Here is a 72,089-nt window from a genome sequence, read left to right as displayed (position 1 = left end):
AATAAAAATATTAAGTGTAAATATTTAATGTAATAATCAGAAAATCAAGATTTGAATACCTCATCAATAAAGAAAAAAATGGACTAAATTCAATTTATGATTAAAACCCCAAATAAACTGTTAACTGAGGCAAACTTCCACCACAGAAATGGCACCTATGGGAAATTTACAATAAACTCTTGTAAAATGGGAATAAGACTGCTACTTTTTTTTTTTTTTTTTGACAGGCAGAGTGGACAGTGAGAGAGAGAGACAGAGAGAAAAGTCTTCCTTTGCCGTTGGTTCACCCTCCAATGGCCGCCATGGCCGGCACGCTGTGGCCGGTGCACCGCGCTGATCCAATGGCAGGAGCCAGGAGCCAGGTGCTTTTCTTGGTCTCCCATGGGGTGCAGGGCCCAAGCACCTGGGCCATCATCCACTGCACTCCCTGGCCACAGCAGAGGGCTGGCCTGGAAGAGGGGCAACCGGGACAGAATCCGGCGCCCCGACCGGGACTAGAACCCAGTGTGCCGGCGCCGCTAGGCGGAGGATTAGCCTAGTGAGCCTCGGCGCCGGCAAGACTGCTACTTTTAACACTTCTATTCAACAGTGTAGTGGATGATTCTACTAAAAAAATGAACAAAGCGAAAGAATAAAGCTCCAGATTGCAAACAAAAGAGCAAAATTGACTTGTAATATTGAACACATAGTCTTATATGTAACATATATTCTGAGGAAGTCACTAAAATCCCACTCCAAAAATACAGTAAAACTCAGTATTTTTGCAGAATATAAAGATATAAGTATCAATTATATTTCTGTTTAACAGTGATGAACATTCTAAAAGTATAATTAACAATAACATTCAAGGTAGCATCAAAGAGTGAAAATACCACAAGAAATTTAAGAAAAAAAAAAACTTGATTAAACTTAAATCGTGCTGATCCAAAGCCAAGACCAGGTGCTTTTCCTGGTCTCCCATAGGGGTGCAGGGCCCAAGCACTTGGGCCATCCTCCACTGCACTCCCTGGCCACAGCAGAGAGCTGGCCTGGAAGAGGGGCAACTGGTACAGAATCCGGCACCCCAACCGGGACTAGAACACAGTGTGCGGCACCGCAAGGTGGAGGATTAGCCTATTGAGCCACAGTGCCGGCTGAAAAAGGTCTTCTTTATGTTGGCTCTGCCCCCAAATGGCTACTACGGCCAGAGCTATGCCGATACGAATCCAGGAGCCAGGTGCTTCCTCCTGGCCTCCCATGCAGGTGCAGGGCCCAAGCTCTTGGGCCATCCTCCACTGCCTTCCCAGGCCACAGCAGAGAGCTGGACTGGAAGAGGAGCAACCTGGATTAAAACCTGGCACTCATATGGGATGCCAGTGCCGCAGGTGGAGGATTAACCAAGTGAGCCATGGCGCCAGCCCCACAAAACTTGAATTTTATACTGAAAAATTACAAAAAAAAAAAACCATACAATTTTTAAATGAAGCATTGATTTCAGTAAGAGATTTTAATACTGGGAAAGTATATTCTTCTGGGCCCAGTGCTGTGGTGCAGTGGGTTAAAGCCCTGGCCTGAAGTGCCAGCATCCCTTATGGGTGCCAGTTCTAGTCCTGGCTGCTCTACTACCTATCCTGCCCTCTGTTATGGCCTGGGATAGCAGTGCAAGTTGGCTCAAGTCGTTGGGTCCCTACATCCATGTGGGAGACCCAGAAGAAGCTCCTGGCTCCTGGCTTTGGGTCAACACAGCTCTGGCTGTTGCAGCCATCTGGGGAGTAAACCAGTGGATGGAGGACCTCTCTCTCTGTCTCTACCTCTCTCTGTAACTCCGTCTTTCAAATAAATAAAATAAATCTTTTAAAAAACTATACTTAATATAAATCATTGTGGAAATGTAAATCAAAACCTTAGGGAAATAACACTTCTTATTAAGTCAAATGACTCTGATTCACTATAGATGAATGTTGACATGGATGTGGAGAACAGGGAACCCTCATACATTTCCAGTAAAATATTGCAGCCACTCTAAAAATAATTTGGCAGTTTACAAGCAATTTCTACATGGGATTATTTATTGCTTCAGCAGTTTCTCTGCCAGGCATGCCACTAAGAGAGACACAATCCACAGGCACATGAATACTGAAGCAATATTTATGAAACCAAATGTGAAAGCAACCCAAATACTGATATGTAAAGAAAGCAATGTTTAGTATATCTTTTATACTGCTATACAATTTGACAATCAAATTATAGATCACAAAATAATGCAATTCAAAAGACAAAGAAAGGGAAGAAATGCAAAGCCATCCCCATATACTCAAACATCCCATTTCCCATTATGACATGTCCAGGAAAGGTCAATCTCTGGAGATAGGTTTAGATTAATGCCTGTGCTGGGGCTGATGGTAAATGAGGAGTGCTATAGATAATATGAAGCATTTGGGATTAATGGAAATGTGTTTATATTAGAATGTGCTTATGATTACATAACTTGCAACACAGCACAAAGCATAGACGATTCACTGAAAATAGGAGACAGGACTGGGCAGACTGAATTTGGGCCTCATGGCAGAAAATAAAATGAACAAATATGAGGGGGTTTCACATATTTTCTGGAACATGAAATTGAAATATGTTCATTTGGGTTGAAATATATTTAAACCCATAAATGCAAAGGCCTTACAATTCATGGACATTGTTTAGTATGAAATAACCATGCATGTTTTTCAATAAAATTTTACACCAAAATTAACCTGCAATTTAATTCCATACTTCTTGTGATATTGTCCTAATTAAAATTAATTCCATATACTCTTTTTTTAAAACTTTTATTTAATGAATATAAATTTCCAAAGTACAGCTTATGGATTACATTGGCTCCCCCCCCATGACTTCCCTCCCATCTGAAACCCTCCCCATTCCCGCTCTCTGTCCCCTTCCATTCATATCAAGATTCATTTTAAATTTTCTTTATATACAGAAGATCAGTTTAGTACACATTAAGTAAAGATTTCAACAGTTTCCACCCACATAGAAACACAAAATGAAAAATACTGTTTGAGCACTCTGGCCTCAGAATCAGCCCTAAAGGCATTCGATCTGGCTGAAAAGCCCATGAGAGTATTTCAAGCATGCCAAGACACTCTGGCAAAAATAAGTAAATAAATAAATAAAAATAAATAAATAAATAAATAAATAAATAAATAAATGAAAGATCTCTGTGAGTGAGATCCCAGTGGAAAGAACAGGACTTCAAAGAAGGAGGTACCTTTCTCTGAAGGGAGGAGAGAACCTCCACTTTGACTATGACCTTGTCCAAATATGATAAGAGTTGGAGAACTCAAAAGGCTTCCATAGCCTTGGCAACTCATGACTGGAGCCAAGGGAGATTACTGATGCCATAAACAGGAGTGTCAATTTGTAAAGTCAACAACAGGAGTCACTGTGCACTTACTCCTCATGTAGGATCTCTGTCCTTAATGTGCTGTACATTGAGATTTAATGCTATAACGAGTATTCAAACAGTATATTTAACTTCGTGTTTCTATGGGGGTGCAAACTGTTGAAATCTTTACTTAATGTATACTAAACTGATCTTCTGTAAAAAAAAAAAAAATTAACAATTCCCAACTTGACTCTCACTGGGATTAAACATGACAATAGGTCTGATCTGAATTCATCATCATTTAAAAATCATCTATTATTTTTCACTTTATGTTTCTGTGTGGGAGCAAACTGTTGAAATCTTTACTTAATGTATGCTAAACTGATCTTCTGTATATGAAGAGAATCGAAAAAAAATCTTGATGTGAATGGAAGGGGAGAGGGAGTGGGAAACGGAAGGGTTGCGGGTGGGAGGGACGTTATGGGGGGGAAGCCATTGCAATCCATAAGACGTATTTTGGAAATTTATATTCATTAAATAAAAGTTAAAAAAAGAAAAATACTGTTTGAGTACTCATTATAGCATTACATAACAACATACAGCACATTAAGGACAGAGATGCTATATGAGGAGTAAGTGCACAGTGACTCCTGTTGTTGACTTTACAAATTGACACTCCTGTTTATGGCATCAGTAATCTCCCTATGCTCCAGTCATGAGTTTCCAAGGCTATGGAAGCCTTTTGAGTTCACCGACTCTTATTTAGACAAGGTCATAGTCAAAGTGGAGGTTCTCTCCTCCCTTCAGAGAAAGGTACCTCCTTCTTCGAAGACCTGTTCTTTCTACTGGGATCTCACTCACAGAGATCTTTCATTTGGGTCATTTTTTTGCCAGAGTGTCTTGAATTTCCATGCTTGAAATACTCTCATGGGCTTTTCAGCTGGATCCAAATGCCTTTAGGGCTGATTCTGAGGCCAGAGTGCTGTTTAGAACATCCGCCATTCTATGAGTCTGCTGTGTATCTTGCTTCCCATGTTGGATCATTCTCCCCTTTTTTATTCTGTCAGTAGTATTAGCAAACACTAGTCTTGTTTATGTGATCCCTTTGGTTCTTAGTCCTATCATTATGATCAATTGTGAACAGAAATTGATCACTTGGACTAGTGAGATGGCACTGGTACATGCCACCTTGATGGAATTGAATTGGAATCCCCTAGTGTCTTTCTAACTCTACTGTTTGGGGCAAGTCAGCTTGAGCATGTCCCAAATTGTACATCTCTTCCCTCTCTTATTCCCACTCTTATATTTAACAGGGATCACATTTCAGTTAAATTACAACACTTAAGAATAACTGTATATTAATTACAGAATTAAACCAATAGTATTAAGTACAACAGACAAAAAAAAATACTAAGAGGGATAACATATTAAGTTGTTCATTAACAGTCAGGGCTATGGCTGATCAAGTCCCCGTTTCTTATAGTGTCCATTTCACTTCAACAGGTTTCCCTTTTGGTGTTCAGAGAGTTGTCACCAATCAGGGAGAACATATGATATTTGTCCCTTTGGGACTGGCTTATTTCACTCAGCATGATGTGTTCCAGATTCCTCCATTTTGTTGCAAATGACTGGATTTCGTTGTTTCTTACTGCGGTATAGTATTCTAAGGAGTACATATCCCATAATTTCTTTATCCAGTCTACCGTTGATGGGCATTTAGGTTGGTTCCAGGTCTTAGCTATTGTGAATTGAGCTGCAATAAACATTAATGTGAAGACTGCTTTTTTGTTTGCCAATTTAATTTCCTTTGGGTAAATCCCAAGGAGTGGGATGGCTGGGTTGAATGGTAGGGTTATCTTCAGGTTTCTGAGGAATCTCCAGACTGACTTCCATAGTGGCTTGACCAGTTTGCATTCCCACCAACAGTGGGTTAGTGTCCCTTTTTCCCCACATCCTCGCCAGCATCTGTTGTTGGTAGATTTCTGTATGTGAGTCATTCTAACCGGGGTGAGGTGAAACCTCACTGTGGTCTTGATTTGCATTTCCCTGATTGCCAGTGACCTTGAACATTTTTTCATGTGCCTGTTGGCCATTTGGATTTCCTCTTTTGAAAAATGTCTATTGAGGTCCTTGGTCCATCTCCTAAGTGGGTTGTTGGTTTTGTTTTTGTGGAGTTTCTTGATCTCTTTGTAGATTCTGGTTATTAACCCTTTATCTTTGCATAGTTTGCAAATATTTTTTCCCATTCTGTCGGTTGTCTCTTCACTCTCCTGACTGTTTCTTTTGTAGTACAGAAACTTCTCAATTTGATGCAATCCCAATAGTTGATTTTGGCTTTGACTGCCTGTGCCTCCTGGGTCTTTTCCAGAAACTCTTTGCCTGTGCCAATATCTTGCAGGGTTTCTCCAATGTTCTCTAATAACTTGATGGTATCTGGTCATAGATTTAGTTCTTTAATGCACGTTGAGTGGATTTTTGTGTAAGGTGTAAGGTAGGGGTCTTGCTTCATGCTTCTGCAGGTGGAAATCCAGTTTTCCCAGCACCATTTATTGAATAGACTGTCCTTGCTCCAGGAATTGGTTTTAGATCCTTGACCAAATGTAAGTTGGCTGTAGAAGTTTGGGTTGGTTGCTGGTGTTTCAATTCTGTTCCATTGGTCTATCCATCTGTTTCTGTACCAGTACCATGCTGTTTTGATTACAACTGCCCTGTAGTATGTCCTGAAATCTGGTATTGTGATGCCTCCGGCTTTGTTTTTGTTGTACAAGATTGCTTTAGCTATTCGAGGTCTCTTGTGCCTCCATATGAATTTCAGCATCATTTTTTCTAGATCTGAGAAGAATGTCTTTGGTATCTTGATTGGCATTGCATTGAATCTATAAATTGCTTTTGGGAGAATGACATTTTGATGATGTTGATTCTTCCAATCCATGAGCATGGAAGATTTTTCCATTTCTTGGTATCCTCTTCTATTTCTTTCTTTAAGATTTTGTAATTCTCATCATACAGATCTTGTACGTCCTTGGTTAAGTTTATTCCAAGGTATTTGATTGTTTTTGTAGCTATTGTGAATGGGATTGATCTTAGAAGTTCTTTCTCAGCTGTGGCATTGCTTGTGTATACAAAGGCTGTTGATTTTTGTGCATTGATTTTATATCCTGCTACTTTGCCAAACTCCTCTATGAGTTCCCATAGTCTCTTAGTAGAGTTCTTTGGATCCCCTAAGTAAAGAATCATATCGTCTGCAAAGAGGGATAGTTTGAGTTCTTCCTTCCCAATTTGTATCCCTTTAATTTCTTTTTCTTGCCTAATAGCTCTGGCTAGAACCTCCAGAACTATATTGAATAGCAGTGGTGTCTGGTACCAGATCCCTGTCTGGTACCAGATCTCAGTGGAAATGCTTCCAACTTTTCCCCATTCAATAGGATGCTGGCTGTGGGTTTTCCATAAATTGCTTTGATTATATTGAGGAATGTTCCTTCTATACCCAATTTGCTTAGAGTTTTCATCATGAAAGGGTGTTGAATTTTATCAAATGCTTTCTCTGCATCTATTGAGATAATCATATGATTTTTCTTCTGCAGTCTGGTAATGTGGTGTATCACATTGATTCATTTGCACATACTGAACCATCCCTGCATAACAGGGATAAATCCCACTTGGTCTGGGTGGATGATTTTCCTGATGTGTTGTTGTATTCTATTGGCCAGAATTTTATTGAGGATTTTTGCATCTATGTTCATCAGGGATATTGGTCTGTAATTTTCTTTCAGTGCTGCATCTTTTCCCGGCTTAGGGATTAAGGTGATGCTGGCTTCATAGAAAGAATTTGGAAGGATTCCCTCTTTTTCGATTGTTCTGAATAGTTTGAGAAGAAATGGATTTAGTTCTTCTTTAAATGTCTGGTAGAATTCAGCAGTGAATCCATCTGGTCCTGGGCTTTTCTTTGTTGGGAGGGCCTTTATTACTGTTTCAATTTCTGTCTCAGTTATGGGTCTATTGGGGTTTTCTATGTCTTCATGGTCCAATTTAGGTAGGTTGCATGTGTCCAGGAATCTATCCATTTCTGATAGATTTTCCTGTTTGCTAGCATACAACTCTTTGTAGTAGTTTCTGATGATTCTTTTTATTTCTGTGGTGTCTGTTGTTACGTTTCCTTTTTCATCTCTGATTTTATTGATTTGGGTCTTTTCTCTTCTTTTTTTAGTTAGTTGGGCCAATGGGATGTCAATTTTTTTTTATTTTTTCAAAAAACCAGCTCTTCGCTTGGCTGATTTTTTGCAATTTTTTTATTCAATCCTGTTAATTTCTTCTCTGATTTTAATTATTTCTCTTCTCCTACTACATATGGGTCTGGTTTGCTGCAGTTTTTCTAGGTCCTAGAGATGCACTGAAAGCTGATTTATTTGGTACCTTTCCAATTTCTTGATATAGGCACCTATTGCTTAAACTTGCCTCTCAATACTGCTTTTGCCGTATCCCATAAGTTTTGATATGTTGTGTTGTTATCCTCATTTACTTCCAGAAGGTTTTTGATTTCTCTTTTGATTTCTTGAATGACCCAGTGTTCATTCAGGAGCCTGTTGTTCAGTCTCCATGTGTTTGCATACTTTCTGGGGTTTCCTGAGTTGCTAATTTCCAACTTCATTCCGCTGTGGTCTGAGAAGCTGCATGGTATGATTCTAATTCTTTTGAATTTGCTGAGACTTGCTTTATGGCCTCATATGTGATCAATCCTCGAAAAGGTTCCATGCACTGCTGAGAAGAATGTAAAATCTTTAGATGTAGGATTGAAAGTTCTGTAGATATCTGTTAGATCCATTTGGGCAATAGTGTCAATTAAATCTGCTGTTTCCTTGATCTTCTGTCCTGATGATCTGTCTATTTCTGAGAGTGGAGTATTGAAGTCCCCCAGTACAATTGTATTGGAATCTAAGTCTCCCTTTAAGTCCCTTAACATATCTTTTAAATAGACTGGTGCCCTGTAATTAGGTGCATATACATTTATAATAGTTGCATCTTCCTGTTGAATTGAACCCTTAATCATTATATAGTGCCCCTCTTTGTCTTCTCCTAACAGTTTTTGTATTAAAGTTTATTTTGTCTGATATTAATATGGCTACACCTGCTATTTTTTTTTTTTTGGTTTCTGTTGGCATGGAATATCTTCTTCCAACCTTTTACTTTCAGTCTTCATGTATCTTTGTCAGAAAGATGTGTTTCTTGTAGGCAGCAAATAGTTGGTTTTTGTTCCTTAATCCATTCAGCCAGTCTACCTTTTGACTGGCCAGTTAAGTCCATTAACATTTAATTTGACTATTGATACATAGTGACTTTGCCCTGCCATTTTCCCAAAGATATTTTCTAGTATATGCTTTGAGCTTCCTATGCTCTTTTACTGGTAGGTTTTCTTCCTTTACCTTCTTTCATATTGATGGCCATGTTTCTGTGTTTCTGAGTGTTGCACATCTTTAAGCATCTTTTGCAGGGCTGGACGAGTGGCGACAAACTCTTTCAATTTCTGTTTGCTATGAAAGGTCTTTATTTCACCTTCATTCACAAATGAAAGCTTAGCAGGATATAAATTCTGGACTGGCAATTTTTCTCTCTTAGCCCCTGGGCTATGTCTCGCCATTCCCTCCTAGCCTGTAGTGTTTCTGATGAGAAGTCAGCTGTGAGTCTGATTGGAGATCCTCTGAGAGTAATTTGATGTTTCTCTGTTGCACATTTTAGGATCTTTATGTTTCACTGTGGTGAGTTTAATTACAACGTGTCGTGGTCATGTTTACTAGGGGTTACTAGGGGTTCTATGAGCTTCCTGTACTAGGATGTCTCTGTCCTTCTCCAAACCTGGAAATTTTCTGCTAATATCTCACTAAAAAGGCCTTCTAATCCTTTCTCTCCATGCCTTCAGGAACTCCTAGAACTTGAATGTTGGTTTTTTAATAGTATCCTGAAGATTCCTGACAATATTTTTTAGATTTCTAATTTCCTCTTCTTTTCTTTGGTTTGACTGTATGTTTTCCTGTGCTCTGTCTTCTAAGTCCGATAATCTCTCTTCTGTTTCACTGACTCTGTTTTTTAGACTCTCTAATGTGTTTGTTATTTAATCTATTGAGTTCTTCATTTCATTTTGATTTCTCTTCACTAGCACACTTTTCTGTTCTACTAGTTTCTGCATTTCATTTTGATTCTTCCTTAAAATTCATTTTCACGAGAGAGATTTTCAATCCTGTCCAATAATGATTTCTGTAGTTCAAGGATTTGCTTTTGAAAACTTCTAAATGTTCTTATCATAAATTTTTTGAAATCCGTATCTTGCATTTCTTCTATCTCATCATCTTCATAATCTTGGCTTGGGGTGTTTTGTTTATTTGTAGGCATAATAGTGTCTTTGTTGATCTTGTTCCCTTGATTTTTGTGTTTGTTGCTTGGCATTGTTAGTTCTTCTTCCCTCACTGTGAGTTTTTTTTTTAATACTATGTCTGTGTTAAGTGGACTGCCTGCTGTTGGAGGAGCCTTGGAGGCTTGAGATGGGTGTGGCCAGAAAGCTCTGCTTGGTTCTTCCGGGTTAAGGGTGTGCAAAGGTGACACCCTCAGGTTATGCGTGGTAAATCTCTCTCTTTTTATTTATTTATTTATTTAATTTTTTAAACGTTTATTTAATGAATATAAATTTCCAAAATACGGCTTATGGATTACAATGGCTTCCTCCCCATAACGTCCCTCCCACCCACAACCCTCCCCTTTCCCACTCCCTCTCCCCTTCCATTCACATCAAGATTCATTTTCGATTCTCTTCATATGCAGAAGATCAGTTTAGCATACATTAAGTAAAGATTTCAACAGTTTGCTCCCACACAGAAACATAAAGTGAAAAATACTGTTTGAGTACTACTTATAGCATTAAATCTCAATGTACAGCACACTAAGGACAAAGATCCTACATGAGGAGTAAGTGCACAGTGACTCCTGTTGTTGACTTAACAACTTGACACTCTTGTTTATGGCATCAGTAATCTCCCTAGGCTCTAGTCATGAGTTTCCAAGGCTATGGAAGCCCCCTGAGTTCACTGACTCTGATAATTTTTAGACAAGGCCATGGTCAAAGTGGAAGTTCTCTCCTCCCTTCAGAGAAAGGTACCTCCTTCTTTGATGACCCGTTCTTTCCACTGGGATCTCACTCGTGGAGATCTTTCATTTAGGTTTTTTTTTTTTTTTCCCTAGAGTGTCTTGGCTTTCCATGCCTGAAATACTCTCATGGGCTTTTCTGCTGGAGCCAAATGCCTTTAGGGCTGATTCTGAGGCCAGAGTGCTGTTAGGACATTTGCCATTCTATGGGTCTGCTGTGTATCTCACTTCCCATGTTGGATCATTCTCTCCCTTTTTGATTCTATCAGCTAGTATTTGCAGACACTATTCTTGATTATGTGATCCCTTTGGTTCTTAGTCCTATCATTATGATCAATTGTGAACAGAAATTGATCACTTGGACTAGTGAGATGGCATTGATACATGCCACCTTGATGGGATTGAATTGGAATCCCCTCTTATGTTTATAACTCTACCATTTGAGGTAAGTCAGGTTGTGCATGTCCCGAATTGCACATCTCTTCCCTCTCTTATTCCCACTTTTATATTTAACAGTGATCATTTTTCAGTTAAGTTTCAGCACTTAAGAATAATTGTGTATTGATTATAGTATTCAACCAAAAGCATTAAGTAGAACAAACAAACAAAATACTAAGAGGGATAACATATCAAGTTGCTCATCAGCAGTCAGGGTGAGGGCTGATCAAGTCACCATAATTTTTTTTTATCAGGAGGTAAGTAATACCACACAGCTGAGCAGAATTGATGGTATTTAGCTTCCAATCTCTGGCTTCTGCCCAAAGAATCTGTGTGGGCTCAGTTTCTCCTGCAGACTCCCACTGGGTTGCCTAGGCCACTGAATTGTAGCACCTCAGTTCATTAGCTCTACCCTTTTGTTATATATATCCAGAATGGCACCTGCTCTTTGTCTCTTGCTCACCTTTGCAAGGTCAGTGGAGAGAGAAACTTGCCCATACCAGTACCTCCCGACTTTTTTTTTTTCTTCCTTCTCTCCTGTAGTCAGTCTGATGAACTTTCCCTCCTCAAGCCTGCTTCCCTCTAGACTCTGTCCACCGTTTCCCCACCAATGTCTCAGGTTACTGAGTTCACCTCCCCTTCCAGCACTGACGTGTGGACTCAGAGCTGTGGGCGTCCCTGCTCTCCCCGCTGGTCGTCTGTGTCACATCCACTAGATCCAGAAGTGTTTCCTCTGCATTTTTTCCCCCAAGCCTTTCCCTGTGATTACTGTAATTCCTCTTTTATCAACCTATCTTTTCCCGGATTATCAGTGCGCATCCTCACTATTCTGCCATCTTGGCTCCACCCCTAATTCCATATACTCTTAAAGAAATACTTCATTTTTCTTATATGAAACAATTAAAAAGTTGTACTAATTACCATTGTAAGGTAAAATACTGCCTCCTAATCACTCCACTTAGAATGACAATATGCCAATTCATGGGGCTGGTGCTGTGGCACAGTGGGTCAAAGCCCTGGCCTGAATGCCAGCGTCCCATATGGGCACCAGTTCTAGTCCTGCTGCTCCTCTCCTGATCCAGCTCTCTGCTATGGCCTGGGAAAGCAGTAGAAGATGGCCCAAGTCCTTGGGCCCCTGCACTCATGTGGAAGACCCAGAAGAAGATCCTGGCTTTGGATAGGCTCAGCTCAGTCCATTGTGAACATTTGAGGAGTGAACCAGCAGATGGAAGACCTCTCTCTCTGTCTCTACCTCTCTCTGTAACTCTATCAAATCAATAAAATCAATCTTTAAAAAATGCCAATTCACATATTTCTAGATTATGTTTGTATGAATAAACTGCTTCCAAAGATCAGAATTTTAGTTGTGATACTAATTTAAGTATTTTAACACCCCTTAATGTTATACACCAAGAACGATGTTTTGAGTTTATTTTGTTGACAATAATTATGCATACCTATGGAATGCAGTGAGAGATTTTAATTCATGCATACAATGTGTACTGAATAGATTGGAGTAAACAACATTTTCCCTTCTCTGACATTATACTTCAGGGCCTTGGAGCACCTTTCCTCTATTTGTTCCTAAAATATGGGATAGCTTACAGTGGACTATAGTCACCCACAATGCTATGTAACACAAGGAACTCACTATCATCTAGCTCTGATTTGGTACCAATTACTCCATGAAGTTTTTAAAGAATTTCTCAATTAATTAGTTTCAAAGAAAAAGAGACACACAGAGAAACAGAGGGGGGGGGAGAGGGAGAAAGAGAGAGAAAGAGAGGACATTCTCATCCACTGATTCAAATCACCAACATCTAAAACTGTGGCTTTGCCAGACTTTTATAATGATTTAGGTATGACTGCAAATGTACAGGTGACAAAAGCAAAAATAAGGAAGTAGGACTGCAAAAAAATAAAGTTCTGCATACTAAAGGAAAAGCTGAAAAGTGAAAGCAAGGAATGAGAGAAAATACTGGCAAATCATAGCTGATTAAAGGATTAATATAAAGAATAGACACAATTCAAAAGGAAATATTGTAATAAAAAATTGGCAAAGGATCGGATCAGTTTTTCCATAAGCAGCCAACAGGCATTTAAAAGGGTCTCAGCACTGCGCTCAAGACCACAATGGTTATGATCACACGTATGTAAAAATAGCTAATATAAAAAAGTAAAAAAACATAAATATTGAACCAGCATTGGAGAAAGGGGAACATATAAATTGTTTATAGAAATGTAAATTTGTACATCCACTACGGAGAACACTATGGAGGTGTCTCAAATAAAATTAAAAATGGAGCTAACAAATTATAAAGCATTCCCACTATTGGATGTGCATCTAAAGAAATAAAATTACTATCTCAAAGATACAACTGCACAACCATGTTCATGTGAGCATTATTCACACGAATAAGATATATAAACAAACATTGTCTATCAACAGATGAGTAGAGAAAATGCCAGACACACACAATGGAGTCACATTCAACCTTAACAAGGAAATTCTGACATTTTGTCACAATCTGGATTGAAAAGTTTGAATATATCATTGGCCTGATTGAAATGTCACAGAAAGATAAATACCACACAATCTCCCTTATTTATGGGATCTCAGAAAGTCAGACTTAAGCACAGAAGAGAATAGTGGTTGCTAGGTGCTGAGAGTGAAGGAAATGGAAGATGTTAGTTGAATGACACACATTTACAGTTAGGAGATAATGTACAGCCCAGAAATGTTATGAATATATGATTAGATATTCACAACTTGTTAAGGCACTAGGTTTTCTTTTAAAAACTATGTAAGGTGATGGATATATTAGTTTGATTTTCCTAATCATTTCAGAATGTATATGTACAAGGGAACTCCAAAAGGTTTGGAAAAACAGGATTAAACAGTGAAATTTCCATAAATTTTTAAAAAGTCTCTTCACATATCAAAACTTCAAGGTGCAGGCCTTGAATATATACAAATTTTGTTTGTCAATTATACTCCAATAACTTTGAAAACAATCACCCTACATCAAAATTAAAACTCAAAAAAAAAAAAGGTTTATATCTTTGGGGTTGGGAAGGTTTTCATGGAACAGAAACAGTTTTAAAAACATTGATAAATGTGACTAGCTAAAATTTCTTATTTGAAAGTTCAGGGAATATGTAAAGGCTCAGATGACATCCAAGACCAAAATACAGTGTCGTCTTGTCCCCCCTAAAACCTCTACCAAAGCCCTGATCAAAATAAAACTGTTTCATTAACTTACCTGGTCTGTGACGCTGTTGTTACCAACAGAAAACGTGGTCAGACTCCCAGAAAGAGCTACGCTAAGAAGTCAAGGGCCATGAGCTGAGACTCAGCTTCTGAACTATTCAGAAAACTTGGGGAATGCTGTCACCCCGGGGAGAAGAGGAACTGAGGATCCCATAAGTGACAGCTCTTCGCTGCAGGAACCCAGCACACAACCCATATGCTCCATAATGACCATCCTGTCCCCACTGCACAATCGGGGAAGACAAGGGGATGCCACCAACAGCTGCCCAGGGATGGCCCCTGGACTGTGAGCAGGAAAGGAACAGGACGCCGGGGTCCCGGGTGCCAGTCCAGCCCCCGTACTGCAGACCAGAAGAGGCTGAGTGGAGGGTCGTATCAGCAACGAGAGGGGGCCTACAGGCTCCAGCGACAACTTCTGGGAAGCCCACATCCTGCCAGCCTTTTCTGACAACTTCCCCACCCTGCCTTCCCCTCTCCTCAAGCTCAGCCCCACGCACCATGTCCCGAGGTTCTAGGTGAGCAGCTTCCTGCGATGGAAGAAGGTACGAGAACAATGGACGTAGGCTACATTCAGAGTTCTGAGTGTTGGAGCCCCCTCCTTGGGCCTCTCCACCGCGGAACTGGTTGACTACTATGATGTCAAGATTCCGTGGGATTACGTAGCACTTATGCTACCACACCTGATTGGACAGCTTGCCTAGCTGTGAGGATGCACCACGTCATAAAAGATGCAGCCAATCAGTGTGCTGCATAACTCCAGGTCTTGCTGGAGGCAGAAGCAAGAAGGAGTCTTGGGTTCATTTCTGAAACTTCGTCCTCTTGCGCACCACCCTCCCTGCAGCGAGAGGTGGGATCTCCTCTCTGGTCCTGCTCACTGCTGGGCTCCCACCTGCATCTTCCTGAGAGGCTCCTACTTGGAGCTTGCAGTAAACTAACTCAGGTCGGTTACCATTTAATGGCTGTTTATTGGCTTCAGAGCCTTTCTTTTTCATCATCTATGTGATACTTTTTCTGTTGAATCATCTGTGGTTTTTTAAGTATTGATTTAAAGAATATTTAAGGATATCACAAAATTGAATCCTCCAATTTCACTTGTTTTTTTTTTTTAGTCTGCCTGTCCTTCATTATTATTTTCTGTTTCCTGCTAGTACTTAGTAATTAGAACACACACACACACACACGTATGTATAATTCTTCCAGTAATCTCATTTATCAGTTTTTAGATTTTTATGGATTATCTCCGTATATAAGCATCACCCAGTATATTCACATTTTATGACTTAGAAATTGATCTTTATACCATGTAATTACTTTTTGCTGTTTTATTTCCTTTATTGCACCTGTAGTAGAAAGTCTGAGAGAGAGTGCAGGAATCATGGCCTAGGTTTACTGTAAGGAAAAAAGCTTTCAATGAGCCTTTATTATTTGCGTCATTTGCTGTAGGTTCATTTCACTCTCAGGCACAGTAAAGAAGTCGCTGGCTTTTTTGTTGTTGCTCTGCTAGCAGTTTTCTCTTTCCTAGCTGCTGAACTTCACTAAATGCTTTCCAACACGAAATCTAAATGACCATGGGATTTTCTTCTTGCGATTTGTACCTGCCTGGAAGGCCTGTCTGGGAATGTTAACCACCCTTGCATTTTTTATTATGTCCCTGCTTCCTATTGATATATTCTTAGATGATTTCATTTATTACATTAATACTTTTCTGAGGATATTAGTAGCTCTGTTTATAAAAGAGATGCTTTTTTTTTTTTTTTGGCAGGCAGAGTGGACAGTGAGAGAGAGAGAGAGAGAGAGAGAGAAAGGTCTTCCTTTGCCATTGGTTCACCCTCCAATGGCCGCCGCGGCTGGTGCGCTGCGGCCGGCGCACCGCGCTGATCCGATGGCAGGAGCCAGGTGCTTCTCCTGGTCTCCCATGCAGGTGCAGGGCCCAAGCACTTGGGCCATCCTCCACTGCACTCCCTGGCCACAGCAGAGAGCTGGCCCGGAAGAGGGGCAACCGGGACAGAATCCGGCGCCCCAACCGGGACTAGAACCCGGTGTGCCGGTGCCGCAAGGCGGAGGATTAGCTTAGTGAGCTGCAGCGCCGGCCGAAAAGAGATGCTTTTAAAAACTTAATTTTTATTTCAAGTCTTGATCCAAAAATTTATTTTTTTAATTTCTTTTTTTAAAGATTTATGTATTTGAAAGACAGAGTTACCGAGAGAGGTAGAGACAGAGAGACAGAGGTCTTCCACCCACTGGTTCACTCCCCAGATGGCTGCAACAGCCAGAGCTGCACTGATCCAAAGCCAGGAGCCAGGATCTTCTTCTGGGTCTCCCACATGGGCGCAAAGGCCCAAGGACTTGGGCCATCTTCTACTGCTTTTCCCAGGCCATCGCAGAGAGCAAGATTGGAAGAGGAGCAGCCAAGACTAGAACCGGCATCCATATGGGACGCTGGCACTTCAGGCCAGGGTTTTAACCTGCTGTGCCACAGCGCCAGCCCCCTTTTTTAATTTCAAGTCTTGGCCTGCTTGCACCATCCTCACTGTAATGGTGGTTTTCCAAAAGAAACTAAAAAATAGGCTTTGCTTATTTTCACTTTGGGTAGGTCTTTGAAATGTAAATTTGTTTTTTCTTCGGTAAAATTTTGAAGTATTCTCTAATTCTGGACCTGAAATTGTCATTGTGTGACTTTCTGGGTTGACCGTTTGGAGTTTTCAAAATGTGATTCAACTTACTTGCGTTATATAGGAGTTTTTCTATTTTATGTTATATTTGTGTTTTGGAAACCTGATTTTCAAAATAGGGTGGATATTGATCTCTGTAGTCAAATTTTACTCCTAGGAATTTCATATCTTTCTCTAGTATCTTGGTCAAAGCTATAATCTCTACAAAAGAATGATACTGTTTTAATTCCTAAACTGGTTATTTGTGTTACCTTCCCCATTTGTTCCTTAATTGTTTTTTCCTAATGGTTAACTTTGTTAACATTTTTCTTAAAAAAAAGTCATTGTGTCCTTGTTTATTTGTGGTACATTGTATAGCATTTCATACATGTCTGCTGTTCCCTTTTTTATTCTTTTTCTTCAATACTCTGATTTTTTTTGTTTATAATTAACAAGGGAGCTGTAATGATTGATTTTCAGTTTTAGTCTAACATAAGCATTTAAGGTTATAAACAATCTCTAAGCACTGGTTTACTGCATCCTCTTTATTCCTTCATGTGTTCCCAACCTGTTTCCATCACAGGCTCCAGTTCTGAAACCCACATGTACTGACTGGTAAATTAGTGCTTCAGCCATTAGAGACCCACTTTTTACACTTGTGTGCCCAGGTAATCACAGCCCATCAGCTACCCTTTCCATGTCTGCAAAAGGGCTACGGTCCCTTAAAATATATCACATCTTGATTTCTTTTAGAGAAGCAGATGAAATTTCCCAAACAGCCCAAGTTAGACATTTCTATATATACTACTGGCTACATCTGAGTTGTCGCTTCTAAATCAATCTTTCATAGCAAACAGAACTGCTCTGATTGTCAGTTTTTTTTTCTTTATGGTGTTACCGGCTAATTACCAACTTGTGTTGATGCTAGTGAGATTCACATACCTGATTTTTCTATTAATTAATTTGACATTCTGGAGTGGCCTGAATGTCAAAATTCTGCCCTCATAGAGCATATTTGAAGAAAGTGGTATAAATTATAGCTTTGTGTAAAATAGTTTAAATATTTGAAGTGCTCTGGATAAAAAATAAAATAATGTGATAGGTCCCAGTGGAGAGGACAAGGGTTGCTTTAGCCAGAAGAGTTTGAAAGTCCTCACTAATGGATAATATGTGATCTTAAAACATAACAATGGGGAGTAACTTTCAGTGCAGAAGCTAGGAAAAGAGCATCTAAGCTGGAGAAGTGAAAAGCAAATTTAAAGATTTTAATGAGGGGGGAAATATAGATGTATAATTAATGGATAAAAGAGGAAAGATTTGGAAGATGAAGAAAAAAGTGAAACATGGTGACTACACTTCAAAATGTTTTCTCCAAAATTTTTGAGAAAAATTTAAAGAATTTTAACTTTTAAAAATATGCATTATGATGTATATGGTAATTCACTTTATTAAACCATTTTACAATGTGTATAAATTCCAAAACAATATGTACAATGGCCATTCAAGGAATTCATGTAAAATGCATTCAGAGATTATTTTGATTCAAAAACTCTTATATCATATAGATTTTTATAATGGACATTTTCAATAAGTTTTTAAAAATCACCCAGATTCATGAATTTCAAATTTTAATGCACCAAAATAAACTTACCTTTGAATCCCATTCCCATCTTATTTTTTAAAATACACATTGTTGGGGCCAGCGCTGTGGCTCACTTGGCTAATCCTCTGCCTGCAGTGCCGGCATCCCGTATGGACACCGGGTTCTAGTCTTGGTTGCTCCTCTTCCAGTCCAGCTCTCTGCTGTGGCCTGGGAGGGCAGTGGAGGATGGCCCAAGTGCTTGGGCTCCTGCACCTTCATGGAAGACTGGGAAGAGCACCTGGCTCCTGGCTTTGGGCTGATGCAGCACCGGCCGTAGTGGCCATTTGGGGAGTGAACCAACAGAAGGAAGACCTTTCTCTCTGTCTCTCTCTCTCTCACTGTCTATAACTCTACCTGTCAAATAAAAAAAACACACATTGTTCATAGTAAATGAATGTATGATGTATATATTTTATTTTTAATTGAAATCTATTTTTTCCAATAAATAAATAAGAAACATAAATGAGACTCTATTAGTGGATTTTAAGGATGGAGATCTTTCTTTGTCTCGGGTGACTTTAAGAGATCACTTCTCTTGTTGACACTGGACTGTAGGATCCAATGTGTAGACTAATCCTGTTGGGTGCTCCAACAATGACTTATATATTCTTTTCTGATAGAGATTTGAATTTTCCCCCTATTGTTTTCCTGCTTATTTGTTGATGGGTTACTATTTTAAGAAACACTGAGAGGAACATTATGTGCCCTTTATGTCTTTGTGGTCTATTCCTTTTATTTCCTTAGAATAAATTCCTAAAAATGAAATTATTAGGTAAAAGAATGTAATCATTCTATTCTTTCATCAGACAAAATACTCTATTCTTGGGAGTCATGGTTCTTGGGCTGTGACCATTTGAGAAACGTGAAATAGAAGTTCTTGTTATGGAAGTATTGCTCCTGCCTTCTTGTTTTTTGATTAGGAACCATAGTTTGGGAATTATTAATACATCCAGCTGATGAGGAAAACTTTTCCCTTCAGTAGAATGTTACTACAACAATGTAAAAGTCAAGGTAGGATTATAAAAGAAGGAAAATTAAATGAAATATTAACAAAGATAAAGAAGACATTTTACAAAGGTACAACAACTATGGACTAAAAGAGTGTCCTAAAACACCTTCATGCAGTTCAGCAACTAAGTCATTTCTGGAATGAACAATGTGGATAACTAGGTTAGGATAGTGCTTCTGTTAGGACTGAAGTCAAAGTCACAAGGTATGTAGTAACAATTTACACATTTTATGAGGAAAGATCGACACTGAAACAGGGACTGTTTAAAAATCACATACTGAGATATAGCCAACATATTCAGATGGGCAGATTTGGATGAAATGAAAACTTCAGTGGAAACAAAACTGAAAGTCATAATCCTGGGGATGCCACTTAGTTTTACCAATGTAAAGAGAAGAATCATTATTTCAAGGTACAACACACATTGATAGGCTAAAATGAGAAACTATAAGCAATTCAAATACCAAAATGTTCCATACTGAATCACAAAAATGGGATTTTCAGATTAATCCAACTTGTAATGTCTCATAGAATTTAAGAAGTTGTTCTGGTTCTGTGGATCTTCAATTGCTCTTCACACAGAATATTTTCTTCTTCTTAGAAACAATGTCTTCTGAATGGCTCTGTAGTCAGCATGAAAGGGTAGGAAATGGCTTTTCAGAGTGGCTGGGCAAACATGCTTCCGAAGTGATTCATTGTATCATTTTATAATATCTGCAGATTTACACATGGAACTTCAGGATTTTTCTTTTTTTTTGTTCATTCTCAAGTCTATGGACTTCAGTTCCTAAGGCATCAATGATATTTTTTCTAAGTTTAAGTGCATAGGTCTCTAGTTCTAGTGTTTCATATCTTCAATTTCATATATCACTTAGTCAAAAATCTTGTCCTTCCAAATAAAGTCTTGTAACAACTCAGCCATCAAAATGTACCTCTGCATTAAATCTTATTTATCTAACCTGATATCTGTGGCTTTGATGTCATGAACTGCCCTTACAGATCGATCTTTCTCCAGGAGTTCAGTACGCCGTTGTACTTGCTCTGGCTGTCAGGATTGCTATAGAGGCCTTCTGTGTTAGTGTGGATAAGGATTGGTGAGACCACAGCTAATAAGGTGCACCCACCCAAAGAACATAGGCTGACAGAGTGAATTGCCTGCATATTCATCAAATAAAGATCATTTTAGGGATGCAGTGGGACTGAAGAAAATGAGAAAGTCAAGCAGAAAGACTACTACAAATAACTGATAAAAGTGCCAGGGAATCTTGCTAATGAATGTGACAGTGCCCTGAGGCAAAGAAAGTATCCACATCTACTAATTTGATGTTCTCACACTAACTGGTCAATGTTCTTCATCAAAGTGCTTCTGGGAAAATTAAGAGGCAGGTAAAGGGATTTCCTTGATGACCTTGATTTTCTCCCAGAATGCCTACATCTGTTGCAGAAACATCATGGGTTCTGCCAAGTCTTTGAAAGCCTCAGCCATGTTAAAGGCCAATCATTGTTCCTGTAAGGTGGTGTTGAGTTGGTTAACCTCTGGGTCATAAGCTTGCAGAACTGCAAATTTCTGATCTCAAAGTCAGATAGGATTTCATTATCCTTCATTATCCTTTTGATCCAATGTTTGTTTCAACTTCTCAAAAAATTTCTTAATTTTATCTTTTTTTTCTTAATTTCATCTTAATCTTTAGTCAGTAACTGTTGAGTATTTTCTCTTGCTAGTTTCCAGGTATCCAAGTGAGAAAGAGCATCTCCCCTACACGTTGTCTCAAAGCTCTGGAAGAGGAAATCAAAGGCATTCCTTTCCTGAGCAGAGGCATCTTCAATAGATCAGAAGACATACTTGGTGTGGTCAGCAGGAATAGCACAGATCCCACAAATCAGCTGCATATCAGTCAGGCAGAAAACAATGAGGGACTGCCCCAAGAGTCCTTTGTACACGGGCATCTTGGGAGAAATCTTGATCTTGTTCTACTTTTCCACAATACCCATCAGGGAATAATTAACCTGCAGCCTGCTAACTCCAGCAGCTGACATTTTCTTATGGCAGGAGGGACACTTGAATGATGATAGTCTCCACAATAAATTCTGCACAGTTCCCTCTGAGACCTTTCAGGCGCTTTTGGCAGAAGTTATGTGAGCAAGGCAAAACTTGAGGATCATCAAACAGATTGCAACAAATTGGGCACATGAGATCTTCAAGCACTACATCACATTCAGGGAGTCTTCTGTAAGTCAGAGGGCACCAAAGACAATGGTATTTCTAGGGAAGAAATGCTATCTTCTGGTTGAGTAAGAAGTATGAGCAGTTAGTCAGCAGCTCCATCCAGCTCTACAAGAAGGAGTGCCTCTGGCATCATGAGGGATATGCCACACCCCCTCCAGCCATGGGGGCCACGTGATATGTGCCAGTAATGGCTGCAAGATGGATTCATGGCCCCACATTACTTCTTTATCATTTTTCAAAAGGGAACATTCCTCAGTCATTAGATGAGTCAGTGTTGTGAGAAAAGAACATGTTTTAAATTGGTTGGCTAAATGAAGAGGTTTTCCCTGTTTCTTCCATTATGACATATCCTACAGATACTAAACTCTAGACTCTTTTAGACAAAACAAAATGTAATTAAAATGTCAGTAGTTATAAGATCTATTTTTTGATTTACATCCTTATTTCACTGTTTGTCAAACATTTTTCTTCAAGCTCGTTTTCTCCAAACCCTTGTATAAAATAAAACCCAATGTCCAGTTCTCATTGATCATGCAGATAATATCAACTGATTCAAACAAAGAGAGCTCTCAGAACCATAATAGCTTAACCTCACCACACCTGCACTGCATGCAGTTCCTGAGGAACTATCAAAGTCTTCAAACATCATGTTTGGAAACTAGTGGTTTAGATGAAATGTTTTAATCTATGTTTACTTTGCATAGTGTGATTGGTCTCCGTTATTGATATGCCCATGTAGGAGCCATGAAGTTCAAGTTCTTGAATGATTTTCTTTGATAAAGAACATTAGAAAGTAGAAAATGTTAATGAAAATTCTTTTTTCTAATCGGATCGGTGGCTCTAGCGGCACAAATATTTTCAGCAGAGGGACAGTATTTTAAAATAAAAAGCTTAATGGAAAATCTAACATGTAAAACATATTAAGCCATTTTACATGTAAAATCATGATTTAAAATGTTAATATTCATGAGTGACCCAACCACTAATTAAGTGCAATGTAAGACATTTGCAGGTTTAAAATTACCAAACATTATATTTGCATCAGATGTTATGGTAAGTACTAAAGTTACATAGTGGTGAACAAAATTAACATAACCCCACCCATATCAATCTGACAGTCCAAAAGAGAAAAACTTAAATAACCAAAGAAAAACCTATAAATCTTATGAAAAGTCAATATGTTAGACTCAACATTAAATTTATTTCTACATTTTAATGATCTAACATTAAAAATCCAAGTATAAATAAATAAGTAAAAATTATTTCTTAAAAAGTCAGCCCCTGGTATTCTCTAAGACCATTTTTCATTTAAACAAAGATGACAAAAGAAGTGTTATTCTTGAATTTATAGTAAATTCATTTACCTTAACAACAGACATTAATATGATAGTCAATGTGTTAAAAGCATTTCAATGGATACTTTCATTAGTTTCAAAAATAATTTCATAGAAAATGAATGTCAGCAAATATTTTGAACATTTTTGATAAAATGAAAATAAATGCCCCTAAACAATTTTTTAAAGATTATTTATTTATTTATTTATTTATTTGACAGGTAGAGTTACAGACAGGGAGAGAGAGAAAGCTTTTCCTTCCAATGGTTCACTCACCAAATGGCCTCCATGGCCAGAGCTATGCCAATCCAAAGCCAGGAGCTAGGTCCTTCTTCCTGGTCTCATGTGGGTGCAGGGGCCCAAGCACTTGGGCCATCCTCCACTGCCTTCCTGGGCCACAGCAGAGAGCTGGACTGGAAGAGGAGCAACCAGGACTAGAACTGGTGCCCATATGGGGTGCCGGTGCTGTAGGCAGAGGATTAACCTAGTGCACCACCGTGCCACCCCACCCCTAAACAATTTAAAATATTGTCAATATAGTGTAAGTTTTTCTCTTAAAGAGGTACAGGGAAGACATTTTATTTCATCCTGAAGTGACAGGTAATCTCTTAGTGTTAAACTCTTACAGTAAAAATGATGCTTGTGTTCACATACATGCACTCTTGTACATATAAATGTCATGCATTTCTTCCAAAACTATGCATACTATACATAAGTAAATAAAAATAATAAATGTTATAAATATTCATTACTTATACATCCATTTTTTTAAAGTTTTTGTTTAATTGGTGACTCTCAATTTTCTTTTATTTTAAAGATTTATTTCTTTATTTGAAAGAGTTACTCAGAGAGAGATGGAGAGGCAGAGAGAGAGAGAGGTCTTCCATCCACTGGTTCACTCCCAATTGGCCACAATGGCCGGAACTGTGCTTATCTGAAACCAGGAGCCAGAAGCTTCTTTCAGGTCTCCCACATGGGCACAGGGGCCCAAAGACTTGGACCATCTTCTATTGCTTTCCCAGGCCATAGCAGAGAGCTGGATTGGAAATGGAGCAGCCAGGACTCAAACCAGTGCCCATAAGGGATGCCAGCACTGCAGACAGCAGCTTTACCCACTACATCACAGCACTGGCCCCACATATACATCATTTCTATAAAGCATTTTTTTTTCCCAGAAAACAACTATTTCGTCTTTTGTATCAACATGTGGTACTTGTAAAACTTAGGGAGTATAATCCAATATTTCAAAACATGTATAAGTAGATCAATCAAGTAATTAGTGTTTCCATTTCCTTATAGTTTTTTTTCTAAGCTCATCAGCTCCTCCCCTCTAATTGTTCATATAGTATATAATGCAATATTGTGATCTATAGTTACTTTGCTGTACTGGGAAAGCTAAGAACTGATTATTCCTATATAGCTAGATTTTCATAACTATTACCTGATGTCATCTGCCCCTCTTCCCTCATCTTTATTTTAATTAAAATTATTTTAGAATTAAAATATTTTAATTTTAAAATTGGTTATCTTCTATAATGACTCCAATTCTAACTTTCTCACAAGCATACTAGTATTTTAAAGCTGAATATCATATGATTATTTTGTATATGAAAAATATAAAAACACCATTGCCTCCGCCTTGCAGTGTTGGTACACTGGGTTCTAGTCTCAGCTGGGGCACTGGATTCTGTCCCAGTTGCCCCTCTTCCAGGCCAGCTCTCTGCTGTGGCCAGGGAGTGCAGTGAGGGATGGCCCAAGTCCTTGGGCCTTGCACCCCATGGGAGACCAGGATAAGTACCTGGCTCCTGCCATTGGATGAGCACGGTGCGCCGGCTGCAGCGTGCCAGCTTCGGCGGACATTGGAGGATGAACCAACGGCAAAGGAAGACCTTTCTCTCTGTCTCTCTCTCTCTCTCACTGTCCACTCTGCCTGTCAAAATAGATAAATAAATAAATAAATAAATAAATACCATTGGTACTCCAAGATGTGCAATAAGTATTGTCATTCTGACTGCATTTTTAATTATAAAGACATGTAAACATGTAATTTCTTTATTTTCTACTGTGAGGCACACAAGTATGCCTCTATTTTTACTCATCTTATCCTAGAAGAAATAGATAAATTCTTGGACACTTACAACATACTTAAATTGAGCCATGAAGATGTAGAAAACCTAAACAGACACATAACAAAGACAGAAATTGAATTAGTAATGAAGACCCTCCCAACAAAGAAAAGCCCTGGACTGGATAGATTCACTGCTGAATTCTACCAAATACTTAAAAAACTAACCAATTCTTCTGAAATTTTTTAATAAATTGAAAGGGAAAGAATCCTCCCAAATTCTTTCTATGAAACCAGCATCACCTTAATTGTTAAAGCTGAAAAAGATGTAACAGAAAAAGAGAATTACAGACCAATTTCCCTGATGAACATAGACACAAAAATTTTCAACAAAATTCTGGCCAATTGAATCCAACAACATGACAAAAAGATCATTCACCTGAACCAAATGTGATTCATTCCTGGTATGCAGGGATGGTTCAACATTTGCAAATCAATGTGATACATCACATCAACAAATTGAAGAACAAAAACCATATGCTTATTTCATTAGATGCAGAGAAAGCATTTGACAAAATACAACACCCTTTCATGATGAAAAATCTAAGCGAATTGGGTTTAGAGGAACATTCTTCAACACAATCGAGGCAATTCATAACAAACCCACGACCAACTCATACTGAATGGGGAAAAGTTGGAAGCACTCCCACTAAGATCCGGTACCAGTCAGGGATGCCCACTCTCACCATTGCTATTCAATATAGTACTGGAAGTTTTAGCCAGAGTCATAAGGCAAGAAAAGAAATCAAACAATTCAGGAAAGAGGATGTCAAACTATCCCTATTTGCAGATGACATGATTCTATATATAGAGGACCCAACAGAATCCACTAAGAGGTTACTGGAACTCATAGAAGAGTTTGATAAAGTAGCAAGATATAAAATCAATACACAAAAACCAACAGCCTGTGTATACACAGACAATGCCATGGCTGAGAAAGAACTTCTAAGATCAACCCCATTCACAATAGCTACAAAAAAGTCAAATACCTTGGAATAAACTTAACAAAGGATGTCAGATGTATAATTTGGGACATGCTCAGGCTGACTGGCCCCAAGTGGTGGAGTTGGAAGCATACCAGGGGATTCCAATTCAATCCCATCGAGGTGGCATGTACCAATGCCATCTCACTGTTCCAGGTGATCAATCTCACTTCACAGTTGGTCATGGTGGAGGGACTGGGAGTCAAAGGGAGCACATAGACAAGTCTAGTACCTGCTAACGCTAACCGATGGAGTAAATAAAGGGGGAGAGTGATCCAACATGGGAAGTGAGATACTCAGCAGACTCATAGAATGGCAGATGTCCTAAATAACACTCTGGCCTCAGAATCAGCCCTAAAGGCATTCGGATCTGGCTGAAAAGCCCATGAGAGTATTTCAGGCATGGAAAGCCAAGACACTCTGGCAAAAGATCTTTGTGAGTGAGATCCCAGTGGAAAGAACAGGTCATCAAAGAAGGAGGTACCTTTCTCTGAAGGGAGGAGAGAACCTCCACTTTGACTATGACCTTGTCTAAACAAGATAAGAGTCGGAGAACTCAGAGGGCTTCCATAGCCTTGGAAACTCATGACTGGAGCATAGGGAGATTACTGATGCCATAGACAGGAGTGTCAATTGGTAAAGTCAACAACAGGAGTCACTGTGCACTTACTCCTCATGTAGGATCTCTGTCCTTAATGTGCTGTGCATTGAGATTTAATGCTATAACGAGTACTCAAACAATATATTTCACTTTGTGTTTCTATGGGGGTGCAAACTGTTGAAATCCTTACTTAATGCATACTAAACTGATCCTCTGTAAAAAAAAAAAAAAAAAGAAAGAAATTATCAATTCCCAACTTGACTCTCACTGGGATTAAACATGACAATAGGTCTGCTCTGATTTCATCATCATTTAAAAAAAATCATCTATTATTTTTCACTTTATGTTTCTGTGTGGGAGCAAACTGTTGAAATCCATACTTAATGTATACTAAGCTGATCTTCTGTATATTAAGATAATCGAAAATGAATCTTGATGTGAATGGAAGGGGAGAGGGAGTGGGAAAGGGGAGGGTTGTGGGTGGGAAGGACGGTATGTGGGGGAAGCCATTGTAATCCATAAGTCGTACTTTGGAAATTTATATTCATTAAAGAAAAGTTTTAAAAAAAAAACAAAGATCTCTACAATGAAAATTACAAAACATTAAATAAAGAAATAAAAGAAGACACAAAAAATGGACAAATTTTCCATGTTCATGGATTGGAAGAATCAATACATCAAAATGTCCATTCTTCAGAGAGTAATTTACAAAGTCAATGTGATACCAATCAAAATACCAATGTCACTCTTCTCAGATCTAGAAAAAATGGTGCCTAAATTCATATGGATCCACAGGAGACTTTGAATAGCTAAAACAATCTTATACAACAAAAACAAAGTTGGAGACATCACAATACCATACTTTAAGACATCATACAAGACAATTATAATCTAAACAGCCTGGTACTGGTACAAAAACAGATGGACAGATCAGTGTAACAGACTAGAAACACCAGAAATCAATCCAAACATTACAGCCAACTTATATTTGACCAAGGAGCTAACCAATCCCTGGAGGAAGGGCAGCCTCTTCAACAAATGCTGCTGGGAAAACTGGATTTCCACATGCAGAAGTATGAGACAAGACCCCTACCTTACACCTTACACAAAAATCCACTCAACATGGATTAAAGATATAAATCTATGATCTGATTTCATCAAATTATTAGAGAACATTGGGGAAACCCTGCAAGACATTGGCCAGGCAGAGTTCTTGGAAAAGACCCTGGAGGCACAGGCAGTCAAAACCAAAATTAGCAAACAGGATTACTTCAAATTGACAAGTTTCTGTACGGCAAAAAGAAACAGTCAAGAAAAAGAAGAGGCAACCAACAGAATGGGAGAAATTATTCACAAATTATTCAACTGATAAAGGATTAATAACCAGAATCTAAGAGATCAAGAAACTCCACAACAACAAAACAATCAACCCAGTTAAGAGATGGGCCAAGGACTTAAACAGACATTTTTCAAAAGAGGAAATCCAAATGACCAACAGACACATGAAAAAAGGTTCAGGATCATTAGCTATCATGGAAGTGCAAATCAAAACCACAATGAGGCTTCACCTCACTCTGTTTAGAATGGCTTTCATACAGAAATAAACAATAAATGATGGTGAGGATTTGGGGGAAAAGGTACACTAATCCACTGTTGGTGGGAATGCAAACTGGTAAAATCACTATAGAAGACAGTTTGAAGATAGTTCAGAAATCTGAATATATGACCCAGCCATCCCATTCCTTAGCATTTACCCAAGGGAAATGAAATCAGCCATCAAAAGAGTTATCTGCACTTTCATGTTTATTGCACCTCAATTCACAATAGCTAATATATGGAATTAACAACCTAGTCACCCATCAATGGAAGATGGGTCATTTGCAACAAAATGGATGAATCTGGAAAAATCATACTTAGTGAAATAAGGCAGTCCCAAAGGGACAAATACCATATGTTCTCCTTATTCTGTGACAACTAACAGAGCACCTAAAAGGAAACCTGTAGAAGTAAAATTGATACGATGAGAAGCAAAGACTTGAACAGCCCTTGTCTTGAATGTCAAGGAACAGCTTATTATCCATTTTTTTTTCTACATAATACCATTGGTTGTACTCTTTACTTAAAATAGAATTAATCATAGGTGTATTAATTCAATGGAAAATATATCCCAGTAAAAAATAAGGGTGGATCACTCTCCCCTTTATTTATTCTATCGGTTAGCGTTAGCAGGTACTAGACTTGTCTATGTGTTCCCTTTGACTCCCAGTCCCTTCACCATGACCAACTGTGAACTGAAACTGATCACCTGGAACAGTGAGATGGCATTGGTACATGCCACCTCGATGGGATTGAATTGGAATCCCCTGGTATGCTTCCAACTCCACCACTTGGGGCAAGTCAGCCTGAGCATGTCCCAAATTATACATCTCTTCCCTAATCCCATTCCCACCACCATGTTCAACAGGGATCACATTTCAGTTAATTTTCAACACTTAAGAATAACTGTGCATCAATTACAGATCTAAACCAGTCATATTAAGTAGAACAGATAAAAAAAACTACTAAGAGGGATAATGTATTAAGTTGTTCATTAACAGTCAGGGCTATGCTGATCAAGCCACCATTTCCCATAGTGTCCACCTCACTCCAACAGGTTTCCCTCTTGGTGATCAGTCAGTCGTCACCGATCAGGGAGAACATATGGTATTTGTCCCTTTGGGACTGGCTTATTTCACTCAGCATGATGTGTTCCAGATTCCTCCATTTTGTTGCAAATGACTGGATTTCGTTGTTAGTGAGATACTCAGCAGACTCATAGAATGGCAGATGTCCTAAATAGCACTCTGGCCTCAGAATCAGCCCTAAAGGCATTCGGAGCTGGCTGAAAAGCTCATGAGAGTATTTCAGGCATGGAAAGCCAAGACACTCTGGCAAAAGATCTCTGTGAGTGAGATCTCAGTGGAAAGAACAGGTCATCAAAGAAGGAGGTACCTTTCTCTGAAGGGAGGAGAGAACCTCCACTTTGACTATGACCTTGTCTAAACAAGATAAGAGTCGGAGAACTCAGAGGGCTTCCATAGCCTTGGAAACTCATGACTGGAGCATAGGGAGATTACTGATGCCATAGACAGGAGTGTCAATTGGTAAAGTCAACAACAGGAGTCACTGTGCACTTACTCCTCATGTAGGATCTCTATCCTTAATGTGCTGTACATTGAGATTTAATGCTATAACGAGTACTCAAACAATATATTTCACTTTGTGTTTCTATGGGGGTGCAAACTGTTGAAATCCTTACTTAATGCATACTAAACTGATCCTCTGTAAAAAAAAAAAAAAAAAAAAAAAAAGAAATTATCAATTCCCAACTTGACTCTCACTGGGATTAAACATGACAATAGGTATGCTCTGATTTCACCATCATTTAAAAAAATCATCTATTATTTTTCACTTTATGTTTCTGTGTGGGAGCAAACTGTTGAAATCCATACTTAATGTATACTAAGCTGATCTTCTGTATATAAAGAGAATCGAAAATGAATCATGATGTGAATGGAAGGGGAGAGGGAGTGGGAAAGGGGAGGGTTGTGGGTGGGAGGGACGGTATGGGGGGGAAGCCATTGTAATCCATAAGTCGTACTTTGGAAAATTATATGCATTAAATAAAAGTTTAAAAAAAAAAAGATAATATGAAAAAAAAATAAGGGTGGAAATAAGAGAGATACAAGCTGTACAGTTTGGAGCACATTCCCACAGACTTACCTAAGGGTAAGCCTAAAAACGTGCCATGAGACTCTCAATCTCATTAAGCTGGATGGCTTCAATGCCACCTTATGTATTACAGTGATTATATTAAGTGCATAATTGATCATATAGATAGGGTTAAGTGTCAAAGGGATCAAATAAATAAGACCAAGTGTCTGGTAATAACAATAGATAGAATTAAAAAGCAGAGATGTTCCAACATGGGAAGCAGACCGCACAGTGGACTCATAGTATGAGAAATGCCCTAAACAGCACTCTGACCTCAGCATCAGCCCTTAAGGCATTCAGATCTTCCTAAAAAGCCCATGAGAGCATTTCAGGTATGGAGAGCCAAGACATTGTGGCAAAAAATGTTCTACATGAAGGATCTGTGTGAGTGAGATCCCATTAGAAAGAAGGGGCCATCAAAGAAGGATGTACTTTTCTCTGAAGAGAGGAGAGAACTTCCACTTTGCTTATGGCCCTGTCTAAATATTGCTGGAGTTTGTGGACTCAAAAGACTTCCATAGACTTTGCAGCTCATGTCAAGAGACTCAGGTGATCATTGACACCATAAATGAGAGTTAATTGTTCAATCAACAACTGGAGTCCTGTGCACTTACTCCCCATGTAGGACCTCTGTCTTGAATGAGTTGTACTATGATAATTAATTGCAAAACTTGTTTTCAAACAGTACTGTATACTGTGTGCATGTGTGTACAAATTGTTTAAATCTTTACTTAGTACAGAGTTGGTCTTTTATATATAAAGTTAATTAATAATGAATCTTAATGAAGAATGGGATGGGAGAGGGAGTAGCCAGTGGGCTTGGAGGGCAGAAATGGGGAGGAAGAACCACTATATTCTTAAAGCTGTACTATGAAATTTGTATTCATTAAATAAAAGCTTTCTTTTAAAAAAGAGACTATTGGAACTCCCAGATGTGCTTGATAAAGTAGCAGGATATAAAATCAACACACAAAAATTATCTTCCTTTGCAAATGCAGACAATACCACAGCTGAGAAAGAACTTGTAAGATCAATCCCAATAGCTGCAAAGACAGGCAAAGACAGGTGGCAACATATCAAGTCACTGCACAGGTGGCTGAGATGACAACTCCACCACCACAAACACAAAACCCACCACCTAAACCCATTGGCACTTGGGGACCAACCTGATCAGAGCAACTCAGGAATGCCTGGTTTACAGGTGGCTCAGCCTTGGTAGACCCTGGAAAGGTGCAGCCTGTAGACCCTCAGATAGAATGATCCTGACAAAAGAGGGAATAGACAATTCAGCACAACATGCAGAAACGCTTGCAATTTGGTTAGCAGTAGAAAAAACAATCCAAGAAGGACACAAACACATTTACATTTGCAATAATTCACAGTGCTCATACAATGCAGTCACAATTTCGCCTAGTAAATGGAAAAAAAATAATTGGCAAATCTGTGGTAAAGATATATGGTCCAATGAGACATGTGCTAAGATATCTGAGTCCAAATAAACTTAAAATAATGATTTAACAAACTTAAAATAATGATTACTCATGTAGATGCCAGTACTAATAAACCCCATCATGAAGCACAATACAATGAGGTGGTAGACAGATTTAGATCAAATAGCAACTATTAGCTAAAAAAAAAACCTAATAATTGGTAAATTAACATACCTAAATTGAAAATCACTAAACAAAATTGAGAATATAAAGTAAAAATACACTAAAATTAAAGAAAAATCCAAATGGAAAATAGTTAATACTGATCCATTAGAGATAACAAAAGAAACTCTTCAATTACATCAATGGCTAGGACATATAGGAACACATGCAATGTACAAATGGGTTCCTGATTGAAACCTACCCATTACGTGGCAACAGTGTAAGAATGCTATTAAAATGTGTACAGATTGTCCAAATATATCACCAAGATTTATACACAGAGAACCACCATTAAATTATAAAATTAGAACATTTAGCTGTTTACTACAAATAGACTTTATAGATCCATTACTCAAGCTCCAAAAGAAATATGCATGTACAATAGTAGACACTGAAACAGGACTGGAAATTGCTAGAGAATGCAAACACCCAAACCAGGACAACACTATTAGTATTTACGGACATGGATTTCACTCTTTGGAGTCCCAATAGTGATTGAAAGTGATCAAGGATCCCACTTTATGGGATATAAAAGATGGGCAGAAAATTTTGACATCATATTGAACTGGGGCTGGTGCTGTGCCGCCATGGGTTAACATCTTGGCCTGAAGCACTGGCATCCCATATGAGTGCCGGTTTCTAGTCCTGACTGCTCAACTTCCTATCCAGCTCTCTGCTATGGCCTGGACAAACAGTAGAAGATGGCCCAAGTCCTTGGGCCTCCGCACCTGCATGGGAGACCTGGAGGAAGCTCCTGGCTCCTGGCTTCAGATTGGTGCAGCTCCGGTCATTGAGGCCAATTGAGGAGTGAACCATCGAGTGCAAGACCTCTCTCTCTCTCTCTCTCTCTCTCTCTCTCTGCCTCTCCTTTCTCTGTGTAACTCTGACTTTCAAATAAATCAATCAATAAAAAATAATATGGAACTACCATATGGCATATAATCCACATGCTAGTGGTAACATAGAAAGGTTTAACAGATGAATTAAACCTGAAATACTTCAAGACAATAATAATAAAAAAATTGCAAAATGCCCTAGACATTGCAGTTTTTGAATTAAACTCCAGAACAAGAATAAACACAGAACACCCACATAAAGCATAACACAAAATGCCAATGATTTATTAGAAGTAACACCACAACAAAATTCAAAACACAAAGTCAAACCTTATAAGTTAGTTTAAAAAAACATTTAAGGATCAAATGTTACCCTCACAAGAAATTATAGCTAACAGACCAGGAAACACATACTGGACTACAAGCAATAAAGAACAATTAAAACTCCCAAGGAGAGATGAGTTAATATTTTTTGTAAACTCAGGTCAATACTCTTGTGCTGGGGCTAGCACTGTGGTGCAGCAAGTTAATGCCCTGGCCTGAGGTGCCAGCAAGCCATATGGGCACCATTTGAGACCCAGCTGCTCCACTTCTGATCCAGGTCTCTGCTGTGGCCTGGGAAGGCAGTGGAAGATGGCTCAAGTCCTTGGGCCCCTGCACCCATGTGGGAGACCCAGAGGAAGCTCCTGGCTCTTGGCTTCAGATCGGCACAGCTCCAGCCATTTTGGCCAACCAACGGATGGAAGACCTCTCTCTCTTTCTCTGCCTCTCCTCTCTCTGTGTAACTCTGACTTTCAAATAAATGAATAAATCTTAAAAAAAAAAAAAACTTGTGCTTATCTGAAGTAGGATCATGCCAGCAAATAGCCAACCCAATCTGGATCCATCAACAATACAGGCCATCACTACCTTCATAAAACCATTACTGCCCTTGGATGGATTTATGACAACCAACTACTAGACATCCTGGTGAGTATCCTGCACAAGAGTCCAACCTCAGAGTTTGAGCCCAACATCTTCAACATTTACACTGACACAGACATTAAATTTAACACTCAATAACACTGATCTACCCTGATGATGGGATGCCAATCTGCCTGTGCAACCCCATGAAATCAACTTCAAGGTTCTTCCAAACATGCTTCCTACAATATATACAACCTGTTTAACCTTTACTGTGGTTGTCCTGTCTTGACATTAACATTTTATGAACAGTCAGTGAACAGCAGTGACTGGTAGAGAAAGCTCATCTCCAACTACACCTTCTGTTTGATCAAAACCTTAAAAGAATAAAATTCAATGGATATTAATAATTGGACTATAATCAGTACAAACCCATATACATATATGGTAGAACTGCAGAGCCCAGATGGAATTATACAAAGATTCCATTCATCACCTTTTACACTGGATCAATTCCCAATTGGATACACAACCCAGGAATGTGAATAAAGAGCCCAGGAGTGTATGGAAACAGATGAAAATTATGAAGATTTCATCTTGATTGATGATGAGACAGATAGCATTGGTATAAATCAAGAATAGTTCATCAAAAATATAATAACCTATATCGATGACTTACTTCCACAATTAAATATTCATCATCTCACCATTGTATACCAATTATTGGGATGACCAATTAGAAGACATCTTGACAAACTTTACTACTGCTCCTGAGACAGAAACAGAATAGTATGAGATGCCTCATCATTTCCTATATTATCCTTCAATTTCTTCAAATTTCAATCTCAAGCCCCCCCCCCATATTTCACCACCAACCCTGCTACTCCAATCTACAATCATACTGACAATCTGGAAACATCTTGATGAAAATATTACCAAAGTGGCCGGGCACTTTGATCATAAATAGCTTGCCAAAAATATCTCTTATAACATTAATAACTTTTATGCCAAATATGCCTTCTGCTTTTATGTAAGTCAGTATGTTTATACAGAACAATGCAAAGAATACTGCAAAGCAAATAGAAGATATAGTGTCTGGCAAGCAGAGTTTTGGCCAGTGAACAATTTGGCAGAGCTTTGACAAGATGCAGCAGATCCACTCAGCCATCACTTGGAATAAGCCATTGTTGCCCAAGAGGATGGAAAGCAGTTGTGAGGCTTGATTTTTATCCCCTCTCTGGGGTAGGTGGGCAGTGATTGTGATCTAGGGCATCCTCAATCACAAGCCCATCCTTTTTGGGTGTCACCAACCAGAAGTTGGTTTTGGGTGTGGCCAATGGTGTGATAGAAGCCTTCTGAGTGAGACCAATTGTGATACGGTAAAGTGGGTGAAGTAAAGTAGTGGCCAGCTGGTTGGCTGCTTCTTTATGATGTAATGTTCTTCTGTCCTTATCGTGCTGACAAGCTGTGTCTGTTTCTGGCAGAAGATCTGGGCAGTTCCTCGTGCTTAGTAGCATTAGCTAAAGTAACTCGATCTTGGTTTGATTTTTCTCTTTCTTTTTGGGCTAGTGGTGCTCTGTAACTCTTTTGGGACTCCTGCAGGATTCCCTACAATGTGCCAGCAGGAGTTGTTTATTTTGAAATTGGAGATATAGATTCAATGGGGATCCTTGAGAAGACAAAGTGGGAAAGCCACACTCAATTGTTGCTGACTTCCCTTTGTCAACTCAATTCCTCTGTCTGAATTAATGTTATACCTCCCACATAGTGATTAGCACTTGTAATTTCAAGCCGCTTATCAATGACCTGAGTACTAATACATATTTTGTGTTAAATCTACAAAAATGTATATAATGTAGCTGCTGTGGTACACATAAAAAGAGTGATAATCAGAGTGGAATTGACTGAGGATCTTACAAGAATTAAGATCCAAGTCAATCTTGTAATAATCATTAATGAAAATATATACATTCATGCATCTCATGTCTGATTATGTTTAGTCCTATATTAATTCATTTAATATTCTTTAGAAACAGACATAGATAAGATAAATACCACTTTCCTCTTCACCATCCACAGAAAACCTGCTCCCTGAGTTAATCATTCTATTAAGTTTAATTTTCTCAAGCATTTTTAGCCATGTCTACATATAGAATGCATAACAAAGATGAGAATTCTCATTTTATGCATACTTGATTTTGGAATATTAGTGTATAAAGTGTTACATGAATTCAAATAATTCAATGTACATGTTTTAAAATGATCTGAAATACAAATTTTTAATTACTTTTGGAGATATTATGTTCACTTAATTATCATGTAACTTTTCCATTCAGAGTGTACAATTGAGTGGTTTTAACAGATATATGGAATCATGATGGCTGTCAATTAAGAACACATTTACCACTTCAGCTACAAACTCAGTACTCTATAACTGTTCCTTAATGATGGCTTCATCCCTCCAACCCGAACTAAACACAAATCTAGTTAGTTTTTTTCATAGAATTTTGTACTGTGAACATCCCATTTGATGGATGCAGGTTTCCAAGAGTTCTCATGCCCAATGTGGAGCCCATCCACAAGTTGGGCCTGGGGCCCACCTCACAATTGCACTCACAGTGCACAGGAACAGCAACAGGCCCACGGAAAGGAGGAGAAGTAGAGATGATTTCTCACATCCAAGGTATCCAGTCAACTGGCAGAAAGGAAAACTTCCCATTCTTGGCTTCACACAATTGGACTGCAGTTTACTGACAATGATTCAGGAGAGGAGAGGGAAAGAGAAAATCTAAATTCAAATATCACTGAATTTCCATGCTGTTACTTAATCTCAGCAGATTTAAAAAAAAAGATTTATTTATTTTGAAAGGCAAAGTTACAGAGAGTCAGAGGCAGAGAGAGAGAGAGAGAGAGAGAGAGAGAGAGAAAGTCTTCCATCCATTCATTCACTCTCCAGATGGCTGCAATTACCAGACATGCACTGATCCAAAGCCAGAAGGCAGGAGCTTCTTTCAAGTCTCCCAAGAGGGTTCAGGGGCCCAAAGGCTTGGGCCATCCTCTACTGCTCCCCCAGACCATAGCAGAGAGCTGGATCAGAAGTGGAGCTTTACCCACTATGCCACAGCACCAGCCTCAATCTTAGTAGATTTTAGCAGTTATGTTTTCATTCACGGCTGTTTTTGAGACCATTTAAAGAGCATTTAGAGGGTTGGATTTCTGTTTATATTTAAGGAATTTTCACCAATTTAAGAATAATGTAGGTCTACATAACTACTTGCTGTCCTATAAGAAATCTTTATAAAGATCTTTCAATTGTAATGAATTGTAATGAACAAGTAATTCATGAATTACTTGTAATTGTCATACAGTAATGACACATTAACTCTGACAATTAACATCATCAATCAATTGTCAATATCCTGAGAGTCACATGGTTATTGACATCCTTTGGAGGCTTTGAGGAAGCCAAAGTGTCATATGTGTTGTTATACTTTAGCAATTAAAAAATTCTAGAGGCCAGAGTTCTGGTGTAGCAGGTAAAGCTGCCGCCTGTGGTGCTGGCAACCCATGTGGGTGCCAGTTCAAGTCCTGGCTGCTCCACTTCCAATCCAACTCTCTGCTATGGCCTGGGAAAGCAGTGGAAGGTGGCCCAGGTCCTTGGACCCCTGCACCCATGTGGGAGACCTGGAGGAAGCTCCTGGCTCCTGACTTTGGATCGGCACAACTCCGGCCATTGCAGACAGTTGTGGAGTGAACCAGCAGATGGAAGATCTCTCTATCTCTCTGCCTCCCCTTCTCTCTCTGTGTAGCTCTGACTTTCAAATAAATAAATACATCTTTAGAAAAAAATTCTGTACTAGTCACCCCAAGTTCATTGAATTAGTAAAATTCATTCACGTATTTAAAACACCTTTGACAATAATTTTGAAAACCTTAGATGATACATGAAATTTCAAGGAATTGAAAATTCATTGATAATGAAGTATGAACTTAATTTAATAGGTAATGAAAAGATAAACGAGAGAATATGCCAAAATTTTAGTTGCATCAATAGATTATGCCTTTTTGGTTGTTTCTTTCCTATGTGTTCTATAATCCTAATGGCTAATTTAGAGCAACAAGTTAAAATTTGCAAGGTCTTTAAGAAAACATCTCTCATGTAGACTAGTCTATATTGATGTAAGGCATGATTTCTAGAAATCATGTATTAGAAATCATGTATTCTAATGTTTACTTTTTAGGAACAATGAATGGTGGATGCCATATATATGTGTAACTGCAGATTTTATTACCATTTTTCTACTTCTCATCACAGTTAATTGTTCCCTAATTTCATCATATCAGATATTATATTGATTTTACCTATACAAAACACTTAGACATCCCATACTGGTTTGTGTATGTGTATACAAGTGTAAGTGTCTGTGTGTGTATGTGTGTTCATGCAGGTGCCCATATAAGAGAGCGATTGTATTGAAAATGCTGTGAGGAGCCCTACTCCTAACTTCAAATATTCAGTCCTCCTTAGAACTGCCCACCTCTGAGGCAGAGCAGTGGGTCCCTTTTCATTGTTCTGGGCTGAACTGTTTGTCCTCAAAATTCATATCTTGAAACACTAATCCCAGGGGCCAGCATCATGACACAGGTTAATCCTCTGCCTGTGGCACCGGCATCCCATATGGGTACCAGTTCTAGTCCCACCTGCTCCTCTTCTGATCCCGCTCTCAGCTATGGCCTGGGATAGCAGTGGAGGATGGCCCAAGTCCTTGGGCCCCTGCAACCACATGGAAGACCATGGCTCTTGGCTTCAGATCAGTGCAGCTCTGGTTATTAAAAAAAGAAAAGAAACACTAATCCCAAATTAAACTATTTACCAATAAAACAATTAAATAGGTAGTTGAGTTTTTTTCCCCCCTCTCATTCTGGTGTGTTGAACTAATTTTGTCTCTTTGCTGCAAAAGGGAAATGGAAAGTTTTATTAAAAGCTGTGAGATGTTTTTATACTCTCTTTCAAAATATGGAAATGCATATTAGTCATATTTAATGTGAAAGAGTTCTGAAGTACAATGTAGTAAGCAGAAACTGGTAGGATCTTTAAGTCAAAATGGAAAATGATCTACTAATTTGAATCATATATTACTAAGTGTGATTTACCCTACCAGAGGAAACCTCCATGGTGTCTCTCACTGTTTCCTTCAGAGAAGTAGTCATTATTCAAAGATGTAGAAATACACATATTGCTAATAAGTTTCAAATGCCTGATTAAGGAATGGGAGAATTAATTTCTTGGTAGCTGTCAGATCACTGGACCGAAAACTCAGAAATAATTGACCTCTTCAAACCAAACCAAGAGATGCTGTAAACACTCGAAGGGCAAGCTCTGAGACCTGGGGCCCTTTGTGTCACTTCTTAGAGCAGGTGCCAGGGTGTGCTCAGCCATCCCCGTCCCCACACACCAGTGGGTCTGTAACAGTAAGTCCTTTCTCAAATGTGTGATATTTGCAGCATGATGTGTGTGTGTGATTAGAGCCAACTGCGGTTGGTTGGTTGCAAGCTAAAAGGCTAGAGCTCAAGAGCAGCATGCAGGAGAGCAGTGGGCATGTGGAGTGGTGTCATCACAGAGAAGGGGCTGTGCTGGTGGGTTCTGCTGCCATCTGGAAGAAGTCAGTACACTGTAATTACGACTTAGCCAGTGACAGTCTGTTGCATCCAGAGCCGAAAACTTGCCCAGATGTGATTTTTATAATAAAGGTGATATCCAAATAACTTTTTAAAAAAAGATTTATTTATTCAAAAGTCAGAGTAACACAGAGGAGAGGCAGAGAGAGAGGTCTTCCATCTGATGGTTCACTTCCCAGTTGGCCGTAACGGCCGGAGCTGTGCCAATCGGAAGCCAAGAGCCAGGAGCTTCTTCTGTGTCTCACTTGTGGGTGCAAGGGCCCAAGAACTTGAGCCATCTTCTACTGCTTTCCCAGGCCATAGCAGAGAGCTGAATCAAAAGTGGAGCAGCTGGGTCTTGTAGCGGCTCACATAAATGATGCTGGCACTTCAGGCCTGGGCATTAACCCACTGCCTGATATTAAAATAGTGCACTCAGAGAATTTCATCATGACAGCCTCCATTTTGGACTACCCCTTCAGCACTGTAAGTTTCTACAGCACCAACAGCAGTGTGGGCCATGAAGGATTCTTGCTGGGAGAGATAAGAGGGAACTTTCAGCATCAGTGAGTCATGCATTAGAAAGAAAGAATTTCTGCAAATAATTTAAATCCATAACCATCAGCTTTGTTCAAAACTTCATTTTCTGTAACTGTGAAAATGAAATTAAGGGAGAGATTTGAGACAGAATTCTTAAAGATATGTGAAAGAAGGTTACTGAGTGGTACATAACTTGGCAAACCTGCAGGTTTTATATAAGGAACAGATCACCCATAAACAGCTCACTCACACCACCAGAGTGCCCAATCTTGGCTTCCTTCTCTTCAGCTTCACCTCCACTATCAGCAATTTTATTCCTGTTTTAGAATTTAGGCTCTCTTTAGTTCAATTTGAAGGTATAATCAGAGGATATCACTACTCCCAATCTAGGTAATACTAGCAAGCAAAAACACAGTGTCTTCAGTGTCAAACACTGTTCAGTATTATGCCAAACTTATTAAAGAACATGATACAGGAATTTTTACAATGATGGAATAATAAAAATCATTAGAGCAATTTATCAGGTTTATAGTGCACACAAAAAGAAAGTGCTGTCAGTGTGTCAAATGTAGAGCACAGCGTGCAAATTGTTGAGTATTATCAGGGAGAAGTGAAAAAATTAAGACAAATCATGCTGGGTAAAAGTATATGGGAACAAGATTTCAGCAGGCAATGTTAAGCAGGGAAGCACCACATAGAAGTATGCAATCATTGTTTATTCAATGGATGCCCTAGTCTGGGTTCACAGCTGGGAGGTAGAAATACACTTGGAGATGCAGAGGTCCCTTATCCTCTTCATGATGACTTTTACCCAACCAAGACAGTATTCTCAGTCATTCTCACATGGAAGCAAGTGTCTTTTTGCCTTTATCTCAGCTGTGGGCTCTTTCAATTATTCTTCCTCCACTGCTGGACTTAAGTATCCTGCAAGTGGAGCAGATTTTCTTCCCCAGAAGAGCAGCTAGGGACAACAGTGGGGAATCAGGTGTCAATGATTGTAAAAATTTAATCGACCCTACAGAGCCCTCTAGTGGTGAATAGTCACATTCAACTGATTCATGACCCATTATTATATCCCAATGAGGACCCCAGCAACACTCAGACCTCCCAGAGTTAATTCAACCAAAGAGGCTCTCCAGTTAGCACACCTTCTCTCGCTTGTTATTGAGAGAGGCACTTGAGGACTTAATCTAGGAGAGCTTCCATGTCAGATGCTTTGACCCTCAAGAGGAGAGTTCTTGCACACAGTAATCATAAGCCTCTCTCCCTGGTCCATGTCCTTGGATGCAATGTGCAAGCTTCATGACACAGAAAAATTAACAAAAAGAAAGAAAGAAAAAAAAGAAAAAGAACAAAGAAAAGAAAAAGAAATAAAGAGAAAGAAGAAAGAAAAAAGAGAGAAAAAGAGAAAGAAAGGAAGAAAGAATGAAAGAAAGAAGAAAGAAAAAGAGAGAAAAAGACAGAGGAAGGAAGGAAGGAAGGAAGGAAGGAAGGAAGGAAGGAAGGAAGGAAGGAAGGAAGGAAGGAAGGAAGGGAGGAAGGAAGGAAAAAATTGTGTTGTGATACAACTCATGGGTTTACCATAAATTTAGATGAAGTGGGGGCCGGTGCTGTGCCACAGTCATTAAGCCTCTGCCTGTGGCACTGGTATCCCATACAGGTACCAGTTCATGTCTCGGCTGCTCCATTTCCAATCCAGCTCTGTGCTAATGACCTGGGAAAGCAGTGGATGGTGGCCCAAGTGCTTGGACCCCTGCACCCATGTGAGAGACCCAGAAAATTCTCCTGGCTCCTGGCTTTGGATTGGCTCAGCTCTGGCCATTGTGGCCATTGGGGAGTGAACCAGCAAAGGGAAGACCTCTCTGTCTCTCTCCTGTCTGTCAAATAAGTAAGTAAATATTTAAAAAAAAATAGATAAAGTGAAATTTTTCTGTGTAATTTCTGTTCTATAAAGTAAATCAGAAATTAGAGACTAAGCATAATTGGTTTTCCAATGTTTTGTAAATCAAAAATTTACCTCTTGTAGATTCATGCAGTAAAATTTACTTTTTCAAAGAGGGACAATTTTAACAAGAGCCTTCAAAGTATTTTCTATGATGAGCCAAATTCACTGTTGTCAGAAAAAAAAATTTAAATTTTAGGAAGGCCTAATAGAATGAATCAGATGTGCCTTCTATTCACATGACTTTGTGAGATTAAGAGAGAGTGCTTTGTTTCAACCTTTTTTTTTTTTTGACAGGCAGAGTTAGACAGAGAGAGATGGAGAGAAAGGTCTTCCTTCCATTGGTTCACCCCCCAAATGGCTGCTACGGCCGGCGTTGCACCAATCCAAAACAAGGAGTCAGTTGCTTCCTCCTTGTTTCCCATGTGGGTGCAGGGCCCAAGCACTTGGGCCATCCTCCACTGCCTTCCTGGGCCACAGCAGAGAGCTGGACTGAAAGAGAAGCAACCAGGACAGAACCAGCGCCCCAACCAGGACTAGAACCCAGAGTGCCAGTGCCACAGGTGGAGGATTAGCCTAGTGAGCCATGGCGCCAGCCTGTTTCAACCTTTTTCTACTAGGCTGATGAATATTGTCACTTGAAATGTTTTCATTTAAAACTGAATTCTAATTACCAATAATCAACCATTCAAATTAGTACATGATAATAGACATTAATTACTTTTCTTTTAGTATATCATAGTGACAAAACTGCAGTAGTAGCACATTTATAGTTTGTTCTGGTGTCCTTATTAAAATTTTTTTTCTTGAAACTGTTCTGCTTTCCTAGTTTCTTTTTTAAAAAATTATTGATTTACTTACCTGAAAGTCAGACTTTTCAGAAGAGAGAGAGGGAGAAGGAGACAGAGGGAGACAGGGAGAGTACAAAGTACTGTTTGAAGATTACTTTTACAGTTAATTCTCATAGTACAACACATTAAGGACAGAGGTCCTACATGGGGAGCAAGTGCACAGTGACTCCTGTTGTTGATTTAACAATTGACACTCTTATTTATGGTGTCAGTAATCACCCGAGGCTCTTGTCATGAGCTGCCAAGGCTATGGAAGTCTCTTGAGTTCACAAACTCTGACCTTATTTAGACAAGGCCATAATCAAAGTGGAAGTTCTCTCTTCCCTTCAGAGAAAGGTACCTACTTCTTTGATGGCCCGTTCTTTCCATCAGGATCTCACTCACAGAGATCTTTCATTTAGGTCATTTTTTGCCACAGTCTCTTGGTTTTCCATGCCTGAGAAACTCTCATGGGCTTTTTAGCCAGATCTGAATGCCTTAAGGGCTGATTCTGAGGCCAGAGTGCTGTTTAGGGCATTTGTCATTCTATGAGTCTGCTGTGTATCCTATTTTCCATGTTGGATCATTCTCTGCTTTTTAATTCTATCAATTATTATTAGCAGGCACTGATCTTTTTAATGTAATCCCTTTGACATTTAATGCTATATTTATGATCAATTATGAACTTAAACTGATCACTTTAACTAGTAAGATGGCATTGGTAAATGTCAACTTAATGGGATTTGGAGTCCCATGACCTATGGCAAGAGAACAAATTTTTCAAATGCTGTTTAATTAAAAGCATATCCATGGGGTCTTGTATATTTTTTCTTATTTAATCTTTGAAGTACACCTCTACTTATGGATTGAATTCTTAATTCTGTGTGAGGAGAAATGTAGGTCAAATTTTTCATAATAAAACAAAATTGCCTTGCAAAATATAACATGGCAAGAATTTGCATTCATGTGTACTTATTTTCAAAGCTCAGAATCCTAAACATGTACATCTTTAGGGGTGCATATCAGATGCAAATTTTATCTGGAATATCACCTTCTAGCTTATTCACACTATTGTTCTATATGACTCATTTGTAGTACTGCAAGAGGATTCCCCCTCTATTGGACCCATTTGCAATAACACCAACCTCTTATTCATATTTTCCAGTTCACTGTAGTTATTCATTTAATCATACATTAAAAAAGACTCTAAAATCTCATTCACCATGTCTTCTGGTTAAGGATGTAAACTTGGTAACTCCAAACATTTGCAGATCCTGTGACTGCATCTGACAGAGCATATGACTAGTGTATTTATACTGGTCTAACTAAACTCATCTTTACAAAATTACTTAATATGTGTATCTGTCTATATTTAAAAGTTATACAATTTTTTGTTCATGAGTACTTCATGTCATCATGCATGGATTGAGTGTTTTCACATATTCACATCACCATTCCCTTTTCATGTGGAATGGATAATATGACATAATGTCTCTACTGATGCCATAAGAGTTATACATAGGGGCTGGCACTGTGGCATGTGCTGGCATGCAGCACAAAGAACTGAGTTTCCTGAAACAGAGAGTGGGAATGTGGGGACAAGGACGCAAAGAATGGAGCCAAGACAAATCCTGATCAAGGCTCGTTTATTCAACAAGTCCAGTAGTATTTAAACATGACCAGTCATACACAAGAAGCCACACAAAAGATTTACATATCCAAAAGACTTTTGGTGTTACAAAGGGTTCCCAATAAGGTTCTTCTGCTTAACAGATCACAAAATGTTATCAATCATTGATTACAAGGGTATAATAAAACACCTAGGTGATAAATGCAGGTTTCAGGTGTGACTGATTATCTACACCATCTCTTGTGAGAAGTTTAGCAGTGAGATATGGTTCTTCCTGCCTCTTCCTGGAATCTCCTTAGCCTTTTGTCTGTGCCAGGATGTCTCCATCCATATGTTTAAGTGTAAACAAAAGGGGCAACTGCCTGTGGCTGCCCACATTTCCCCCTTTTATATTTTTTGAGGCATTGTTCCTGTCTTAGGTTGCCCATGTCTCTTCTTGTCCTTACCCGTCATTGGACACCCAAGACATCCTCTGAGGCTCCTGTCTTAGGTTGGTACAAGGAGACCAAGTCTTACCCATCATTGGAATTCAATGCCATCCTTTTTGGCTTGGGGGTGAAGCTGTGAATGCAACTTTAAAATCTCAGACCAAATGGCACCAAATGACACAGAGAGGCCTCAGAATATACAGGGGAGGCACAGAAGAAAAAGCAGGAGCAGCAATAAAGGACCCAGCAACGTCAAAACCAGGGGGTCCATTGAGATCCACCAAAAGAAAAGGGATTAGTTAGAAACATATGCTGAAGTTCAACTTTTAGCTGCTGTACCAGATATTTTATGTAAGGAACATTATTTGAGATAGTAAAGCAGCAACCTCCAGGAATCAAGTCACAGCTTATACGATCTTTCAGTAGTAAGTAGTCAATGGCAGCCCGGATGAGCAACACACCTGTCCGGACCTGATCAAGTTCTGTTAGGCAGAAAGTTAGGTATGAGCTTATGTGTGTGTGACAAAGGCCTCCGGAGAAGACTTCTATGTCCAGCATCTGCATCTACATCTGAAAGCTATCCCGATAATGCTTCAAGGGCAGCCCAGTGTTCGCATCCTGCCCTGCCCCCTTCTACCTGATAACCTGCCAGGCAGAGATCCCTGCCCCTTCTGCCTGACAAATCTTCCACAATCTCCCAGGTGCAGCCCAGTATCTGCATTTCAAACACCATGCTCTGGATCCCCATTCTCTAGGGGGTCCTGCTCACCCTTCCTCTAAACTCAGGATGGTGCCAGCTAGACTTCCTCTTGTCTGATACCTTCAAGGGAAAACTCAGATAGGAGCTTCTTAGTATTTACAGCCATAAAATCCTTTGTTTCAGGAGGAGATGTGTGAAGACAAAGACCCATCTCCTTAAAAACCCTGGGCCTCAACTGGACTGTGCACTCAGCCTCTCTGCTGAGCCACCCGCCTGGTCTGGCCAGGTGTAATCTCTCCTCTCATCATGTAACCTCACTCCCCCCCCCCCCTGACCCAGTCTCTCAGGCTCTGTCTGGAGGGGTGCCCATCCATCCTTAAGGATGTCCCTTCCCTAATAAACCTTGTTATTTTACCTCCCACTACTCTCTGTCTCACGCCTGAATTCTTTCTTGCGCAAAGACAAGAACCCTGCAATTTCTCCAGTAACAGTTCCTCAGCAATATTGGCTAAGGCAGCAGCAGTCGTGTTCACAGTTTTCGTAACAATACATGCTAGTTCTCTTAATCCGTGTTTGCATAAGCAAGCCCAGCAGCTCCTGCCATGGAGGCAGCAAGGAAAAAAGTTTCCCAATCCCCGGGAACATGGAAATTATCAGTACATCCTTCATAAATCATACGCGTATATCTTCTTTTGTACAGATTCTTATCAGCAGGTTTGAGGAGGGGTGCAACCCATCCAAGGGAGCATTTACCCCTATCATGAGGAGCTAGAGAGCTATATGCATAATAACCACCCAGAAAAACCCATCCTTTAGGAGCTTCGCTCCCATTGAATCGAGAAAGCTGAGTTTTGTTTAATTGCCAAGGCACATAGTATAACCTTTTGGTCGAATTGCTAATTTTTAGAGAAGTAGGATTTATGCCGGTAATTTTTGTAAACTCCTTTTTAGTAGAAGGAACTCCCAGGATATTGTTAGTTAACAGGTCTGTAGGAGAATCGGCTGTATTTACACAAAAGGATGACGTATTAGCTGAGGCAGCTAAATGTAGCCAGAAATTGCTACTTTCGACAGAGAAGGAGGAATTGACCATAAGAGTTACTTTAACAGTTTTAACCAATACATCAACGAGGCCTTTTTTCCAGAATTGACAAAGGTATACCCCGGAGTCTGACAATGTGACCAGTTTTAATATGCTAAAATCAGTATTCTCCCTTTTTGATTGATCAGTCACATTAAGCCATTGATTCTCAACTATATCCCTCCCAATATGGAACAAGGTTTGATTGTTCCTTACCCATTGTACAAACCCTGCTGTTTTAATTCCATTATCATAAGTACATGAACAATTTAGAACTACCGGTGAACCAACAGAGGTGGTAACATAAGTTTGGCTTGATGTAAGCCGGAGAGCCAGGATCCCGATCAGCAATGTTATCATGATGATCAAGGGGCTGCTTCGTGACATTGTTTGCTGTACCAGTCGCTCAGGTAACCACCGCACTTCATTGTCTTTCTTTAAGAATATAGAAACATGTCCATGTCCCCATATTAAAACAGGGTCAGGTCCATACCACTGAGCAGTTACAGGGTCTTTCCATTTCACATAGACTTGTTGTCTTTCGGTTTCAGGATGCCAGTGACGATCAGCTGCAAATTTCCCCTGATTATCCAGTATTAAAAAATTTAAGATGAAGAGAGCATGTGATAGCCATTTTTGCGGGGAATGTGCTATGGCCCCATATTCCCCCTTTTTTATTTTTTGTAAATGATTTTTTTTTTTTAATGTGGCATGTGCATGTTCCACAATACCTTGTCCCTGGGGATTATAAGGAATCCTGGTGATATGAGAGATGTGGAAGTTAGTACAGAAGTGCTTAAAAGAGTTGGAAGTATACGCTGGGCCATTATCAGTCTTTATTTGTATAGGGCTTCCTAAAACAGCAAAGGCCTGAAGCCAATGAGAGATGACATGTTTGGCAGCCTCACCTGATTGCGGGGTGGCAAAAACAAAACCTGAACATGTTATCTAAAGAGACATGTATGTATTTTAGCTTACCAAATTTAGGGAAATGGGTAACATCCATCTGCCAAAGCTATACACCATAGTGAGGGACCCAGAGAAATGTAACACAGGAAGGGCAGGATTTTACAATTTGCCTTGCCTGTTTCTGGGTGATTCCATATCTTAGTCCTAAGGTCTGGGCATTAAGGTGATGTAAATCAGGACCACGGGACGCTTTTTAGATTTTGTCAGTCTTCCTTTAAAGGATCTGGCTTATGAGCCAGAGACTGGAGCAGCTAGAAAGAAACTGAAGTTTAGCATCATTTTACATCTTGGCACCACTTTTAATCTAAACAGCCCAATTGGTTATTATCTCTGTGAGATGAGGGATATATCTTTTGACATCTCCAGGGGCCCCTCTGGAGGTATCAAAAGTCCAGAGAATTTAAAACTTTGATTTTCAGAAAGTCTGTTGAAGGTGCCTAGAGAACTTAGAGTATCTGGTCAAAATAGAATTCCTTAACTAATTTAGGGCAATTTTAACACTTTTAGACCAGATCTGATCATAACAACATTTAACATAACTTTTTAAGACTTAATGTTTTTTATCAATCATAACTTAACAGACAGTAGAGTACACAGATTACTTTGGCAGAATATGGATTCTATATTTCTTGTTGTTGAATAGACCAGAAATAATAAAAAAAAAAAACTTGAACATAAGAGTTAGTACACAAAATCATCACATAACTCAGAACTATTTAACAGAGTTAAAAAGAGCTTACAGGACCTAATTTTAGAAATGGCAGAGTAACTGATTAAGCAGACACTGTTAAACAGAGACGTTATAGTTTTTGCAAAAACAGATTAAGATTTATGATTCAGACCATTTTCAGATATTTACTAACATTAGTACACTTTTTTTAAAAAAATAACCCCATTGTTGTAAATTTAGGTCAGTGTAATTTTGGCATTAACACTCAACTTATAGAAAACCCTGTAAACAATATTTTAAAATCATAAACTTTTTACAACTTTTCATAACTTGCTCACACCTTCTGAAACTTTACACCCGTAGTTACTTTTCCATAGTTTTGAATTGTCATGAATGGACAACCTCTGAGAACACATGCTGACAAACTCAGTCTCTTATCAAAGACGTGAAAAGTACACATAATACGTTTTTCATGTTTTACTTAGCACCGATGCCTAGATGACTTAAGACACTGAGTTATTAATGAATACCACACCATTATCTGAATTAAAAGTCAAAATTACATTTCCATGCTTTTAAGAAACATAAGGACAACACCTCCTGAGCAGCAAACACAGTCACTAGTGCATGGTTACAGCTTTGAAAAGATCTTTATCCTTAAGAGAAACAAGTTTAAAGCATATCAAAGAAATGTAAAACTGAGCAAGTGAACCAAAGGGCAGGGCGTTTGCATTAACCCAATTTTCTGAACCAATCTGTATTGGCTTACTTTAGTTAACAACATAAGGGCTTGTATACACAGAATTTACTCTCATTTTTATAAGACTACTCTAGCTGAAAATCAAAAACATGAATACAACATAGATCTGACATCATTTACTACATTTTAATATACTTTGTTGAAGGGTTAAAAAGTTAAAAGCCGCTCCCCCCCCACCTCCTCTGGTGAACTTTCCTGACCTCGTTAGACTTGCTCTGCATAGCCATTCTCTATAAAGTTAATTAGTCAGTAAATTACCCCAATGTGAGCGTAACCTTAGTTTCACCTAAGTAAGATAGAAGAAGTCACCGTATATCTCTTTGCCTCCTGGAACTCTTACCCCACCATGTGTCCCTTATCACCATTCGGCTGCATTCCTAGGTATCATCAAGGCAGTTCCTGCAACCTTGTTGTGTTTGTTGTGTGGCCCTCCCTTTTGGCAATAGGAGGCTTTTTGATACTCCCTGTATAGGCCATATGGTTCTCTGAGGTCTAATCAGGCCCTTACTCGATATCCTGTACTCCCTGTATTCATAAATCAACTGGTTGTAAAATCACTTAACTTGTATCAATTGTTTACTCTATACCTCTGTCTGATCTATGCAATGATTGATTTTCTTTGTTTAAACGTGTATAAAAACCCCAAGCCAAGACTATTTGGGGCCGCTCGCCTGTACTGGGATGGGGGCCCCTGACATGTCGGATCATCAATAAACCTTACCCTTTGTTAATTGCATGAGAGAAAGTCTCTTGGAGTGTTTTTGGGGTGGCAAGAGCAATCCAACTCTAACATTGTATAATTTGAATGGACTCAAACAGTTGTACTTTAACAAATTTGTGAGTCTCATCCTTTGAGAGTTCCAGGGATCCGACTGGAAGCCCCAAAGTTGAAAGACTCGGTTTAGAATTTAAAATGTCAGAGACTCAAACTGCTTTAGTTAAAAATTAGTATGTTTAACCAAGACTGTGGGCTAGATCTGATCAGTTAGGTAATCCTCAAACATTAAAACAGGAAAATAACCTAAACAGCTTCGCATTGCAGTTTTTCCAATCAATACTCATACTGGCAATAGAAAAACATGAAACCTTCAAGACACATGAAAACTCTCATTAGATAAGTTAGCTACAGTAGCACAGAAAAGAGTTGATCATCAGCATATGAGCCCATTGTTTAAGTTTCCATTAACTGTAAAGAGAAAAACCCATCAGGTTGGAAAGGGTTAATGGATGAAGGTTCTTGTTCCCTTAGGTAAGGCCAGCACTAGCCAAAGGCACTTCCTCTGCCCCCCTCCTAGTGAGGAGTGGTATTGAATTGGAAATGGGGAGAAAAAAAGCAGCCCTGGGCAGCACTCTCCCAGGAAATATCTGGCTAGGCCTGCATGGGTGCGGCAGGCCACATTGGCTGGAATAGAGCACAGAGAAAGGCTATGGTCCCTCTTTTACAGGGAAGACTGCACACGCCGGGGCCTAGCAGGACTGGCTGTGGGGTTGGGTAGGTGCGCCATTTCACCAAGAGTGCTGGGAACCTCCTATAGCGCCTAGTCTAATTAAAACAGCCACCAAGTTGAGATCTTCAACCAGAGCCAGATCCAATCAGAGCTACTGCAACCACTCAATTAAAACAGATAGTTAATAGTGTACAAAAGCATACCACAACTCTCTCCATTCATCTTCTCTTCCAGTTATGATCATAAGGACATCTATATATTTCCAAGATCAAATAAAATTAATTTTTCTCCAGTAAAGTGATTACTTATTCTTCAGCTTATTTTCAGTCTTCTCTTATTTTTAATTCAACTTTCTGCAAACTTTTTGAAGTATGCTTCTTATGTTGGTTGCTAAATAATCTCATGGGCCTGGCACTGTGGCTTAGTGGGTAAAGCCACTGCCTGCAGTGCTGGAATCCCCTATAGATGCTGGTTCAAGTCCTGCCTGTTTCACTTCCCACTCAGCTTTCTGCTATGGCCTGGGAAGGCAGTGGAAGATGGCCCTAGTCCTTGAGACCCTGCAATCACATGGGAGGCCCAGGAGAAGCTCTGGATCCTGGCTTCAGATTGTCTCAGCTCTGGCTGTTCATAGCCATTTGGGCAGTGAACAAGTGGATAGACAATCTCTCTCTCTCTCGCTCTCTCTCTCTCTCTCCCTCCCTCCCTCTCCCTCTCCCTCTCTTTCTGCCTCTCTGTAAATCTGCCTTTCAAATAAAAAAAAATTTTTTAAATCCTTCCCTATTCTCATTAGAGAACAGACATGAACTAAATTAAAAAAAATGGGGCTGGTACTGTGGCACAACTGGTAAGACTATTGCTGGCAGAGCTGGCATCCATATGGGCACCGGTTCAAGTCCCAGCTGCTCCACTTCCAATTCAGCTCTCTCTATGGCCTAGGAAAGCAGTAGAAGATGGCCCAAGTCCTTGAGCTCCTGCACCAGCTTGGGAAACCTGGAAGAAGCTCCTGGCTCCTGGCTTCAAATCAGTGGAGCTCCAGCTGTTGCAGCCAGATGGGGAGTGAACCAGCAGGTAGAAGACCCCTCTCTCTCTGCTGCTGCTCCTTCTTTCTCTCTGTAACTCTGACTTTCAAGTAAATAAATCTTTAAAAAATTTTTAAAATAAAAACTTAATAGTCTCATGCCTTTCTAACGTTCTGTGCATTTTCCTTCTCTTTTTTTTAAATTAACATGATATCCTCCAGAAGCTAGTGTTCTGTTTTGCTTTAAAGATTTATTTATTTAATAGGCAGTATTACAGAGAGAGGGGAAGAGACAAGGAGAGAGAGAGAGAGGGAAAAATAGAGAGAGACAGAGGGAGAGAGAGAGAGAGAGAGAGAGAATATTCCATCCATTGTTTCACTCAACAATGGCTGCTATGTCCAGGGCTGGGTCAAGCTGAAGCCAGAAGTCAGGATCTTCATCCAATTCTCCACATGAGTACACACTCTCAAGTACTTAGGGCATCTTTTGTTGCCTTTCCAGGCATGTTAATAAGGAGTTATCAGAAGTAAAGCAAGCCAGGACTAGAATCAGTGCCCAAATAGGATGCCAGCACTCCAGGCAGCAGTTTAACCTGCTAAGCCACACGCTGGCTCTCCATTTTCCTTCTCTCTTTCCTAAAGATGAGAAAATATGTATTGATCTATTTTTAGTCTTAGTCTATTTTGTGTTGTTACAAAACCAGTGTACAATGTGTATGTATAAAGAAAAAGTGTATCTTACAGTCCATATGAGAAGTCCATGATCAAGAGGCCCCATCAGGAGAGGGCCATATTCCTGTAACTTAACTTGGCAGAAGTCATTACATGGTGAGAGAGAGTGTAAGAGATAAAACTTATCACCTCAAGGCCCTTTCAAAATTGCTGTCAATCTATTCCTGAGGGTTGAAACTATTGTCTTGGGGACTTTTTTTTTTTTTTTAAGATTTTGTTTATTTGAGAGGTAGAGCTACAGACAGAGGGAGAGACAGAGAGAAGGGTCTTCCATTTGATGGTTCACTCCTCAAATGGTGACAATGGCTGGAGCTTGCCCAATCTGAACCTAGGAGCTAGGAGTTTCCTCCAGGTCTCTCACATTAATGTAGGGGTCAAAGCACTTGGGTCATTCTCCACTGCTTTCACAAGTGGCAGAGAGCTGGATTGGAAGAGGATCAGCCAGGACATGAACTGGTAACCATATGGGATGCTGGCACCACAGGCAGAGGCTCAGCCCACAGTGCCACAGCACCAGTCCCAGATATTAGGTTTTCAATGCATCATCTGGGATGATACATGTTAAAGTCAGACCTTTTTTAAAATTATATTACATTTTTATTACTATTCCAATTTATTAGGCCTACAAGTAGAACTTTTTATTGTAGTTATTCTATTTTACAGCTATTGAAATTAAATGTCAGTTTTTATTTTTTTTAATTTAAGGTAAACAGATTTCATGTATTTCATATATACAGATTTAGGAACATAGTGATACTTCCCACCCTATCCTCTCTCCCACCCACACATCCCCTCTCATCCTTTCTCTCTAATTCCCTGTCTGATTTTTTCCTTAAAGATCCATTCATTTTTTTTTTTGAAAGGCAAAGTTACAAAGACAAAGGAAGGAAGAGACAGAGAGAGATCTTTCATCCACTGGTTTACTCCCCACATGGCTGCGATGGATGGAGATGGGCTGGTCCAAAGCCAGGAGCCAGGAGCTTCTTCCAACTTTCCCATGTGGTTGCAGGGGCCCAAGCCCCTGAGTGATCTGATATTTTCCGGACACATTAGCAGGGAGCTGGATTGGAAGTGGAGCCTCTGGGACTGAAATTGGGCACAGTTCTCCATACTACACCACAGTGCCAGTCCTACTTCTCTTACTTTCTACACTGATCTGCTTTCAGTGGACTCCAGCCCTACTTCTCTTACTTTCTACACTGATCTACTTTCAGTGGACTTTTTACTCTTAAGATTCACCCTATACTAAGTAAAGAGTACAGCACTGTTGTTCAGCAGTAGAGACAAGGGCTGTAAACAATCATAAACTCTCAGAATGCCAATTTCACTCCTATACGTTCCATTTTTTGCTGCTCTATTAGTTACCACAGATCAAGGAGAACATAAGGTGTTTGTCTTTTTGGGATTGGCTTATTTCACTAAATTTAATGGTTTTCAATTGGATTCATTTTTGTTGCAAAACAAAGGATTTTGTTATATTTTATAGCTGAGTAGTTATTTATTTATATATATATATATATATATATATATATATATATATATATACACACAATGTTTTTATCCAGTCATCAGTTGATAAAAGTCTAGGTGGAATCCATATCTTAGCTATTGTTAATTGAGCTACAATGAACATGAGGATACAGATAGCTCTTTCATATGCCTATTTCTTTTTTTTTAATATTTAATTAATTTATTTGAAATACAGAGTTACAGAGAGAGGTAGAGATAGAGAGAGAGGTATTCCATCCACTGGTTCACTCCCCAGATGACCGCAATGGCCAGAGCTGCACTGATCTGAAGCCAGGAGCCAGGTGCTTCTGCCAGGTCTCCCATGTGGTGCAGGGGCCCAAGGACTTGGGCCATCTTCCACTGCTATCCCAGGCCATAGCAGAGAGCTGGATTGGAAGAGGAGCAGGCAAGACTAGAACTGGTGCTCATATGGGATGCCAGCACTTCAGGCCAGGGCATTAACCTACTGCACCACAGTGCTGGCCCCTCATGTGCCTATTTCATTTCACTTAGATTAATTCCCAGGATTGAGATTGCTGAGTCATATGCTATATCTACTTTCAAGTTTCTGAGGTGTCTCCATACATCTACCACAACAGCTGTGCTAGTTTATTTTCCCACCAATAGTGGATTAAGATGCCTTTTCCCCACATCCTGGCCAGCATGTGTTGATTGTTGATTTCTGTTTGAGAGCCACTCTGACAGGGGTGAGGTCAAACCTCATTGTGATTGTGATTTGTACTTCCCTGGTGACTAGTGATATTGAGCATTTTTCACTTGCCTGTGGTTTTTAAAATTTTCTCTTTTGATAAGAGCCTGTAGAGCAGCTCACATTGGTTGCCCAGAGAACCAGCTATATCCTGTGCCTTCTTATGCAGTCACAGGGTTTCCACAGTCTCAGCACACAGGGCTCCCATTGTCAATGGGTGCAGAGGATTTGATCCACCTTGCTAGACTGTCTCATTCACAGAGAGGCAGAGACATTCCAAGAGCCTTGACAGTTTGAGCATTGGAGCCTGTGACATGTTGAGAGATTGGGGGGACCTCAGTAATATGTGAGTGCACAGACTCTAGTCAATTTGCCAGCCAGACTCAAAGTCAGTGGGAAACATGGAGTTTTCCTTCTGTTAGAATCTAGATCACACACATGCACAATAGCCACCAACCAAAATGCTTCCTTCTCCCCATCAGTTGCAAGTTGCACGCATTCAAGCTGCTGCCACTGGTACTGGTAGTAGATGGCATCTTGTCTCAGCCAGGTGCTGGGCACGTGCACTAGAGCTTCTGCATCTTCTGTTTCTGTCCAAAATGGTGCCCACCTTCTCTCAACTGGTTATTGGGCACCATTGCTTAGTGAATGTAGTGAGAGAAACATGTCCCCCCTAGTTTTTTACTGGGTCAGTGGGTACACTTTCCCCTCAGAGCTCCAGGCCAGGCTCATGTCAACATCTCCCTCTGTCTACATCACCAGTGGTATGGGTTGCTGCAGTCTGATCTCACCTCACTCTCCAAAGCTGGTGCTTTCTCCTCCTCTTGGCTGCTGGCATCATGTTGTGTCTGTGTTCATGTTGCATGTCTGCATCTTCCACACTGATCCGTGGTGTTTCTCTCCTGTAGAATTTCCACCGCAGTTTTCTCTAACTCTTCCCCAATAATGTACTTCCAACATTTTTTGAAACTAGTTACCACTAGTATATGCCCTTCCCTATTCCACCTTCTTTGAATCCTCCAACATGCATGCTTTTTATGGAGTTTTAGCTACATAAAATCTGGAGATACTCTATTGAAAAATGCTAACATGGCATCCCCAGGGTATCCCTGTATTAAGAGGAACATAGTTAATATCATTGAATTATTTTCCATTGTTCAGTTGTTAGTGACACATGATCTTTCTTTGCAATTCTGTAATTAATTTGGGTAATAATTCTTAAAATTATATTATCTTTACTTGTTGCTGTTGATTTCTCAACAATGTTGCAGTGGATTCATTTCTGAGAGGAGCAGCATGGTGGGGGCAAGAGGTGCGGAGTCACCACATAGACCCCAGGAGTCAGGTGAAAGCAGGCTTGAGGCGAGCAGCCCGCAAACTCGTTTATTACAGTTGGAATAACATCTTATATAGCCAAGACCAGCCAATCTGGTCAAGGGGTAACCTATGCCCCAACCAATCACAGCCTGTTGCCAGGCAGGCTCCATTGCCAAGTGGGTTTCAAAGCCATTCCTGAGTAACTGACACTCGCTTGCCAGTGGCCACCTTGGCATGGCCTTCTCATTCCACCACATTTACTAACTTACATTTTTTACAAAATCAGTAGCAAATGAATGTCTTCATGAAACTAAGTTGTGTTTAATCTTTGCTAATTAATAAATTGTGTATGCCCTTTCAAGAATTCTTTCCAGCCTGTAATCATGGGTAAAACACTATTCTTGCATAGGGAGGTTTATTGTTTTTGTTCTTCCAGCTTATATATCTGTTATTCTGTATACATTTCTATCATAATCTTGTTTTGCACAGTGAAATGTAGGTACAATCCTGACCAGTTCTCTCACTACTGTCGCTCCCCCTCTTCGCGGAGGAACGACACTAGACCCTGCGCTGTTCTTTTGTCTGCTCAGCCCTTCCCGGGTTTGCTGCTGGTTCTTCCCGGGTGGGCTGCCATCCTTCCACCTCCGTGGAAGGGCGGCTCCCCCTGCCACTTTCCCCACTTCCGTGGGGGAGCAGCACACCACCGGCAGGCTCTCGCGGGGGCTGCTCAGATGTTTCTCAGGTGTTCCTGGTGCATGTTGTCTCTCTCCTCCTTTATAGTCCTCTTCCACCAATCCCAACTCTGCTACCCACATGCGGAGCACGCTGCTCTCCTCCAATCAGGAGCAGCTCCTGCAGCTTGTCAAGTTGGTGAGAGGCAGCTGTGTAGAAGCTGTTTCCTCCTCTCCCAGCGCCATATTGTGGGAGAGCAGATGCATAGAATAAGTCTTAATTCCAGTAACTTAGTCTAGTTCGAGTTGCTCCCCACAACTACCACCTTCTTTCACTTTCTCTTCCAGATATAGTTCTATTGACTTCTACATGTCTACATGTTTCTAAGACCAGAGAAATTAATATATCTCAGTAACTTGCTACTTCATCATTTCTCAGCTCATTTTACATTGTGCTTTAGGACCTTTATGAAAATTTGTTACTTAAAATGGAATGGCAAACACAACATTCATCATTAGAGAATGCACATGAACAAGATAAAGTTGGCACGGTTATAAGAAAATAGAGCCATGTAAGCTGAGAGCAAATTAATATCTTGTCTTTCTCCCACCCATGTACTAACCAGGCCTGACCCAACTTAGTTTCCAAGATCAGATGAGATTGGGGGTGGGAGGTTCAGGGTTGTATGGCTTTAGATAGTCTCTTGTCTTTCTGATGCTATAGCAAAAAGATATATTTGTTACATTTCAATTTAAAAATTAATTTAAAAATTAAGAGGAAATTTGCTAAATACCTATGAGATGTATTCTGAAACAGAACCTTTATGAGTCATAAAGATGATGTTGTGCATAGTGTTTTAGTTCAAGGCTGGAAATAAACACTCAATATGCTGCAGAGCCAAGAATTACCTAGTGTTAAAATATAAACAGGGGCCAGCACCATGTCTTAGTTGGTTAATCCTCCACCTGCGGTGCCAGTATCCCATATGGGCACTGGAACCCATATGGGTTCTAGTCCTGGTTTCTCTTCTTCCAGTCCGGCTTTCTGCTGTGGCCCAGGAAGGCAGTGGAGGATGGCCCAAGTGCTTGGGCCCCTGCACCTGCATGGGAGACCAGGAGGAAGCACGTGGCTCCTGGCTTCAGATCAGCACAGTGCCATCTGTAGCTGCCATTTGGGGGCTGAAACAACAGAAGGAAGACCTCTCTCTCTTTCTCTCACTGTCTAACTCTACCTGTCAAATTAAAAAAAAGCATAAACAGGTTATTTAGCTTATTTTGGAATTGCTAAAACAGTATGATCTTTGATAGCCTTTTGGAGCCTGTACTTATATATAGATAAGACCAGGAGTATGTGGAGGACAAAATCTATTGTGTGGCCTTAAATAATTGTCCATGCATTTTTCTCAGTCTATTAATGTAGGTTGCACAGACACTTTTTAATGTTATATTTTCAGGCAAATCATTCTACTATACATTTGAATTTTAACCTACTGAAATTAGTCTTAATTGAAACCCTGAAACACTTACCAGTAACATAAATTATAGTCAGAGCCAAAGGCTATTCTCTAATCATTGCATTAATTGAATCTTTTGTCATGTCTAAAAAATAGTTTTATCTTCAAGAGAAAGGGAGCTAGGAAGAATGAGACATATAGGTAGAGAGAACACTTTTTTGCATTAATTCATTCCTCAACACCCACAGCAGCCAGACCTGGGCCAAGACTGAATACAAGAGCCAGAAATGTAGTCCCAGTCTCTCAGAGGTAATGATAGAAGCCTAATTAATTGATTCTGGAAGTCACATCCAGGCACTCTAAAGTAGAACTAGGGTATCTTAATAGGCATCATAGGCCGGTGCTGTGGCTCACTAGGCTAATCCTCAGCCTGCGGTGCCAGTACTGTGGGTTCTAGTCCTGGTTGGTGTGCTGGTTCTGTCCCGGTTGCTCTTCTTCCAGTCCAGCTCTCTGCTGTGGCCCAGGAAGGCAGTGGAGGATGCCCAAGTGCTTGGGCCCCTGCACCTGCATGGGAGACCAGGAGGAAGCACCTGGCTCCTGGCTTCAGATTGGTGCAGCACAATGGCAGTAGTGGCCATTTGGGGGTGAACCAATGGGAGGAAGACCTTTCTCTCTGTGTCTCTCTCACTGTCTAACTGTCTGTCAAAAAAAAAAAATTGGCATCATAACCACTACACTAAATGCATAACGCCCATTTAAATGTTTTTCTTTGGCATATTTGAAAGTACTATATATGATTTTCCCCTGGTAATTCCTCTCTGTTTCTATCAGAACTCCACTGATGGTTTCTTGTATTTTCCTCCTGAAACCATCTGCATTCTCCTTAACATTACCCATCTAGGTATTCCCCCATTGATCCCAATCTCTGATTCTGCTTGACTGATTTTGCCATCTGTAATCAGACACTTCTCTTTCCAGTCTGAACGTCTTCCATGACCTTTAGACTATAGTTCCTTCTCCATCTTGAATGCTTCTTTGTAGCTGTTCAAATAATACCTCACACTTGATGAATCTCAAATGAAACCTGCAGCTTTCATTCTTTTTTATTTGTATATGGTATTAGTACAAGCCAGCCATGACTTAAATCAACATAATGGGATTTTTGTTGGACTCCTCATTTTCTATCAGGTCTAATTTCAGATCTTTCTTTGTCTTTAAATTTGTAATCTCATTTTTCATTGCTTGATTTTATTTTTACACTAGGTGGACAGAAAGCAATCCTCCTTAATAAAGTTGACAATTAGCTTCACTCAGAACATTTTAGCAATGCACGTTAAAAAAATTCATCTTACAAATTGTTCTGCAATCCAAATATACAACTTGAAAAGCGATGTTTAGAAAACAAAATCCAATGTAAAAAGACAGATTAAAGGCTATGGAGATGTACCTGGACTCAAATTGAGTTTTGCCCAAAAATTGCTGTATGTTGTCATCTTGCTTACGCCTGGTCCCCATGACAGTCTGGTTTGTCCTTTCTCTGAACTTCAATTCTTCCCGTTCCTTCATGGATCTGAAGACTCTCGTTTCCTCCTTGAAGGACTTTGCATCACTGTCTTCTGCTGAGAGTTGGGACAATGTTGGATTGCTGGTGGAACAAGGCCACCACAAACTATAAATACACTCTTCCTGACCAATGACTTGACTGAGCAGGTGATGGGGGAGGCTCTGCATAAGAAGGCAGATCTCATCTTTTCCTACCTTCCACCTATTTTCCTACACATAAAGTGTATTACCTGGACATCCTGAAAGGGGCGCCTGGTGTTCCGGGCTTTGGAGAACAGAGTTGGCATCTACTCTCTTCACACAGCCTATGATGCTGCACCCCAGGGATTGAAAAAGTGGTTTTCCAAAGGACTTGGAGCCTGCACATCCAGGCATATATATCCTTCCAAAGCTCATGGCTTTCCTATAGAGGGAACCACTGAGTACAATTCAACATTAACCATACCCAAGATATGGACAAAGTTGTGTCTGCAGTGAGAGAAGTTGAAGGTGTTCCTGTCACTTCTTTTTCTGCTAGGATTGGTGAGGAGAAAAATAAGGATCCGCCTGAATTGTACTGAGAAGCCTTTGATGCAGGTGGTGGCTCAGCTCTCTCAAAACAGATAACTTTACCAGAGATCTGAAATTCTGTCACTGCAGAGAAGCCTTTGCTCTACATACTGGAATGGGTCGATCATGCACCCTGATGAATCTGTTGCCTTGGCAACCATGATTGAGCGAATCAAAAGACACCTCAAACTAACTCATATTCAATTAGCTCTTGGGGTAGGAGGGACCTTAGCGTCATGAGTCAAAGCTGTGGCCCTGTGTGCTGGTTCTGGGAGCAGCGTCCTGCAGGGTGTGGAAGCAGACCTGTACCTCAGGGGTGGGATGTCCCATCATGATGGTCTGGATGCTACTTCCCAAGGAATAAATGCCATCCTCTGTGAACACAGTAACACTGAATGAGGCTTTCTTTCTGACCTTTGTGATATTCTGGGTACCCGCTTGGAGAATTAGATTAATATTATCTTGTCAGAGACAGACAGGGCTCTTCTTTGTGTGGTATAAGGCATACAGAAACATCAAGATGATACAACCTACAGATTGCATCTCCACTCATGTGGATATGTAACATGAGTCAGTGGAGTTGATATATCTTTCTGGAAGAGTATCTTAAGATGGATGAGGATGCTTCAAAAAGTTCATGGAAATGTTTATTTTGAGAAAACTACATAGATTAAAAAAATTCACAAAATACACAACTTTTAGCTCCATTTTCTGCAAACCTTTCTTAACTGCCCTTATATTATCTTTTCTAGTTTATCTGGTTCAACAAATGTTATAGTTCATAAGGAAATAACTGAACTACCATAATGAAGAGCAAATACTAAGAAAGATCAACTAAAGATTCTTGGGAAGTAACCAAGTAATTCTCTCCTTAGTTTAGTTATAGTTGGGATATGTTAACCTAGATATCTCTGCCATTGGTTAGTTTTAAAATGTCCTTTAAAAACTTGGAATTGAACACCTATTTTTAGGCAGTAGCCAGTTTGGGATGATATGGTCTGTCCCTGTGTCCATGTTCTGTAGGTCCACCTAAATTCCAGTGTTTCACCTCAGTTTCAGAATCAGCATGAGATGTATTAGGAGGAAGTTGTTTTTAATATGATTGCTATTCAGATTACTATGTCTTTATTGCTTTTTATTTTATAAAAATAAACCAAATTATAACATTAGTCCAAGCCCTAATCCTTACCCTGGCCCTAGCCCTAGCCTTAGTCCTTGCCCTAACCCTAAACCTAATCCTACATCTAAACCCATTCTGAAGCCTAATACTACGTCTATCGCTAGACAAAGCATTAACCCTAAGTTTGGCCCTCATCTTAACCATAACCTTACCTTAACTCTATACTTAGCCAAAATCCTAATTGTATCCCAACATGGTGCTTTACCCCAATCTAAACTCTAACACTAGCACTAATCCTTTCCCTAACTTTAGCCTTAATAACACAAGCATTAGCCTTAATCCTAATCTGAGCCCCAACTCTAACCCTAACAGTAATACCAAAATTTAAACCTAACTCTGCCTTAACCCTAACACTAACCCTGGCCTAAAACCTATCCATAGTCCTAACTTTAACTATCACACTAGCTCTAACCATAGTCCTAACTCTGGCTCTAACTCTAAAATTTACCATAGAACTAAATCTAACCTTAATCTTAAACTAATTTTAAATCTCACCCCAACACTAATCCTATCTTTCTGCTTAGGCCTAACCCTAAAACAAACTAGCATTCAGTGTGAACTTGACCATAGACCTGATGCTAACTTCAATGCTATATCTAACACCAGCCTTAAACTAACCATCATGCTAACACAAAGACTAAGCCTCATCCTAGTGATGATGACCCTAACTTCAACTATAACTGTATATTATATATAACCACAGCTCTCTCTATATATTATAGATATATAACCATATTTATAACAATAAATATTTATAACCATATATATAAAATATATTATATATTATATTATATATATAAAATGTATATAAAACCACAGCTCTAACTTTATCCCTAGCCCTACACCTAAATTTATCCCTAATCCTAGCTCTATCTCTAGGCCTAACAATAGCCTTAACCCTATCTATAACTCTAATCACAAATCGAATCCTAAATATAACCCTAGTCCTGGACCTAATCCTTATTCTCACCCAAAAGCTAAACATAACTCTTTGTGTAGCCCTAACCCTAAGCCTAGCCCTAACCATAACCCTAACCATGGCTTTTAATCTAACCCTAGACCTAAGCCTAAACTTAACAGAACCCTAATCCTACAACTAGCCCCAACTCTTGCCATAAGCCTAATACTAACACCACCAACACTAAACATAAACCTAGCTCTAAATCTTACCCTAACCCCAACCCTAACAATAGCCTTAATAATAGCACTCAATCTAAACCTTAACACCAATCCTAGCTCTCATCCTAGTCCTAATACTAACCCTAACACTCACTCATCCTATACCTAGCCCTACACTTAACTTCTAACCCTAAATGGCAGAATTTGCATTCACATGAGCTGTCAGGGTTTATATACACTTGAGTAACTGAAATGGTCAGAGAAACAGAAAGTGAGCCCAAGCCCATTTGTGTTTGAATGGTGCCATCATTAGTCACCAATTCTGAAAACACCACATTTTCAAGCAAATTGTTGTTAAACTTCTAGGTGTCACTGTGGTGATACATATGGGAAGGCTTGTGGCTTAGGATGAGAAAAAACTGCAACTTGGCAAAAAAATTTCAGAAAGCCTCAGTCAGTTATTGAAGTCTAATAGAGGCTTTATGAGTAACTGCCATGGATTGGTCCTCCAGTCCTAGTGTAAACTTTGTAACAGGAGGAAAGCAGACAAAATGCTGAAAATGTATCATTTGAAACATATTAAGTGGAAAAATCCAATATAGAAGGCAGATCAAATGAATTTTATTGTCTACAAATAAAAAAATGAGCTGAATGCCAACAGTGGCTGTGCTCTATGATGAAAGATAATATCTGAGTAGTACTTGTGAAAATAAACTGCACCCTCTCAGGGAGGCCTGGAAAAGTGATGCTCACAGTCAAGCATGTAGATGTAATGGCTACAACACTCCACAGAAAAAGAAAACCTTGGATTTGATCCCAAGTCCAGCTCTAGACAACTCTTCAAACCACAAAAGAGAAAACTCATTTTGCATTTTTCCCCATCAGAGTAGCAGCAAAATATGCAGTCATGGGAGCAGGGAGGAAGGGGAGGACTGAGAGACAGTGAGCAAACCTAAATCGGTTTGTGATTTAATGGTGCTGTGACTTTGCACCTGTTCTCAAAACTGCCCATTTTAAAACAACTTTATCTTTGTATCTTCTTGTGGTGCATTGGCTTTGGGAAGTGGGTTGGCATGGGGACACAGGAAGTCACCTGGACCATTGGTCACCTTGTGGGCTGCCTTAGATGCTGGAAATGAAGACACCAAGATCAGCAATGGGGTCCAGCTCTGAGATTAGACCCAAGGACTCTGGGGCTGGCCAAGGTATCTCAGCTTCCCAGCAGGTCCTGGAGGCTGGGGGTGCCTCATCTTGCCAGGCTCTGCCAGATTTCCCCAGGTGCCAAAGTCTATGCTGCAGGACAGGGTGCTGATGCCTCCCTGCCCCCACGCCTGGCCTGCTCCCACCACTTGCCTCATAGCAAGCAGTGCTGGTTCCTTGAATGGATTCGCTATTGTGTACATGGCAGCTTAATTTTCTGACTTTGTGTTGACTCTGAAACCAGATGCTATGGAATTATAGAGATTTACTGTATTTACCCAGAGTAACTGAAATGCTGTTTGTAAAAATTCACCTGAGTATTTATTTTAAATACATAATTCAAGGTTTAGATGGTTTCATTTTTAGATGCTTAATTTTGGTAGCAAGCACAATATTTTGACAAAAATATTTGTAGGAATTTCTTTCCACCATAAATTCATATAATATAAAATGTGTGTTGTGACTGATGTTATCATTTGTTTGCTGCTGATACTGTAAGTTCATGGAAACTGAGGAACTCAATAGCAAAACCTGCCCAATTCAGTAAGAGGTGGAGCTCACTTGTGCTTTTCATTCCTTTTCAACAGATGTCTCCCAGATTAGTTTCCATTACAGGAAAGATTCCTTTTTTGCAACATTTTATGTTTTCAGGTAGGAATTGGGAATGCTGCTTTCATTTTATAACCACAATGCTCTTCACAAGTGCCAGTAATGGGAGGAATGAATAATTGCTGAGATCCCTTGCCATGCCAGCTCAGCAAAGTAGAATAAACAGGAAATCAGATGTCATTAAGGAATTTTTTTCCCAAATGTACAAGGTTTTATATATATATATGTAATATATTTTATCATATTTATACGATTTTATGTTATTAAATATTCATTATATTAATATGTAATATTTATTTTATTATATACATATATAATAAAAGAACAAGCACTTGCCAAAAACAAATACAGTGCCAATCTTAAATGATTTGAAGTGCTAGTTTGTTGTGTTTTGTATCTCAGCATATTGATTATATTCTTTTGTATGCATCAAATATTACATAAGAATGTAAAATGGTCTTTATAAAAGAGAAGTAAATATAAGAAAAGTAAATATTACTAATATGCAGCAGTACATATTTATTATTTGCAAATGGTTCAAATCTTACAAGGCCCATTATTAATAGGATAACAACACATGTGAACTATGAGTTAGCAACATAGAGTGTAAAGGAAGTTACATATTTATATTAAAATACACAAGCAAATGCATACCAGTCTCTCTCAAGTGCTCAGCATACACTGCTTCAGAAGCAGGAGGCATGAAGCTGTAGCAGTTTGAATATACACAACATACTGAAATCTCTCAAGCATAAAAACTGTGCCTAATTTGCCATAATAGTTTCTTTCTTCAAGTTTTGGATCTGAACTCAAGCAAAGAAAATAATGAACACCAATGATTTTCATATTATGAAAATATAAACAGCCAGCGCCGTGGCTCACTAGGCTAATCCTCTGCCTTGCAGCGACGGCACACCAGGTTCTAGTCCCTGTCGGGGCGCCGGATTCTGTCCCGGTTGCCCCTCTTCCAGGCCAGCTCTCTGCTGTGGCCAGGGAAGGCGGTGGAAGATGGCCCAAGTGCTTGGGCCCTGCACCCCATGGGAGACCAGGAGAAGCACCTGGCTCCTGGCTTTGGATCAGCGCGGTGCACTGGCCGCAGTGCGCCGGCCACAGCGGCCATTGGAGGGTGAACCAATGGCAAAAGGAAGACCTTTCTCTCTGTCTCTCTCTCTCACTGTCCACTCTACCTGTCAAAAAAAAAAAAAAAAAAGAAAAAGAAAAAGAAAAAAGAAAATATAAACAGGTTAACAGTTGCAAAAATCTTGAAAAATATGGAGTTTATGAGAATGAAAAATGCATTTCATAAAAAAGGCCATAGCGGATCTATTTCATTGTGGCTTTACTTTTTTTTTTTTTAATTTAAGATCTCTCTCTTTTTCTTCTCCCTCCCTCTTTGTAACTCTGCCTTTCAATTAAATAAGTAAACCAATCTTTAAAAAAGATGGACAGATATGGCTGCACATACCCAAAGGAATAGATACACAAAGGGAGAACGTTGGATACATGCAGTCTCCAAGTGCAGGATTTGACTGATACAGAACAATCCGTGGTAGGATGACAGCTGCACTGCAGTTATTTTCAGATAAGTGGCAACACTCATTTCCACAATCCAACTTGTGAAAGTTAGGATTTAGCATTCTCTTTTCCCACTCAAGGATTACCTGAGCCACATGTACTGAAAAGAAACTAAGAGGGAGGATCTTCAAGCACATGTAGTCATCATTCAATTTCAAATATAGCCAGAGCTTTAAATGCTAAGGTTAGTCTGAATGATATCAGGCCCTTTTAGCTTCTTAGGGAATACACACTATATCTTTATTTTTTTAAAGAAAACTTTTATTTAATAAATATAAATTTCATAGGTACAACTTTTGGAATATAGCAATTCTTCCCCCCATACCCACCCTCCCAACCCCAGGTCGTCCCACCTCCTACTGACTCTCCCATCCCATTCATCATTAAGATTAATTTTTAATTATCTTTATATACAGAAGATCAACTCTATGCTAAGTAAAGATTTTAACAGTTTGCACCCACACAGACACACAAAGTATAAAGTACTGTTTGAAGACAAGTTTTACTATTAATTCTCATAGTACAATTCATTAAGGACAGAGGTTCTACATGTGGAGCAAGTGCACAGTGACTCCTGTTGTTAATTTAATAATAGACACTCCTATATATGATGTCAGTGATCACCTGAGGCTCTTGTCATGAGCTGGCAAGGCAATGGAAGCCTTTTGAGTCCACAAACTCCATCAGTATTTAGACAGGGCCATAAGCAAAGTGGAAGTTCTCTCCTCCCTTAAGAGAAAAGTACATCCTTCTTTGATGGCCTCTTCTTTCTACTGGGATCTCACTCACAGAGATCCTTCATGTAGATCATTTTTTTGCCACAGTGTCTTAGCTTTCCATGCCTGAAATGCTCTCACTGGGTTTTCAGCAGCTTTATATTTTTAAGAATTATAATTCTCAGTGGGTTAATGCCCTGGCCTGAAGTGTTGGCATCCCATATGGGTGCCAATTCAGGTCTCAGATGCTCCGCTTCCAATCCAGCTCTCTGCTGTGGCCTGGGAAAGCAGTAGAAGATGGCCCAAGTCCTTGGGCCCCCACACCTATTGGGAGACCAGAGGAAGCTCCTGGCTCCTGGCTTCAGATCGGCACAGCTCCAGCTGCAGCAGCCATCTGGGGAGTGAACCACTGGATGGAAGACCTTTCTCTCTGTTTCTCCTTCTCACTGTCTGTAACTCTCTCAAATACATAAAATCTTAAAAAAAAAAAGAATTATAATTCTCTATACAAAGCTGCAAGTAAAGCTAGAATAAGCCTGTGACAACATCTGAGAACTTGTGTACTATGAGGTTCCTGAGTTTAAGGGATTTAAATAAACAGATGTGGTTGGATTCCAGTGATTCTTTATTTACAAAAAGAGATGTAATTGGCCTACAGGAACTACTAATGTGGTGAATCTTCCTTTTCAGAATATCTTGCATGCATGTTATTACCCATTTTACGGATACCATTGTGTGCCACACCACATTTTTCAAGTGGAAATTCAAATAAAACTTTCAAATCTTTAATTATAAAATAAGGTTTCTTTCTGCTTTTTTCTTTTATTTTTTAAGTAATTCAAAAGTTAAATATGATTAAGAAATTTTATATTTGACTAGGGTAGAATTACCAAGTCTTTAAGATTTTCAAACATTTTATGGTATCTACAAATCTAAGCAAGATGATAAATAGTATACATAATACATATTTGGGGGGCCGGCACTGTGGCTCAGCGGGTTAACACCCTAGCCTGAAGAGCTGGCATCCCATATGGGCGCCGGTTCTAGTCCCAGCTGCTCCTCTTCCTATCCAGCTCTCTGCTATGGCCTGGGAAAGCAGTAGAAGATGGCCCAAGTCTTTGGGCTCCTGCACCCACGTGGGAGACCTGGAAGAAGCTCCTGGCTCCTGGCTGCGGATTGGTGCAGCTCCGGCCGTTGCGGCCAGTTGGGGAGTGAACCATCGGATAGAAGACCTCTGTCTCTCTCTCTGCCTCTCTGTGTAACTCGAGCTTTCAAATAAAAAATAAAATAAATCTTTTAAAAAATACATATTTGGGAATTTTGAAGAAGTCATTTTATTCTTCAGCTTTAGATGTACATCATTTAGTACCTTGATCTGCCTTTTACTGCTATATATTCATTTCATAGTTTAAAAGCTTTGAAGTATTGCCAATATAATTTGTAACCATTATTTAAGGATTAGAAAACACAGATAAGTAAAATTAGATTGTGCATGATTACGTCATTTAGCAATGATGACTGTGAAAGGACTGCCTTTACACATTGTCTCAAATATCCTTTTCCTTTACTCCTGAACTGATTCCAGTAATTTCCACTCCCCTGACCATTCAAAATTTGTTCTCTCCAGATTGACAGTTATTTTTATAAAATTAGAGGTCATTTCTTCAATGTCATTTAATACAACCTGTCAGTAGTTATTGTTCTCAACAGAAAACTCTTCTCCAAAATAGCTTCCTCATTTGTCTTTCAAAATATTTGCATCTAGGAAGTTATTTTAGCTCATTTGTCAAGTGTTGGTTGTCAATGTGTGTGTTCATTTCTGGGGTTTCTATTCTGTCCCATTTGTTTACATGTCTATTTTTATTCCAGTACTAGGCTGTTTTGATTACAGCAGATCTCGATTATGTCTTGGAATCTGGTATTCTGATGCCTCCAGCTTCATTTCTGCTTAAAATTGAGTAATTGGGGTCTTTTTTTTTCCCATATGAATTTAAAATCAGTTTTTTCTATAATTGTGAAGAATGTCCTTGGTATTTTGATTAGGATTGCTTTGACTCTATCAATTACTTAGGGTAGTATGGACATTTTGATATTACTTTTTCCATTCTATGAACATGAGAGATTTTTCCCATTTTTATGTCTTTTGTGTTCTTTAACTAAGGTATTGTAATTTTCATTGTAGAGATGTTTCACATTCTTGATTAAATTTATCCCAAGGTTTGTTTTTTTTTTTTTTTTTTTTTTTTTTTTTCTATTGTGAATGGGCCTAATCCTACAGTTCTTTCTCAGGCAGAGAATTGTTCATATATAAGAATGACACTGGTTTTCTTGTGTGTTGATCTTACATCCTGAAAATTTTCTTAATTCTATTATGAGCTTTAATAGTCTCTTAGTGGAGTCTTTTGGTTCCTGTATATAAAGGATTATATTATCTGCAAACAGGGATAATTGGAATTCCTCCTTTCCAACTTGTATCACTTTTTTTTTTTTGCCTAATGTCTGACTAAAACTTCCAGAATTATACTGAAAAATAATAATGAAAATGGTCATCTTTGGTTCCAGACTTAGTGAAATTCCTCCCATATTTTCCTCATTCAATAGGATGCTGCCTGTGGTTTACTCATATATTGCTTTGATTGTGTCAATGTATGCTTCTTCTATCCTGAATTTTAAGGGTTTTTTGTTTTTTTTGACAGGCAGAGTGGACAGTGAGAGAGAGAGAGACAGAGAGAAAGGTCTTCCTTTGCCGTTGGTTCACCCTCCAATGGCCGCCGCGGCCGGCGCGCTGTGGCCGGCGCACCGCGCTGATCCGATGGCAGGAGCCAGGAGCCAGGTGCTTTTCCTGGTCTCCCATGGGGTGCAGGGCCCAAGCACTTGGGCCATCCTCCACTGCACTCCCTGGCCACAGCAGAGGGCTGGCCTGGAAGAGGGGTAACCGGGACAGAATCCGGCGCCCCGACTGGGACTAGAACCCGGTGTGCCGGCGCCACTAGGTGGAGGATTAGCCTAGTGAGCCGCGGCGCCGGCCGAATTTTAAGGGTTTTTATCATGAAAGGATGTCATTTTATCAAATGGTTCTCTGCATCTATTGAGAAAATCAAATGACTTTATCTTTCATTTTATTGATTTTAAATAACATATTTATTTATTTGCATATGTTGAACTACCCCTGCATCCCTTGAATAAATTCTACTTGGGGTCTTATTGATGTATTATTAATGATTTTATTGATTTATTTCACCATTTTGTTGAGGATTTTGAATCTATGTCCATTACGGATATTGGTATATAGTTCTTATTTATTGCATCTCTGTGCTTTTGTAATTGATCTAATTCTTGTCTCAAACAATAGATTTGGATTGATTTTATCCCTTTCAATTGTTTTGAATAATTTAAGAATGGGGATCAGTTCTTCCTTCAAAGTTTGGTAAAATTCAGTTGCTTCTGGGCTGGCACTGGGGCATAGAATGTCAAGCTTCCACCTGCAGTTTCTGCATCACATATGGGTGCTGGTTCAAGCCTCAGCTGCTCCATTTCCAATCCACCTTTGTTCTAATGCACCTTGGGTCTCTGCAACCATGTGAGAGACCCAGAAGGAGTTCTGTGCTCTTGAATTTGAACTGGCCCAGCCCTGATCACTGCAGCAATTTGGAGAGAGAACCAGCAGGCTGTAAAACTCTTTCTCTGTCTCTCTTCCTCTCCCCCCCCACCAGTATCTCTGTCTTGTAAATAAATAAATAAATAAATAAATATTTTAGAAATGAATTCTGTCTCTTCTATGAATGATGTTTGGAAAGTTGGATTTCCACTGCTGTAGTTCAAAATCAAGCCTATATCTTACTCCCTATACAAGAATCAACTCACAATGGATCAAGGATCTAAACCTAATACCTGAAACCATCACATTACTGATGAACAACATAGGGGAAAGGCTATTGGCCTAAGCAATGAATTCTTGAATAAGATAGCAGAAGCACGAGTAATAAAACAAATACCAATAGACTAATGTGATTACATCAATCTAAGAAATTGTTTCACAAAAAAGAAAATAATTAACAAAGTGAAGAGGTAATGAAAACAATGAGAGAAAATATTTGAAAACTATGCATCCAATAAAGGATTAATATCAAGAATATATAAGGAGTTCCAGAAACTCAATAACAACAAAATAATCCAGTTAAAAATGTGCAAGGGCAGGAACAAGCATTTTTCAAAGGATGAAATAAAAAGGGCCAACATGGGGCCAGCACTGTGGCATAGCAGGTAAAGCCACCGCCTGCAATGCCAGTATTCCATATGGGTGCTGGTTCAAGTCCCAGCTGCTCCACTTCTGATCTGGCTCTCTGCTATGGCCCAGGAAAGCAGTAGAAGATGGCCCAAGTCCTTGCGCCCCTGCACCCACCTGGGAGACCCAGAAGCTCTTGGCTCCTGGCTCCTGGATCCGGACTGGCTCAGCTCTGGCCATTGCAGCCATTTGGGGAGTGAACCATTGGGTAGAAGCCCCCCCCTCTGTGTGTAACTCTGACTTTGAAATAAATAAATAAATCTTAAAAAAAAAGGCCAACAGACAGATGAAAAAACTCCAGGATGACTGCCATCAGGGAACTGCAAATACAAATTACAGTGTGGTGTCACCTTACCCCAGCTAGAATGCTATCATTCAAAAATCAAAAATGGAAAATGCTGGTCATATCACTCATAAATATTCTGAAATAAGCATTAAAACTATCACTCACCTAGTTTTCCTATTGCTTTTCTAGTGTATCCATAATAGCCTGCTTCTTTTGATTTTTTCTCATCTCCTCCTTTTTAAACAGAAGTGCTGTAGAGCTCAATATTTGATATTCTTTCTAATGACTTTTACATCCTTGTTTGCACTAATGGTTTCCAAATTTGTATCTCCAGCCCAGGAACCCCTCCTTAATTTCAGATTGGTATATCACACTGCCTACTTGAGATTTCTCTTTGATTATCCATTGTGTATTTAAATCCCAAAAGGTCCAAAATATTACTAATGTTATTCTTTCTCATACCTGTCATTTAGGTAGTCTTCCCTACTTGAGTTAATGGCAGCTTCTGCAGTTGCTGTGCTGAGATCCACAGTGCAATTATTTACTTATTTATTTTTTTGCCAGGCAGAGTAGACAGTGAGAGAGAGAGAGAGTTATAGACAGTGAGAGAGAGAGACAAAGATAAAGGTCTTCCTTCCATTAGTTCACCCCCCAAATGGCCTATGGCTGGTGCGCTGCACTGATCTGAAGCCAGGAGCCAGGTGCTTCCTCCTGGTCTCCCATGCAGATGCAGGGCCCAAGCACTTGGGCCATCCTCCACTGCACTCCCTGGACATAGCAGAGAGCTGGACTGGAAGAGGAGCAACCAGGACAGAATCCAGCGCCCCAACTGGGACTAGAATCTGGGGTGCCAGTGCTGCAGGTGGAGGATTAGCCTAGTGAGCCACAGCACTGGCCCACAGTGCAATTCTTGATTAATCTCTTTCACAACTCCTCTCTTGTCTGTAAACAAATCCTATCAAGCGTACCTCAAAAATGTGTCCAGAGGCGCAAAATATCTACCTTTAGTTCACCAACAGATGCA

At 39.6% G+C, this 72,089-nt stretch overlaps 2 pseudogenes; one reads left to right on the top strand and one right to left on the bottom strand.

The window, feature by feature from the left end:
* Positions 1 to 20,680: 20,680 nt before the first annotated feature.
* LOC100341405 (E3 ubiquitin-protein ligase TRIM13-like) lies at positions 20,681 to 47,113 on the bottom strand (annotated as a pseudogene).
* A 12,230-nt stretch (positions 47,114 to 59,343) lies between these two features.
* On the top strand, positions 59,344 to 60,596 carry LOC127489746 (NIF3-like protein 1 pseudogene; annotated as a pseudogene).
* Positions 60,597 to 72,089: the final 11,493 nt, after the last annotated feature.

The sequence above is a fragment of the Oryctolagus cuniculus genome, chromosome 12, assembly GCF_051225735.1.
Source record: "Oryctolagus cuniculus isolate XC-2025 breed Fujian yellow rabbit chromosome 12, ASM5122573v1, whole genome shotgun sequence".
Classification (NCBI taxonomy): Eukaryota; Metazoa; Chordata; class Mammalia; order Lagomorpha; family Leporidae; genus Oryctolagus; species Oryctolagus cuniculus.
Note: the sequence above shows the minus strand (reverse complement) of the source record. Positions and strands in the feature narration are given on the sequence as shown.